At 42.6% G+C, this 62,164-nt stretch overlaps 3 protein-coding genes across 3 annotated transcripts; 2 read left to right on the top strand and 1 right to left on the bottom strand.

Annotated features, from left to right (window-relative positions):
• Positions 1–1,849: 1,849 nt before the first annotated feature.
• polr2b (RNA polymerase II subunit B) lies at positions 1,850–34,940 on the bottom strand. Its single transcript, XM_083980670.1, has 25 exons — positions 34,806–34,940; positions 33,133–33,205; positions 30,508–30,658; positions 30,308–30,420; positions 29,416–29,635; positions 26,833–26,991; positions 26,121–26,285; positions 25,129–25,325; positions 24,510–24,629; positions 23,247–23,433; positions 23,024–23,167; positions 21,565–21,704; positions 17,330–17,441; positions 16,343–16,497; positions 15,459–15,657; positions 12,951–13,119; positions 10,640–10,736; positions 10,449–10,543; positions 8,404–8,654; positions 8,224–8,313; positions 7,028–7,135; positions 6,123–6,236; positions 5,231–5,391; positions 3,502–3,697; positions 1,850–2,037 (listed from the first exon to the last, which is right to left on the bottom strand). The coding sequence occupies exons 1-25, from the start codon at positions 34,822–34,824 to the stop codon at positions 1,948–1,950; spliced, it is 3,525 nt and encodes a 1,174-aa protein (XP_083836796.1). The 5' UTR covers positions 34,825–34,940; the 3' UTR covers positions 1,850–1,947.
• Positions 34,941–37,201: 2,261 nt separating this feature from the next.
• On the top strand, positions 37,202–40,984 carry LOC310992604 (putative pancreatic secretory proteinase inhibitor). Its single transcript, XM_083980701.1, has 4 exons — positions 37,202–37,327; positions 38,523–38,554; positions 39,884–39,996; positions 40,724–40,984. Exons 1-4 carry the CDS (start codon positions 37,276–37,278, stop codon positions 40,767–40,769), a joined length of 243 nt encoding a protein of 80 aa, XP_083836827.1. The 5' UTR covers positions 37,202–37,275; the 3' UTR covers positions 40,770–40,984.
• Positions 40,985–42,883: 1,899 nt separating this feature from the next.
• LOC310992948 (uncharacterized protein) lies at positions 42,884–52,676 on the top strand (the record flags this gene model as incomplete). Its single annotated transcript, XM_083981176.1, has 4 exons — positions 42,884–43,015; positions 45,169–46,805; positions 47,602–47,697; positions 50,987–52,676. The coding sequence occupies exons 2-4, from the start codon at positions 45,178–45,180 to the stop codon at positions 52,674–52,676; spliced, it is 3,414 nt and encodes a 1,137-aa protein (XP_083837302.1). The 5' UTR covers positions 42,884–43,015; positions 45,169–45,177.
• Between the last annotated feature and the right edge of the window lie 9,488 nt (positions 52,677–62,164).

The following is a 62,164-nucleotide window of genomic DNA, read 5'->3' as shown; positions in this document are numbered from 1 at the left end:
TCCCTCAGCATTGCTTTACCATGACGATGTCTACTACTTGTACCTATACAGATTTGGCCAAAATGTAGTATGCAAACAAAAGCTAAATCTGCAGTAGGCAAATTGCCAGATCTCCAGTCTGCATCTGACCAGTCTACATTGTGTAATGAAATGTGCCCATGACCTAGTCTCACCCTAACCAAAGATGGTATAGTCTTTGCCATGTAGGCTACTGTAACCATGTAACATGTAATATAACTTCATAAAATAAATTTAAAATATATGCAGACTGGTCAGTTCATTGTAAAACAGTTATTTATTGATGTAAATGTGGTGATTTGTGCACATAGACTACAGAGCTCCGCAGCACTGCTCCTCTCCTCCTCCTTCTCACAGCTTCACTTTTCATTCAAACTAATTCAACTGCCACAATTGTAAGATTTCATCAATGAGACCAACATTTATCTCCTAAAAACAATAACCACACGGTGGTAAACGTCTAAAAAACCTGCGGGTATGTTTATTAGCGATGGTTTTCTCCACCGCGATGACCGCGGCCATCTGCCCGGCCAAGGAGGCCTGCAGACGGGCTCTGCCTGTGTGAGGAGCCGCTGCAGCTCCGGAGCTCCGTCGGTCCGGCGAACAACGTCGCCCCGGCGGTACGTCGCTCCTCACACAGGTACAGCTTCACTTACATGAAACGTCGGCGTAAACTTCTAAATAAAACTTAGTAAAGTGACGCTACAGCGCTAAAACAGACAGGGAAAAAGCAGGAAGTAGTCCGCTCCGCTCTCCGCTGTGACCCCAGGCACAACAGAGCAGCATGGGAGGAGGCCGGTCTATGGGCTGGAGCAGAGACCTCAGCATGACCATGTAGGGGAGTCCGGCACGCCATGACGTCGATGCGACCTCTTGTCAAAAAAAAGTCAGTGCAACCGAGTAAAAAAAAAAAAAAAAAAGTCAGTAGAAATCCCAATCTTCTAGCAGGGTTTACCTCAAAATGCATTAACCTCAGGATATGACACTTCCACGGCCTCTAGAACCATTATCCAACATTTTAAACATATATAAAAGTCTGAAAAGCTGGAAAAGCATAATAGGTCCCCTTTAAACGAACAATGTGATTCACGTTCGATACTCCCGTTCCTACTGCCATCCATACTGTTTATATTTCGTATCTGTATCCATTAGCAACAAAACAGGTGGCGCTGTAGCAACAAACCAAGGGGTCTGAATGTGCAGGTCTCCGGGTCTGCAGACTAGGGATGTCACGATTATACATTTTCTTGGTACGATTACCAGAGAAATAATCACGGTGTTACGATTATCACGATTATGCATTAATTAATTTCTATGAATCAACACTATGAATGTGTAAAATCAAATATAGTCAAAATATAACTACATTACTCATTGTTTACACAAAATATTTCAAGTATCTATTAATATATGACTAATTATTAATCCCCCAGCGGAAGTGTTTGAAATATTCAGGCCATAAATTGTCATCTAGACCAAATTTTTGTCGTTTTGTTTAGTTGTCTTTTTTAAATACAAATGACAAGCTAACATTTAAATTCCTACCAATTCAATGTTATGTTAGTTAAATGGACCAGTATCTGTGCATTTTCCTTTATTTTGGCACCACATCTGCAGATATGGTTCCAACATAATCTTATTTGGGAAGTGACGTGTTTAGGACTCGTTACGATTAATTAACTGTGAAAACAAGTAATGGTGACACCCTTACTGCAGACACAAGCTTCTCTATTGATCATTGAGTGAACACTGACTTAGTAGATAACCAACAGTCTCGTCCTTCGACCAATGAGGAGTCAAGAACAGATCATGTGACCCAAAAATCTGATTTATTCAACTAACAAAAACAAAGATGGAAACACAAAAATATAAAAACATGAAACTAAACTTCCACTTCCTGCTGATGATGTCACACTTGGCCCGCTGGCTCTATGACGTCATCATGCGCGGGGCGATGCTCATGGACATCAACTCCTGGAAGAGGAGTTTACACGCGTACGGCATGCGGACCAGAGATATCTGAAACCAGCAGAGAAGAGTCGTTATCGATCGAGTCCATCTGTTGAGAATGCATTTCCTGAAGGAAATACGGGTGAATGCTGAAAGCTGAATGAGCTGAATAAATTGTTGAAACTATGCTGAATTAAGTTAAGAAACTGCTGAAGAAATCTTGAAGAGATGAAATGATACGAAGAGTAGGAAATGGTTGGAAATTACATGAATTGTTGAAGATTAGTATGAAGAAATTGAAAGTCTGAAGTCTACTCATATACTGTATATTTAAAACTGACAGCTTGAAAACATTGTTGAACCATTACTAATATAGATGAGACAATATCTGAAGAGTAAAAGTAGAATAATATAGAATAACTATATCATATCTGAAGGGTAAAAGTAAAACATGCTAATAAAAAGTTTGAGGAAAATGTAGAAATCCTGCATATTTACAGTGTAACAGTTGAAGGCTTGAAATCTGAAATAGGTGAGTTCAATTTGAATTGTAATTGATAATAGGTGATTTCAACTTCAATTGTTGAAGATCAGTATGAAGAAATTGAAAGGCTGAAGTCTACTCATATACTGTATATTTCAAACTGACAGCTTGAAAACATTGTTGAACCATTACTAATATAGATGAAACAATATCTGAAGAGTAAAAGTAGAAGATGGAGGATGTATGAAATAGGTGGAAATGATTTGAACTGTTGAAGAAGGAATTGAAAAGCTTAAAGGGATAGTAGCATTTTTTTTAAAAGTGGGGTTGTATGATCTACAAATAGCCCCTAAGTACTTTAATTGCAGTAGAAGACTCTCTACACTCCACCCGTTAGCAACGCCAGCCCATAATAGCCCTGCCCAGAGATTTACAACATACAGTGTTGTGAACAGACCCAAAGAAACGGCCTATTTTCACGGCCTAAAAGAGGTTTTACCTGAAAACAAATACACAGTTTCATTGTTCGCTATAATATAATTTTTCCAGCCCTTCAAAGTGCAGGAAAAACACAGTTTTTATTTGGACCTAACCAACTCACGTATCCCTCCGCCCAGGGTTAGCGCCCGCCGATCAGCAGTTGGTTAGGTCCAAATAATAACTGTGTTTTTCCTGAACTTTGAAGGGCTGGAAAAAATTATATTATAGTGAACAATGGAACTGTGTATTTTTTTTTCAGGTAAAACCTCTTTTAGGCCGTGATAATAGGCCGTTTCTTTGGGTCTGTTCACAACACTGTATGTTGTAAATCTCTGAGCAGGGCTATTATGGGCTGGCGTTGCTAACGGGAGGAGTGCAGAGAGTCTTCTACTGCAATGTAAGTACTTAGGGGCTATTTGTAGATCATACAACCCCACTTTAAAAAAAATGATACTATCCCTTTAAGTCTACTCAAATAAGTTTACGTAAAACTGACAGCTTGTTGTTTTGTTTGGCTGGGTGATTGATGGCGTTGCCGCGTGAACCAGCCGTCCATGGCGTTCATTTACCTGCGTCTTGTTGCGGCAGCCTCGACACTCGTACGTGTGCGTGCGCGTGTTGGCGATGGCCATCAGCCCACACAGGTTGCAGACGTGGACCTGGTACGGGTCCGACGCCTCGAACAGGCGCTCGCGCAGGAACTGAGCGGCGCCGTGAGCGATCTGACAGTCACGCTCCATCTCGCCGAAACGCAGACCGCCGTCGCTGAGGACAGACAGGGGACAGAGACACGTTAGACAGACAGACACACGGTGAACAGCAGGGTGGGAATCTATTACTATCTCACAATTAGATTCAAAATGGATTTTCAATTCAAAACTATTAGATTCCTAATGATTTCTGCTTCAGTCTGTCGGTGTGAAAGGATCCTCATGATCTACTCCAGTCTGCTTTGCAAGACAGAATGACTAGAGTGTCTTTTTCACATTTATTGAGTTTTAAACATTTATCCATGTTTTGAAACTGTTGCATAAAAGCAATGTCACATATTACTTAAGTAACAAAATTAAAAGTGCCTCTTTAGTAGGCATAGTTTTATATTTCAATGAATCATATCAATTGCAACTTACTGTATAGATATATATATATTTTTTATAATTCAACGAATCATGTCAAGCACAACTGTATAGATATATATTTTTATATTTCAATAAATCATGTTAATTGCAGCTATATAGATTATATATTTTTTTTACAATTTAAAGAATCATGTCCAACCCTGTAACTATGTAAATGTACTTTCTCTGTTACCTACTGGTCCTCTGTCTTTCTGGACTTTTTATGTTAATTGTTGTATTGTTTTGGGGACTACGGATGTAATTTAGCACATGTGCTAAATCCGGTGTATTTACTGTGGGTACTCTAGTACTCACTGTCCATTAATATGCATTGTCCCGACTAAATAAACAAATAAAGTAAAGTAAGTAAAGTAAAGTTCAAGGACAGTTCAACATTTTGGCAAATTGGCCCATTGCCATAATCCCTATAGTTTTAGCAGTAGGTTTGTTACCTTTAATTGTCGGTGCAAGCTGTTTTTAGAACGGCGGAGCAGAGCCGTGAGCTGCTCAGAGCTACGCTACGGAGGCTCATTATGGGATTTCTTGGTTTCCCTCATCAAACTCATCAAATACACAATCCAACAACTCCACAACGCTCTGGTGGACAAGTTGTGAGCTGCACATTCACCACACTATGAGATAATAACACAACGTTACCACACAGAGTTGTTTTAGAGGGTAATACAGAGACTGTTGATGAAAAACTGTCCCTGAAGGCAACGTGCATCAGTGGTTTTGCATGAATTTCCCTCTAAAACAACTCTGTGTGGTAACGTTGTGTTATTATCTCATAGCGTGGTGAATGTGCAGGTCACAACTTGTCCACCAGAGCGTTGTGCAGTTGTTGGATTGTGTATTTGATGAGTTTGATGAGGGAAACCAAGAAATCCCATAATGAGCCTCCGTAGCGTAGCTCTGAGCAGCTCACGGCTCTGCTCCGCCGTTCTAAAAACAGCTTGCACCAACAATTAAAGGTAACGAACCTACTGCTATGACTATAGGGATTATGGCAATGGGCCATACTATCCCTTTAAATTCTAAGGGAATGGAGGCCGACAGCAGCAGATTCGTTTCATTTTTTTATCTTTCAAAATCGATTTTTGGGACATTTTATATCGATTCTGAATCGTATTAAATGAGAAATTGCGATTCTTATGTGAATGGGTTTTTAGCCGCTCACCGCGACCGGCCCTCCATCGGCTGCCGGTTGAGGATCTGCACGGGGCCGCGCGCCCGCGAGTGGATCTTGTCGTCGACCATGTGCTTCAGACGCTGGTAGTACGTCGGGCCGATGAAGATCTGAGAAGTCAGCTTCCTCCCCGTGAAGCCGTTGTACAAAACCTGAACACAGAGACCAGCAGGCAACCAATGAGGGACAGGCATGCTGACATCATCACAGTGACATCATCACGTTAAAGGGATAGTTCACCCAAACTTGAAATTTCACTCATTATCTCCTACTCCCCCTCATGTGGGCTAGGGGCTGGGAGAAGTTTCAGAGTCCTCCGTGGCTTCTCTGAGTTACAGGGGGTCTCGGCGTAGCAGTGCATGTCCATATGACGGTTGCAAATGGATACCAACTGTCTTCGTAACAAAAAGACACACCAAAAAACATCCAAATACCTCCATGCTGCTCGTATGTAATGTCCCTCTTGTATTGAAGCCCTGAAATGCGAAATTGTCCCGAAAAAAATTAAATAAGTCTATATTTCAAGCTTGTTTGTAGCGGAAGCTCCTCTTCCCAGTTTGTCCAAATATGACAAACCAGGAAGAGGAGCTTCAAGAAGCTTCCGCTACAAAACAAGCTTGAAATATAGACTTATTTAATTTTTTTTGGGACAATTCCGCATTTCGGGGCTTCAATACAAGACGGACATTACATACGAGCAGCATGGAGGTATTTGGATGTTTTTTGGTGTGTCTTTTTGTTACGAAGACAGTTGGTATCCATTTGCAACCGTTATATGGACATGCACTGCTACGCCGAGACCCCCTGTAACTCAGAGAAGCCACGGAGGAAATTTCAATTTTGGGTGAACTATCCCTTTAACAGATTGTGACCTCACACTGACCTCGTTTCCTCTCAGGTGGTAGCCGTACTCCGACAGCAGGTTCGACACCTTCTGCACGTTCACGGCGTCGTTGAACGGCGTCGCGTCGCCGATCTCGCCTTTGTTGGCCGACACCTGATCAAAACAGTATCAATAGTATCAATACACGATCGATCACAGCAGCAGACTTTAGACTTTACTTTTTTACTAGAAAATGCATTTCCTGAAGGAAATACGGGTGAATGCTGAAAGCTGGAAGCTGAATGAGCTGAATAAATTGTTGAAACAATGCTGAATTAAGTGAAGAAACTGAAGCAAGAAGCAATCTTGAAGAGATGAAAACATATGACGAGTATGAAATGGTTGGAAATTACTAATTTGTGAAGATTAGTATGAAGAAATTGAAAGTCTGAAGTCTACTCAAATATATTTAAAACTGACAACTTGAAAACATTGTTGAACCATCACTAATATAGATGAGACAATATCTGAAGAGTAAAAGTAGAATAATATAGAAGTTGTTACAATCCTTTAAAAGGGAAGAATTAGTTAGAATAACTACATCATATCTGAAGGCTAAAAGTAGAGCACAATCGATCACACCTTCAGACTTTATTATTGAAAAAATATGACAAGTATGAAATGGTTGGAAATTACTAATTTGTGAAGATTAGTATGAAGAAATTGAAAGTCTGAAGTCTACTCAAATAAGTTTAAAGCTGACAGCTTGAAAACATTGTTGAACCATCACTAATATATAGATGAGACAATATCTGAAGAGTAAAAGTATAATAATATAGAAGTTGTTACAATCCTTTAAAGGGAAGAATATGTTAGAATCCATACATCATATCTGAAGGCTAAATGTAGAGCACGATGGATCACAGCAGCAGAGTTTATTATTGATGGGAGCGATTGATCGGTACCTTGCCCTGCAGACACTCGATCAGATGGCCGACCGTCATTCTGGACGGGATGGCGTGAGGGTTGATGATGATGTCGGGCGTGATTCCCTCGCAGGTGAACGGCATGTCCTTGAACACAGCACACACACATCAAAGGGTCAAACTCAGCTCAGAGACGATCAATCAGATGATCGATCAGCCGATTAAAGGGATAGTTCACCCAAAATTCAAATTTCACTCATTATCTATAAGGGCTGGGAGAAGTTTCAGAGTCCTCCGTGGCTTCTCTGAGTGTCCATATGACGGTTGAGAACGGAGCTCACTTTTCTTCGTCCAAAAAGACACACCAAAAAACATCCAAATACCTCCATAGTGCTCGTCTGTAATGACCCTCTTGTATCCACCTTTTTTTGAACGTCAAAAACGTAAGCCTGTTTTGCTCTTCCGGTGGAATTTTATGTTTACGTTTCCATGGTTTCGGTAGTCGCGGTAAATGCATTTTTTTTTTCAATGAAAATCTGTAAAACACATGGATCATCACACCAGCTTTTAACAGTGGATATCACACAAATTAATATCCGTGTTAAAAGCCAGCGTTAATAGATCCATGCATGTACCGCAACTATGACAACGACTGAAAACCATGGAAACGTAAACGTACAATTCCACCAAACTGTCAAAACCGGTTTTGACCATAGATGACGTTCGGAAACTTGTGGATTGAAGCCCAGACAAAAAATTAAATAAGTCTATATTTTAAGCTTGTTTGTAGCGGAAGCTCCCAGTGTTGCTCTTCCTGGTCCGTCCAAATCTCGCGTGATTTGCATTGACGCCCAGTTCACGGCTCTGCAAATCGCGCGAGATTCCGGCAGAGCAACACTGGGAGCTTCTGCTACAAACAAGCTTAAAATATAGACTTATTTAATTTTTTTCAGAACAATTTCTCATGTCGGGGCTTCAATACAAGAGGGACATTACAGACGAGCACTATGGAGGTATTTGGATGTTTTTTGGTGTGTCTTTTTGGACGAAGAAAAGTGGTATCCATTCTCAACCGTCATATGGACATGCAGTGCTGCACGGAGCCCCCCTGTAACTCAGAGAAGCCACGGAGGACTCTGAAACTTCTCCCAGCCCTTAGTCCACACGAGGGGGAGGAGATAAGGAGTGAAATTTGAGTTTTGGGTGAACTATCCCTTTAAACGATCAGTGTTTACCTCCTGTCGGTACTGGATTCCACAGGTTCCCTTCTGTCCGTGTCGGCTGGCGAACTTGTCTCCGATCTGAGGGATCCGCACCGAGCGCACCTGTTGGGAGAAGCGTGTCAGAGCGGTCAGAACGTGTCAGAGCGGCGAGACGTGTCGATGCGGCAGTGGCGGTGGTTTTTATTCCCTCACCCTGATCTTGCAGAACTTGTATCCCTCCTGGTTGAGCGTGACCATGACCTGGTCCACGATGCCGGTCTCGCTGGTCCTCAGGAAGGTGCTGCAGTCGCGCTTCGTGTAGCGCCGGTTGGTGCTGTCCAGCTCGTCGTCGTTCTCCGGCAGCGTCACCGTCTTCCCGATGATCACGTCCTCGCCGGACACGCGCACCCCGGGCGCGATCAGCCCGTCGTCGTCCAGCTTGTCGTAGATGGCGTGTCTCATACCTGAGGAGGATTCAGTTATACATGAGTCCTGAACAGACCCGGGGCCAGATTCACAAAACCTTCTTAAAGGTCCCATATTATGCTGTTTTTCAACTATTTCACATGGTTCTAAGTTGTCCAACCATATTGTATTCCTAGTGTATTGTCTCCAAATCAATCTGCAGCTCTACATCTCAGTAATCTAAAAGTGGCTCTCCAGAGCTCTGCTGAGAACGAGCCATTTCTGTGTCTGCACCTTGAAATGCAAATAAGATGTGCAAACCACGTCCACTCCACAGCTGTCACGGGAGAGGGTGTGGTTTTCACTACAGGTACATGTGCCAGTGTTGACATTGGGACAGGGGTCGGGCATTGATTTCCGAAAAAAAAAAAAAAAAAAAAAATCTGAGACTGGCATCTTGTCTGAAAAAATGTAGGCCTAAATGTTCCTTTTTTTTCTTTTTTCTTTTTACTGTGGCAGAAGGAGAAACATGGAGAGACTCCTACCAGAAAGTTGTGAAACTGTCAAATAAAAAAAACGTGTAGTGAAACTGAGGAGCGCAGCACAAACTGTGCACTGTTGTATGGACTGATGAGAAGTTACCGGAGAATATTGACGTGGTTTTGCGCCGGGAGAGGAGACTTCCTCGTTCAGTTGTCTCTCATTCCGTGATGAGGACCGCTGCGCTGATGAGAAGCGGTATCATCCCAATATTCTCTGATCCGCGATTTCATTTTTAATGACAGGCGGCAGTTTTTCAGTCAATGATTCAAAATGATCATCTGGCCGCCGCGGTACGGACCGCTCCTCCCGTAGGTCGACCGCTTCATGTCAAATGACGGACGGCGGACGGGGAGAGAGAGGTTCGCTGTTCCGGAAAAGTGTCAGCGGGCGGAGCTCACATTTTTCCAGACTGGCCCAGGGGGAGTATGAGGAAGTACCGGGAGGTGGAGTCACCTGAGTTCAGCGCATCCTGATGTCAAGTCTGCCAGCACTTCCAATTCGCCCGTTTGGAGACACGATCTCAAAAAAGTGTAGAAATCAATTAAGGGAGTGAACAGACTTTTTTCACCTCCAGGCATCATAGAAAGGCCACAGGAACACATCGGACCACTACAAAACCTGTAGAAAGTGGATTTTGCATAATATGGGCCCTTTAAGAAAAAAAATCGTATTTACTGTCTTTTTTTTTTACCCTAACTTCAGTTAGAAAAGAAGAAGTCATATTCTCAAAAAAAAGTTCTCAAATTTGTTCTTTACTTTGTTCTCAACTTTAAGACAACCTTGACCTGTCTTTAAATTCCTACCGTGGATAGGTATAAGCCTCTAATATCACCTTTTTAAACAAATTGTAGACAAGTTTAGACTAGTGGGTCATAGTAAATAAATATATTTTTTAATTAATTACACAAAGAGCCTGTTAACTGTTAGCATGTTAGTTAACGGTCACTTTGTCCCACCCACTCGTGTCTTATTTTCAGCTGTTATTCCCATATTATTAATTTTCCCCAGTAGTATTTTTTTTTCGTACATTAATTTCATCCACCATAACCTCAAGCTCCTGCCTTGAAAAGTTTCTGCATCTGTGTTTGTCCTTTTCCATGATTACTGAGCGACTGACGGTTAAGACACAAACTTTATATACAGTATATGCTGTTTGTTGGTGCGTGCAATGCAATGCAGTGACATATTTTAAGAAGTTAAAGTGTAAGAACTTTCTTATGAACTTCTTAATTTTCTTCTTAAGACATTTCTTAAGAGCATATTGGTGAATCCGACCGCCGATGGGCGTCAGACCGGCGCTCCGTTCTCACCTTGACAGGTTTCACGTGTCGGTTTCTCAAAGATCTCCTCCTGGTCGAAGCCTTTCTTCGACTCCTGCTCTTTGTAGGAGCGGTAGAACACGGACCTGCAGGACGAACGAGCAGCGCAGCGTCAGACCGATAGGCAGAGAGAAAACAAACAACACTCGGCCGTCGTCATGCCAACAGAGAGAGAGACTCACCTGAAGAAGCCTCGATCCACAGCCGACCGGTTCATGATCACAGAATCCTCCTGGTTGTAACCCGTGTACGACGCGATCGCCACAATCGAGTTGATGCCTGGAAAACACAAAAAAACATTTCAGCTCCGCCTGGCAGTCGGTGAGCAGGGCAAACTGCAAACCTTAAACCCTGACCCTGGTCTGACAGGTGTGTTTACCTGCAGACAGCTATAGGACGAATCTCCTTGATGTCTACAACTACTTTTCATGTCACTATATCACCGTTTAGACTAATCTGATGTTTGTTAAGTCTATTTATACCATGGTCTGGGTGAATACTCGATTCTGATTGGCTGCTGGGTGTCCATTAAAAAGTGATAATGGACACCCATAAAGATGTTCCGGTCAAATTGCCTGATTACGTTCTAAATATTACTGCGCTGGCTCAAACGCTTGTTGGTAACCACGGCAACGGACACTCGGACCATAACAACTTTTTTCAGCGCATCACGGCACTGGAGTCTGTAAACACACCAGCGGTAAGAAGTGCACTGGCCCTCTGAAAAACATTGTGTCTCGTAACATTTAAGCCGTCACCTCACCTCCCTTCACTGATCAACTACCAGGCTGTGGCAGAGTCACTGGCTGTACACTGCGGTCACAGCGGGTCCCTCTTTTTTTTTTTTTTTTTTTTTTTTTAATCGCCGACGAGAGTTATTAAATAGTCCGCTCAGCCGCTTATTGTTAAAGACCATAGACTGTAGTGAAAGACGTATGATTTTAACGGTAAAAACAACATTAAATCATAAGTGAATGATTTAATATGTATTTATCTCGTAAGTGACCATGGTATAAGCGGGATAATGCCCTTCGAGGTGTCCGATTATCAGAGATTAATGGACTTCGCGGAAGCAACCGTCCTCCGCTTCGCGTCGGGCGGTTCACGCCTCCGCGTCGTCCATTAATTTCTGATAATGGACACCTCGTCGGGCATTATCCCTTACAAAACCAATGACTGGACAAACATTACTATTTATGTGTGCACATTTTTGTAATTAGTCATGGTTATCATAGATTAGCCGGGCTAACGGTTAGCTACCTGTTTAACTTTAATAACTCAGTGACTCAATAAACGCTCCATGAAAAAATATTTTCTCCAGCGGATATCTGAGTTCCAACATGACTGAGCTAACTGGAGTAGTTTCATGTCGTGTCCCACAACGGGAGGGTTTTAACAGCTGACGTCCTGCTGTTAGCTTAGCTACCGCCGTTAGCTTTGCTTCTGCTGTTAGCTTAGCTACCGCCGTTAGCTTAGCTATCACCATTAGCTTAGCTACTGTTAGCTGTCCCTGTCAGCTGAGCCACTGATGCTTTCTAGACACTGTGATTCCCCCAAACTGAATAAATACAACACATAGCAACACAAAACACACACACAGAAATAGTAATGTTTTTTCAATCATTTCAGATTTGTCTAAACGGTGATAGGGCGTGAAAAATATGATATATAGCTAAACTCTCGTTCGTTACTATTGATCTCATTCACATTACGTGCTGGTTTTCTACCCGGACGTAGAATGTAAACAACAAGGAGATTCGGTCTATATGAAGCGCTAAACCCTGATCCTGGTCTGACAGGTGTGTTTACCTGCAGGCAGCTCTCTGAAGCGCTAAACCCTGATCCTGGTCTGACAGGTGTTTTTACCTGCAGGCAGCTCTCTTAAGCGCTAAACCCTGATCCTGGTCTGACAGGTGTGTTTACCTGCAGGCAGCTCTCTGAAACCCTAAACCCTGATCCTGGTCTGACAGGTGTGTTTACCTGCAGGCAGCTCTCTGAAGCGCTAAACCCTGATCCTGGTCTGACAGGTGTGTTTACCTGCAGGCAGCTCTCTGAAGCGCTAAACCCTGACCCTGGTCTGACAGGTGTGTTTACCTGCAGGCAGCTCTCTGAAGCCCTAAACCCTGATCCTGGTCTGACAGGTGTGTTTACCTGCAGGCAGCTCTCTGAAGCGCTAAACCCTGATCCTGGTCTGACAGGTGTGTTTACCTGCAGGCAGCTCTCTTCAGCACTAAACCCTGATCCTGGTCTGACAGGTGTGTTTACCTGCAGGCAGCTCTCTGAAACCCTAAACCCTGACCCTGGTCTGACAGGTGTGTTTACCTGCAGGCAGCTCTCTGAAGCGCTAAACCCTGATCCTGGTCTGACAGGTGTGTTTACCTGCAGGCAGCTCTCTGAAGCGCTAAACCCTGATCCTGGTCTGACAGGTGTGTTTACCTGCAGGCAGCTCTCTGAAGCGCTAAACCCTGATCCTGGTCTGACAGGTGTGTTTACCTGCAGGCAGCTCTCTGAAGCGCAGGTACTCCATGGAGCGCGTGGTGACCAGAGGCTTCTGAGGGTAATAGAGCACGTGAGCCAGCGTGTCCATCCGCACATGGAAGTTGGTGATGTAGACGCCCATGGCCTGTTTCCCCATGGCCGACTGGTACGTGTTCCTGGGGGACTACAAACACAAAGATCTTGGAGAGAGATGCTCCACTACAAACACAAAGATCTTAGAGAGAGATGCTCCACTACAAACACAAAGATCTTGGAGAGAGATGCTCCACTACAACCACAAAGATCTTACGCTGTTTTCAAAACCGCATACTACCGTACTGCCTACTACACACTGCGTTACTATGTACTGTATACTGCATACTGAATGTAGGATTCAGTCTGCTACTTCAGCCGACCGACACCGTTCACACCGCAGTATGCAGTATACAAGTTTCCCAGAATGCATTTCGCGGCAACCGGTAGCGGTAGCTGTAAAAACAGGTGAAAAGCAGTTTTATTTCCCGCTTTAGCGCTGTAATTATGTAACTTTATAAAGTTTTAATATTTTTTCATGTGAGAAAATAACTGTTAAGATCCCAAATATACGGCCAGTTTATCCAAACGACGGCTGTTTAGAAGTTTGCTCCGATGTTTTTGGAGAAGTGAAGCTCTGCAGCGACCGGGACATCACAGAGGCAGCAGCCGGTCTGCAGAGCTGCTCGGCCGGCCAACCTCCGTCGTCATCCCGGGGAAGAAAACGATCGCTAATTAACTTACCAACAGGTTTTTAGAGGTTTACCACCGGCTGGTTTAATTATTTTTAGGAGATAAATGTTGGTCTCATTGATGAAATCTAACACCTGTATCAGTAGCATTAGTTAGTTTGAATGTAAAGTGAAGCTTCCTGTGTGTATTGGACAGAAGAGCAGCGCTGCCTCGGGGCTCTAGAGCCTACGTACAGAAATCACCACATTTACATCAATAAATAAATGTTTTACGATGAAACGATCTGTCTGCATTAAGTTTTATTTTATTAAACTATATAACATGGTTACGGTCCACGGCAAAGATACTTCACTACTCTTTTTTTTTTTTTTTTAAGATACTTCACTACTCTAAACCGTCTTTGGTTACAGTTAGACATCAGGGGCGCATTGCATTGTGGGATACAGTACGCAATGTAGACTGGTCAGATACTGGAGATATTTTCCGAATCAGTACGACATCCGGGAATTTTTCACATACTGGAGATTTTGCTTTTGTTCGCATACTGCATACTGCATTTTGGCCTAATCAGTACGTACCAGCAGTATAGTATGCGGTTTCGAATACAGCCGACGCAATGAATCGCCAAACGCACCAGCGAGTGGGCGGTTCTGTGTGACGTACTGCGGAGCTTGAGTTTCGCTCTGCCGTTTTCCAACATGGCGGCCGGGTCACAAACAATCTCATTTTACAGTTAAACACACTAAAGTTTGTTGTTGTTTCTGAAAACATTTGAGGCGGGAAATGTGTAGTGCAGTAACAGAATCTTGATTCATATTTGATCAACACGGCCTAGTTTGATAGTTTGAACGAAGTTTCTGAGCCGGCCGCATTGCGTTGGGCGGACGTCATTTGCATAAAGTTCAATCTATCGAATTTTATGCAAATTCTAGGGGTGTCACGATTTCGATTTTTTATCGAAATCGATCGAAATTACGTCACGATCTCGAGCATCGAAGTCAAAGAGAGGATCGACTGATTGACTGTGGGCCACCGCCAGTCTGATCAGGACCTGATCATCAGGTCCATCGCAGCGCTGCAGCTGCAGCTCTGCCCCGCTGTCTGTCACATGACTCTCGCGTATCAGCGCAATCTCGTTTACATTAGGCTACATTAAGCCGACATCAGGAGAATAATGAGACCCGACGGTAAATTAATGAAAATAAAATTATGATAATGTACAGATATAAATATATTTGTTTCAAAACCTTGGGGGCAATTTTGGCCCCGGGATCATGATTTTTGGGGGCATGTTACCTTTATATTGTAAATAAATTATTTAATTTAATGTGACCATAGTGCCTAATGTGATACATTATGGAAATTGCATCACTTATATGTAGCCCATCTTTTGAAATACGATTTACTGTACAAAATTTGATGAATAAAACCAATGATCGTAGACTAGACTAGTCTGGAAATAGCATAGGCGTCTGTGCTGTAAGAAAAAGAAAAAAAATCGAGAATCGAATCGAATCGTGACCCGAAAATCGAAAATCAAATGGAATCGAGGATTTGGAGAATCGTGAAACTCCTAGCAAATTCACATACGTCGACGGGGCCGTCAACTCGACGTGCTGTGTCCATCATGCACCGGGCGGCCGGAGCTCCTGTTCTACATAGACAATGAATGGGATCCGTCGACTTGACGTCCGTTGCCGGAGTTGGTGTGTCTGCACCATTAGAGCAACGCACCAATACTACAACAAAGATCTTAGAGCGGCTGGCGACGCTCCGCTACGTGACGGCAGCCGGTACCTGGTTGTGGTCGGGGAAGGGGATGATGGAGGCGCAGACTCCCAGGATCATGGAGGGGTGGATCTCACAGTGTGTGTAGGTGGAGCAGTAGGCCACGCCCTTCTCCTGCAGGTCGTCGGGCGTCATGGCGAGCATCACCGTCTCCTCCTCCAGAGTGTCGATGTACTCCACCACGCCGCTCGCCACCAGGTCCTGCCAGCTGACGCCACACGGAAACAACAACAACAACAACAACTGAGCTAGGAAACGACTGGTGATGTCATCGAATGTTAGGACAGCGGTCTCCAAGAACTAAGACACTGAGACACAGACAGACATCCCTGTCTCACCTGTACAGGGTTCCTACAGCTTAAGCCAAGTTAAATTTAAGACTTTTTAAGACTTTTTTAAAGCCACTTGAAATGAAATTTAAGACCGACTTCATAATAAACACAAATGCAGAAAAAAGAAAGAAAAAAACACCACATCAATTACATAGGGTTATAGGGACAAGTTTACCCACTTCCAAGGTAAAGTGACTGCTACATGAACATTGGATTGTGTCTCTTTCCAGCTGTCCTTTCAAAATAAATGCATAAAAAGTCTGAAAAAAAAAAAAACACTGACTCAGGAGCTGGTGGCGGTGAGAAATTTAGCGTTGACGGCCGCCACTAACTTCTCTATGTCAGAATGTTACCAATTATTTTGAGATTTGAGACTAATTACAACCATAAAATACCACTTATCACGTGTTAACATTTTTAAGACTTTTGAAAAATTGATTTAAGACATTTTAATGCCAATTAAGGCCTCGTTCTTAGATTAATGAATTCAATGCCTTTTAAGACTTTTTAAGGATCCGTAAGAACCCTGGTGTAGCTGTCTCACCTGTGTTTCTGTCTCACCTGTAGTTGTTGTACTCGCGCTCCTTCAGCTGGTCGATGTGCCGTCTCTTCAGCAGCAGTTTCTGTTTTTCCACGATGAGCAGCGGCCGACAGATCCGTCCGGCGTCCGTGTAAATCCTGATCTCACGCTCCCTGATGTCCCTGATCATCGACACCTGGGAAAGTTCAGACAGAGCAGCCGTTCACCTGTCTGAAGGACTCACCTGGCCAGGTTAACGTTTCCTGTGTTGGACCTAACGATCATGTAGTACAGGGTTCCTACAGCTTAAGCCAAGTTAAATTCAAGGCTTTTTAAGACGTTTTTAAAGCCACTTGAAATGAAATTTAAGACCGACTTCACATTAAACACAAATGCAAAAAAGAAAAAAACTTCACCACATACATAGGGTTAGGGACAATTTTACCCACTTTTCTATTAGGTAAAGCGACTGCTACATGAATAAATGGGGGGGGGGGCTATGAGTGAGTGAGTGACATCATTTAACAGCTGTATAAGTTGTGGAGAGGAGATGATAAACTAAAAAGGACACGTTTGCTCGTCGGTACTGTGTGTTTCCATCCAAAGTGATTCAAATAACTGGGAAATGCGCATTAAAAGAAATTTGAGTTCTGTGTGTTTCCATTAAAAGTAACGGACTTTGGTGAAAACTACAAACTCGCACGAGTTTTCCGCAGCTGTCCTTTCAAAATAAATGCATAAAAAGTCAGAAAAAATAAAAAAAACACTGACTTGGGAGCTGGTGGCGGTGAGAGATTTAGCGTTGACGGCCGCCACTAACTTCTCTATGTCGGAATGTTACCAATTATTTTGAGATTTGAGACTAATTACAATCATAAAATCCCACTTACCAAGTGGTAACATTTTTAAGACATTTGAAAAATTGATTGAAGACATTTTTGTTTTTAGATTAATGAATTCAATGCATTTTAAGACTTTTTAAGGATCCGTAAAAACCCTGTAGTATGAACGTGTGACGGAGACTTTACCTCGGACACGATGATGTCCATCTGTCGCCGCAGTTTCCTCAGCGTGTTCATCAGCTGCTCCGGGTCCTTGTGGATGCCGACCCAGCAGCCGTTCACAAAGATCTTGGTGGCGCTGAAACACAGAGACAAAGACGTTTGACACCACGAACAAACACGTCGTCTCTTCCCGTGCAGAGACACAGGACCAGCGTTGTTTTCGTTAAAGGGACAACGAGGAGTTCTGGAAAAGCAAAGCGTTTTCACACTACATTTATGAGCCTCCGCGCTAGGCTTGGGCGGTATCCACATTTTGATACCGTCAAACTTGCTCCACATTTTACCACGGTATACCAAACATTGGCTTGTGTCTTCACCATTCAGAAACTGAATACTAGGGCTAAACATTAGCAGACCAAAATCTCATTGGTCGATTGGTTGCAGGAAAAAAAAAAAACATTTGGAGCCCTGTCTCAAAATTAAAGCAGATATCAGCTTCACGGCCGTTTCGGCTAATGCTGCGTTCAAGGCAGGCTTTTGAAACCGTAAGTTACAGCTTCAAGTCACAACTACGACTTGGTAGCGTTCCAGGTAACCCGTAGCTCGTGTTTTTACCATCCTGTTGTCTGTGAAAGTTCCCTATAACGGCCACTCGTAACTTCCGACCCGTGAACTCGTACCAGATCGAACTGGTATGACTTCACAGGAAGGAAAAACACAAAGTACGAGTTTCTTTGAACGCACCATGAGTTAGCAGCCCCCGCCCTTGTCAGGCATCAATTGGTCCTCGTGCTACGTCACTACATTCACGCGCATCCCTTGGCTGCACACACAGCCCTTCATGCCGTTCTCTCTCCTCATTGGATAACACTTGTATCCCACAAGGAAAATTTTCTCCTCGGGTTACAGCAGAGCAGAGTGACGGAGAGACTCGTGTTTAGGCTGAAATACTTCATGTAAGTGATTGCTGACGGAAAATAGGACTATTTAGGACTTATATTAACAAAAACATTCCACTGATATCTGCTTTAAGTCAAAATCAATATGACCGAACTGTATATGAAAGGCTATAGGGCTTTTATTTTGAAGGGCCAGATACAGGAAGTCATGACACGCACTCGCTGTCAGTTTTTTTTTTTTTTTTTTACAAAACACGGCAGGTCCGGTCCCTATTTTTTTTTTTTCTTGTCAAGAGCGACTTTTTCCGATGTTGTTCCAGACATTTCTGGTTTGGAGACGTTAGGTGTAAAAGTCGGCTAAAACATATTAAACTAACTGAAAATTCAACCACACATAAGTGCTACTGGACATATAATCAATTTTAGACATTAAATTACTTTTATTTAATATTTAATCCTTATCTCTTGTATAAGTGCATTGCATTTTTTCATGACGGTATTGAAACCGATACCGTTGCTATTTTTAAACACCTGCAGTATACGGTATTACCGTAATACCGCCCAAGCCTACTCCGCACGCACCGTGAAATTCTTTGACCGGCGCAAGACAGACTCATGTTTTCATTCATCAAGAATTAAAGTCAGAGGTTGGAAGACGATCACATACCGTCGTAGTTCCCACCATAAACGGAGATTCGGCGGCGTTATTCTCGTGACTCGCCACAAAACCGAAAGTAAAGAAATGCTGGTCGGCTCGCCCAGCATTTCCACCACCACTAATAATAACAAAATAACAATAGAGACAAAATGATATATTTATCGAAAATGGACCATTAACAAGTGGTAACGTAGATTCATCCACATTAATATGAGACTTTTTTATTGTTGAGGAATTTTTCATTCTGCCGACGGAGAAACTCCTCGTTGTCCCGTTAACGATGACGAAATATTTCGTTGACGCCCCTTTTTTTCATGACGATAACGAGACGGTGACGAGATAAACATGGCTCTCTGATGACGAAAACATGACGAGACGAGTGTGAGTTTTCGTTGACTGCGATCGCCTCTAAATGTCATATTGTGGATTGTCATAGCTAGGGCTGGGTAAAAATATCGATTCAGCAATGCATTGCAATTCTTTTCTCTGCAATTCAATATCGATTCAGCAATCTTCTGAATCGATTCAAGCCCCTGGCCAGTGGGGGCGCTGCGAGCAACACCCTCGTGTGATTCGCGCTGTACGGACGGGGGCCGCACTAGACCAAACCATAACAATATGGGAGTGAGTAGCAGCAGCAGCGTTAAGCCAGCGCCTTCAAACCTGAAAGCAGATGTGGGGATTCATTTTGTATTTATAGGCGCCGATTCCGTGGGTGCTCCGGTGCTCAAGCACCCACTGACCAGTAGAAAAAGACGGCCACCGCACACTGATAAGACTCTGCTGATATACTTTATTAATGAACAACGCGTTTCGCTTTCAGCGTCGTCAGGTTGAGCCACCAGATGCGCATTTCTCCGTGCCGCGAAAAAGCTAAAGTCAGACCGACAACTGCCCCTTGTGTTAAGCACACGTTGTTATTGATATTGTAGCGTCAGACCCGACGACAAGTCAACAACATAACACAAACTTATCTGACAGCTGCTCTCACTTCTTCCTCTGCTCCTCCTCACTCACTCACCTACACACAGACAGGACTCTGTCTTCCTCACACTCACCCCAGCCCCTCAGTTTCTCATCCCACCTGCCTGTACCATACACATTGACAGTCAGTCAGAAATCACAGAACTTAAACATCATAACAAGAACATTACTGCGGGGTCGCTACAATATTTTCAGTTGTGCAGTAGGCTATTATTAATAATATTGTTTTGTATTGTTTTATTACTCAAAATGTTATGAGTTATTTTCCAAGAGGAAAGTAACACATAGCCTAATTTAAATTTAGCTGCACTGTAGTTCAGTGTTAAAGCAGTGTCATATTTTGTTATGCTATGAGTTATACTATGGCTGTTCATAAGGCATGAAACTAAACAAATAATTATTAAAAAAAAAAAAAATCTGGTACTCTTATTTGTGTATTTCTGCTTGATACTGAATCGATATCGAAGCATTTCAATCAATATCGAATCGAATCGATATCGAATCGAATCGTGAGATTCTCAACAATACCCAGCCCTACCTCTAAAGCTTCACACGATTTAGCAACAGCTCCGTCAAAAATAGAACGATGTGCTGGGACGCTGCTGAGACGTGCAGTCCGTTTATTATTGTAATTATTGGTGGAAATAACCGATCTACAAGCTCACAATGTGTTGAACTTATAGATCTGCTATTTTCACAACTTATGTGTGACACTCCTGTATGATGAAGCAGGACAGGGCATCAATTCACGGAAAAAAAAACAGTTGAAATATGTTGGGAAAAAAAGTTTCTGCCCAACAGCAATCTCCAATAGCCTACGTATTGAATTAATTTGTTAGAAGACTATTTTTATTTTTACTAAAACTAAACCTTTTTGAGTATTTTAGTATTTTAGTCCAAAAGACTTAAGCCCTATTCACACAGGATTAGTATTACCTGGGGACGTCTGGTCATTTGTAAATGACCCCCCCACGTCTGTGTTTCTTGCGGTGCATTTGCACGGGATAAGTGAAGTCTGTATTTTACTGACATTAAGGCTCTGATATGACGTCAAAGCTGCACGTCGTAACATCCGCTGCTGTCACATCCATGTGAGAAGCAAATGTAAAGAAAATGTCAAAGCAGCAACGTGACTTCGCAACAGTGCAGTTGTTGTCGCAGTAACGGGCCGTCATGGTATTTGTATTAAACCTGTTGAAAGCCGCCGTGATCCATCTCAATATCCTCCGAAATTTCGCTCTTTTTATGGATCTGAGCTGTTTATTTAGGCTAAATGGGTTTCCAGCACCAATACGAGCCCGTGTTTGCACCTAAAACGCCTTCGAAAATGCTGCTCATAATTTCCTCCGCAGCCTCCATGTTTCAACCCGTACAGTAGCTACGGTTTCAACCGGGGAAGAACAAAAAATGCCCCTCAATTACTGAGATGCAGATTGGCACGGGACTAGTTTTACCACGGGACGTCGGTCTTTGGTGAAATATAGTCGGTCATTTGCGGGGGAATTTTTACTTTACCAATTACTGACATGGCACATTCGCACGGGATTAAGATCACAGACGTCCTCCGCAATTATTACAGATTACCAGAGGTCCCCAGGTAATACTAATCCTGTGCGAATAGGGCTTAAGACTAAATCTAAAATGGCTGCCAAAAACAACACTGCACAGGACGGATGGTTGGTATCAGCTGATGTTGGACAGTTGGACGTGAGACTGACTCTGCGATGGCGGCCGGTGAGATCTCCTCCAGGTTCTCCATGCTCCACTCCTCCAGAAACTCCAGGATGGGCGACGGCTGCGAGCCCACGGAGATGTAGGCCATGAGCGCCAAGTTCTTCACCAGACCCACAGCGTGACCCTGAGGCACAGAGCCAATCAACAGTCAATTACCTAGAATCACAGACGGAAAACAGCCGATCTGGATCGTCTTCAATATCCACTTTTTCTTTTATTTATCTATTTGTATACGAATAATATATATACAACTCTGGAACCACTTTCACAAATGTTTGTTAAAAGCATCTCTACATGTATGACAGTCATTCTTTTCTTTTCTTTTTTAAACACCAACACAAACACAACTCATTCTCCTTAATGGGACTCTGATGAGGTCGTCACCTGAACCACATCTGGTTTTATAGGAAGATTATAAAATAAAAACCACTGCTGGGATTAAACATCAACATTATCCCACTAAAACTGATTTATAAACTCTTCCTGAGTTAAAATATTCTTGCTGTGTTGTTTAGGAGTAAATATAAACATGTTTTCTTTGCATTATTATTATTATTCAAGGTCTGAAAAGACTTGATATTTTTGTTATTTAGACTAGTTTAGTCATTTTCAGCCAATAAAAGCTCTAAATGACAATATTTTTATTTCAATTTTGGGAGAAATGTTGTCGGTAGATGAAAAAGAAGTTAATCTTACTCAAACACATAACAAACCTATAAATAGTAAAACCAGAGAAACTGATCATTTTGGGAGTGGTCTCTTCATTTTTTTTCCAGAGCTGTATATACTGTATATATATATATATATATATAGTATATATATATATACACAGTTGTGTTCAAAATAATAGCAGTCCGACATCACTTGCAAGATAAATCACTGATTTTGTTAGAATTTCAACTTTTTCAACTTTTTCTAGAAGGTTTAGTAAAGGTATAGAAAACCAACAGACCCAACAGGCATGACGTGCATGCTGCTGATTCTGTGAAAGTGAATCATTTACTGAAAGGGGCGTGTTCAAAAAAATAGCAGTGCCAGGTTCAATTATTGAGGTAATTGATTATGTGAAAAAAAATAGGTGTTAAACAGGTGGCCCTTATTCAAGGATCAAGACAACTGATGCTGCATATGCTGGCTGTGCATTTGTCCTTGAAAAACAGAGTAAAATGGGTTGTTCAAGACACTGTTAAGAAGAAGAGCATTCTTTGATTAAGAAATTAATAAAAGAGGGGAAAACCTATAAAGAAGTGTAGAAAATGATAGGCTGTTCAGCTAAATTGATATCAAACGCTTTGTGTGCCGAGTTTATTTTCATTGTTTAATTGATGTTTTGTATTGGCAGCAGAAAGGAGAAAATAAGAAAGAGGATGTCTGTTGAATATCTGAGGTTAAAAAACAACCAACCAACTAACGGATCAAACAAAGAGTTGTTTTTTTTTTTACCTCGGGCGTCTCGGCCGGACACACCATCCCCCACAGCGTGTTGTGCAGCTGCCGCGGTTTGGCCAGTTTCCCGTCTCTGCCGATGGGAGAGTTGACGCGCCGCAGGTGGGACAGCGTGGACGCGAAGGTGAGGCGGTTCAACACCTGCAGAGGAGAAGAGGTTCAGTCACAGCTGAGACGGACTGAGACTCGGTCCCACCGCTCGGCCTCGGGAGACTCTGACCTGCGACACGCCGGCTCGGGCCTGGTGAGCCTTCTTCACGTCGCCCCAGTTCCCCGTCGCCAGCGAGTACTTGAGTCCGTCGGAGATGATGCGGGTTTTGATGGCGAGCTCCAGGTTGAAGTCTTTCCCCCGGTCGATGAACTTCTGGGCGTAGATCCTGATCTCCTTCAGCAGGTTCTTGAACATCCTGGACGAGGAGGACAAACAGGAAATAGTGAGGGAGACTTTTAAAAATAAAAGCATGAATGGTGACCTCTGACCCCGGTGTGGATGGTGTAACCCTAACCCTATTGATGTTGACTTGACAACCAATTCAGTATCTTGATTGATATCTGACTAATGTCTTTATTACACCTAGGGATGTAAATAATTAAAGCAGAAGTAAGCGATCCGGTCGTTTTGGCTAATGCTGCGTTCCAGGCAGGCTTTTGAAATCGTAAATTACAGCTTCAAGTCACAACTTACGACTTTGTAGCGTTCCAGGCAACCCACTCGTGTTTTTCCGACCTGTTTTACCTGTGAAAGTCACTATAACGGCCACTCGTAACTTCCGACCCGTGAACTCGTACCAGATCGAACTGGTACCACTTCACAGGTCGGAAAAACACGAGTTACGAGTTGCCTTGAACGCACCATAACAGTCCTCTTCCCTACGTCACCACATTCACGGCGTCCCTTGGCTGCACACACAGCCCTGCATGCCGTTCTCTCTCCTCATTGGATAAAAACTGTAGGATACGAGAAAAGTTTTCTCCTCGGCTCAGAGCAGAGCAGAGTGACTGACAGACCCGTGTTTCAGTCCAAACACTCTATGTAAGTGATTGCTGTCGGAAGATATAACTATTTAAGACTTATATTAACACAAATATATCACTTACTTCTGCTTTAACCGACTATCGATTAATTGTCAATAAGAATTTAATCGATTAAATTAAATTAATTGCAATTAATCGATCCTTTTCAATGGGAGTTTTACTGTGAAATGTAAACAAGCAAAGCCGACATAATGTAGCGGATCTCTGTGTAAACGTGAGCAGCAAGGGAGAGAGGGAGAGGAGGTGAAAAGAGACAACAACAATCTGTAGATATTGTGTTGGTCAAGAACAAGTTCAACTTAAAGTGAGAGGAAAAATGTTTAGGGTGTTTTTCCTAAATATAAAAATGGGTCACATTGGACCCTCAACATTATTTAAAGGTTAAATAACGTGTAACAGCGCTGGGTGAAGTGTGAGGTCAGAGTGACGACGGCGAAGGAAGCCTCACCCTCTGAACAGGAAAGCCAGCAGCGGCCCAGCGAGGTCCAGTCTCTTGTTGCCGTAGTGATCTCTGTCGTCCAGCTCGCGGCGGCCCAGAGCGGCGAGCAGCAGCCGGTGGACCATGTACCTGCAGACACACGGGAAACACACACTGTGACACACACACCTTCACCTGGACGCCACACTGCAAAAACTCTACATCTTTCCAAGAATATTTGTCTTATTTCTTGTCAAAATGTCTCATTTCTAGTCAAAACTAATCTCTTTCCACTTAAAATAAGACTCATCACCTAAAAATGAACTTGTTTTTAGATCATTGTCACTTGTTTCAAACTAATTTTCACTTGAAATAAGTAGAAAAATCTGCCAGTGAAAGCAAGTTTTTTGTGCTTGTAATAAGGAAGAAAAACTTGCTCCACTCAGATTTTTCTACTTATTTCAAGTGAAAATCTGCTTGAAAGAAGTAAAAAGTGTCTAAGAACAAGCTGCTTTTTAAATGTGATGAGTCTTATTTTAAGTAGAATGAGATTTGTTTTGACTAGAAATAAGACAAATATTCTTGGTAAGATATTGAGTTTTTGCAGTGCACCTGTAGTGCTGCGTCTCCGAGGGCGACGACGACTCACCCTAAGAAATACGCCTTCTTGGTCTCGCAGAAGTCGCTGACGCCGACGTGCGGCAACATTTCCTTCTGCAGAACTTCTTTGGCGTATTTGATCCTCCGCTCCTTCGTCACGCCGGGCTTCGCTCCTCTGGACCCGATGAAGTTCAACGCCACGTTCTGCTCCTGGATCACGAACGCCTCGTCCAGAGACGGCTTCACCTGGAGGCCATGGGGAAACAGGTGACATCACAACAGCCTCAGTCTGAACCAATCACGTCACAGTCAACAGCTGTTCAATAGACAGAATCGCCTTGTTGTTTACATTCTACTTCCGGGTAGAAAACCAGCACGTAATTTGAATGAGATCAATAGTAACGAACGAGAGTTTAGCTATATCATATTTTTCACTCCCTATCACCGTTTAGACAAATCTGAAATGGTTGAAGAAACATTACTATTTCTGTGTGTGTGTGTTTTGTGTTGCTATGTGTTGTATTTATTCAGTTTGTGTCTAGAAAGCATCAGTGGCTCAGCTGACAGGGACAGCTAACGGTAGCTAAGCTAACGGCGGTAGCTAAGCTAACACCAGGACGTCAGCTGTTAAAACCCTCCCGTTGTGGGACACGACATGAAACTACTCCAGTTAGCTCAGTCATGTTGGAACTCAGATATCCGCTGGAGAAAATATTTTTTCATGGAGCGTTTATTGAGTCACTGAGTTATTAAAGTTAAACAGGTAGCTAACCGTTAGCCCAGCTAATCTATGATAACCATGACTAATTACAAAAATGTGCACACATAAATAGTAATGTTTGTCCAATCATTGGTTTTATAGACTTTACAAACATCAGATTAGTCTAAACGGTGATATAGTGACATGAAAAATTAGATAAATATAGCGAAACTCTCGTCCGTCACTATTGTTCTCATGCTGGTTTTCTACCAGGAAGTAGTTGTAAACAACAAGGAGATTCGTTCTATAATAAAAGACCAATTATCAATAATGAGACCGACCATTTCCATCATCTCCGGGTCGTCGAAGTCGTAGATGATGTGTTCCAGGATGTCTCTGTCCGACACGAAGCCCAGCGCGCGGAACACGATGATGATGGGAACTTCCTGTCTGATGTAGGGCAGCGTGGAGACGATCCTCTGCCCGATGGCGCTCTTCTTCACGCCCTGGAAACGCAATCATTACGTTTATTAGGGGTGAGCGAAAAATTCGATTCACATAAGAATCGCAATTCTCATTTAATACGATTCAGAATCGATATAAAAAATATGAAAATGAAACAAATCTGCTGTCTGTCGGCCTCCATTTCCTTAGAATTTAAAAGGCAGCATGTTTAACTGCACTATTTTTTTTAATAAAGAGGCACTTTTAATTTTGTTACTTAAGCATTATGTGATATTGCTTTTATGCAACAGTTTCAACAATTCCATCTAAGCATGGATAAATGTTTAAAACTCCATAAATGTGAAAAAGACACTTCAGTCATTCTGTCTTGTAAAGCAGATGGAGTAGATCATGAGGATCCTTTCACATCGACAGACTGAAGCAGAAATCATTAGGAATCAAATCGTTTTGAATCGAAAATCGATTTTGAATCGAATCGTAGCCCCAAAGATCAGAATCGACAGTAAAAGATTCTCACCTCTAACGTTTATCAATCGGTAATCAGGACTCAGGAGCTGTTTTGTGTCTCCAGGTGCAGCCGGGACTCACCTGTCCTCCTCGGGCCATCATGCTGACCCAGATGGTGCTGGTGGGACGGGACGAGTTCTCCAGACAGGACCGGCACTCGGCCGTGTAGGCGTACTTCGAGTCCTTCTTGGCGAAGACGTAGACGGTGTTGGTCGCCATTTTCTCCTGAGCGATGAGCACCTGATGACACAGCAGCTGTTAGCTCAGCATAGACATACTTACATATAGTATATATATCTACTAGGGATGTCACAATTACTTGTTTTCACAATTAATCACTGTATTAAACGTCACAATTAATTGATCGTAAAGGAATACCGTCACTTTCCAAAAAAGATTGTGTCAGAACCGTATCGGCAGATGCGAGCCGAAGTAAAAGCGAATGCACAGATACTGGTCCATTTAACTAACGTAACATTGAATTGGTAGGAATTTAAATGTTCAACAATCATTTTTTGTTTTATTTTGCCTTTTTTTTAATTAAAAATGACACGCTAACATTTAAATTCCTACCAATTCAATGTTACGTATCTGTGCATTTACCTTTATTTTTGCGCCACAGCTGCCAATTCAATTCAATTCAATTCAATTTATTTTTAAAATGGGACAATGCGAGTTCATGGACGAAAACAATCGTAAACACGCCGGATTGTAGCCACAGGCTAATTTACATCCGCTGTCCCATACATAGATGTTCCCTGGTACAAAAAAAATTACAATAAATAAAAACAAAAGCATGTTATAAAATAGCAGCAGTCAGTTTACAGTACAAAAGATAAATAATACAGATTCAGATAGTACAAAAGTGCAACCGTGTCATGATAAAGTGCTTATAATCATCAAAGTGCGTAGAAGGTCCTGGGAGTAATATCTAGTTGAGCTGTGTTACAATGATAGGTCTAAGGGTATAATTTAATCACTTTCACTGCTATGAATAACTAAAGGTTATATAATAATAATGTAAGTAATAATACTATTAAATATATATGCATACACATTCACATATATACACACACACACACGCATATACATATATATACATACGTACATATATACATACATATATATATATACATATACATCCATACACACATATACATATCGACCTATAACTAGTGATGGCATTATTCATATTGCTATTTTGTCTATGTTAGTTATTATAATAATAGTAATAATAATAATAATAATAGTACTGGTAGTAGTAGTAATGGTAGCAACACAGCAAAATTACAGTAATGGCAACATCAACACAGTCATAACAGTAATACAACAGTCAGAAATAGGTATACACTTCTAATAGTGGGTGCAGGTCTGGGTTGATAGCAACCAGTTTTTTAAATGCTTTTTGAAAGTAATATGTGTGGTGCATTCTCTGACTGTGAGCGGCAGGCTATTCCATATCCTGCAACCCATGACGGACAGAGCAGCCTGACCGAAGGTGGTACGTCTGTAGGGGATAGCACAGTCCCCTCTAGCTACTGATCTGGTGACCTTTGTAGTTGGTTGGCTATCAGTGCGTTTTATAAAATCTTTTAAGGGTGGGGGGGCCAGGTTGTGCAGGGTTTTGTGTACCAGGCAGGCTCGTTTAAAATCAACTAAGTTGTTGAAACTCAGTAATTCGTGTCTGTTAAGGACGTTGCAAATGTGGTGTCTTGTTTGTTTTTTATCGAATACCTTTAGAGCTTTATTGTAAAGAGACTCAGCTGACTTGAGGGTGGTTACACCTGTAAGGGACCAGCTTGTAAGACAGTATTCGATACGGGAAAGGATTACAGAAAATAAAAACATTCGGGCTGCTGTATCCGTCAGGTTGTGTCTGATCTGCTTGAAGTTCTGCAGGTGAAATTTGGTGGTTTTAGATAGTATACTGACATGTTTTTTGAATGTTAGGGTCGAATCTAGGGTAACACCCAGGTATTTAAAATGCTCGACTATGTCAAGTTCCACACCATTTACAAACACGTTAGAGTTGGTTATTTTCGTTTGTCGTTTGCTGAACATCATACAAGCAGATTTCTTGGTGTTAAGCAAGAGACAAGATGCAGTAAGCCATTTCTCGATACATGATAAAGCTGATGTGAGAGAGGATGAGGCCTCTGTGATGGATTTTGCTTCCTTGAGGATCACTACATCGTCTGCATACATTAAAGTGTGGACATTCTGATCAAGGCTAGGCAGGTTGTTAATAAATAGTGAGAACAAAATTGGTCCAAGGACCGATCCCTGAGGGACCCCGATACTGCACTCGAGACTGGCTGAGTTAACCCCATTTACCACCACAATAAGGTTCCAACATCACATTTTTGTGAAAGTAACAGTATTTAGGAATCTTTACGATTAAATAATTGTGGCATTTAATACCACGATTAATTGTGAAAACAAGTAATCGTGGCATCCCTAACCAGGAGCCTCCAGTGTGATGCTGTAACGAGTAGGAGCCGCTGTGGTGAGCTGGGAGGAGGTGGTAGCGGCGGATGCTAACCGCTGGTTGTAAATATATGTAGTATATGTATTGTCCAGTTCCAGCTACCTTAGCATGGACACAGCGCTAGCGTAGTTTAGCGTAGCTTAGCTTAGCTTAGCCTAGCTTAGCCTAGCTGGTACCTTCTCGGAGCCGTTGATGATGAAGTAGCCTCCAGGATCCAGCGGACACTCGTTGAGCTCACACAGATCTCTGTCCGTCAGGCCGCTCAGCAGACAGTAGGTGGAGCGAAGCATGATGGGAATTTTACCGATGAAGGTTTTCTGGTGCTGAGTCAGCAGCTGGTCCTCGCCCTCCTTGATGATCGTCTTGGTGATGTCGACGTACAGCGGAGCAGAGTACCTGTTGGACCAGGACCAGGTGAGAGTGAGGAGACCAGGTGAGACTAGGGCTGTCCAGATTAAAGGGATAGTAGCATTTTTTTAAAGTGGGGTTGTATGATCTACAAATAGCCCCTAAGTACTTTAATTGCAGTAGCAGTTTATATTTGGACCTAACCAACTTACGTATCCCTCCGCCCAGGGTTAGCGCCCGCCGATCAGCAGTTGGTTAGCTCCAAATAAAAACTGCGTTTTTCCTGCACTTTGAAGGGCTGGAAAAAATTATATTATAGCGAATGTGTATGTATCCATAGATGTACATTTTTTAAATCCACTCCGCTGCTGCTCTCTGTGCACCCGGACGCAGCACAGCATGCAGGTCGTAAGTGAGGGTGATGTCCTGCACCCCCGGCTTAAAGAACATCCTAGAGCAAACACTGGCCTGCTCCATGACTATACTAAATAAATGTGCCTATTCAAAATAATTGTGCTAATATTTCAGTGTGCACTCTGCTTTATCTGTCTATTTTCCAGGTTAAAGCAAACTGATGTGGCACACTTTTTCTCCTCCAAAAAAAAAAAAAGATTATGAAGAGGAATGCACACTAATCGACTAATCGAAAAAATCGTCGATAGATTAATCGGGAGAAAAATAATCGTTTGGGACAGTCCTAGGTGAGAGCAGGTGACGTACGTGAGGTTTCGTAGTCGGGCTTCGTTGGGCATCATGGGAGAAGGAGCTCCATCTCGCTCCCAGTGCGTCGGCTTCGACAGGTAAATCTGCTCAAACTTCAACAGGTAACGAGGCTGAAACACAGAAACACAGGTCAGAGTGATGTCACCGGTGATGTCATCAGTGATGTCACAGGTGCAGGTGCAGCTGCAGCGTCTCACCGGCTCCTCCACTTCCCCCGACGTGTGCTGAGCTTCAGCCTGCAGGTCGATGGGCGGAGCGTCTTCCACGATCCTCTGCACCGACATCTGGATGAACTCATCGAACGAGTCCAGCTGCTGTCGCACCAGGCCCTTCTCGTCAAAATAAGAGCTGCAGGACAGGAAGCAGAGAGAGGGGTTTCAAAATAAGAGCTGCAGTAAAGACAGAGAGAGGGGTTTCAAAATAAGAGCTGCAGTAAAGACAGAGAGAGGGGTTTCAAAATAAGAGCTGCAGGAAGCACAGAGAGGGGTTTCAAAATAAAAGCTACGGTAAAGCCAGAGAGAGGGGTTTCAAAATAAGAGCTGCAGTAAAGACAGAGTAAAGAGCTTCTAGATGTTTAGTCCATACAGTGCTGGCCTACAAAGTTTGTTAAAGGTATGTTCTAGGGCTGTCAATCTTCCCCCGAAATCAGGTTCGAATTTCTAACCCATCTTATGTTAAATATTCGACTAATATTCGAATTTTTTATGGGTTTTTAAAAAAAAAATTTAATCACATTATAGGGGGGGGGGGGTGGCGACAACGACACAGCAGAACGAACCTGCATAGGAGCTGTCCATGGTTACTTAACCAAAAGTCTTTAAGTGTTAAACAAAGAGAACTATGGAAAAATACATAAGTTATCTTGACGTGAACCATATGTTGCGGTAAAAAAAAAAAAAAAGAAAGATCGTTGATTCGGTGGAAACCCGGCTTCACAGGCGGGGGCGACGCCCCCCCGCCTCGCGGGGTTAGGGCACAGAGTAACTTGTGGTGCAACAGATCACAGCTGATCCGTGATCAGCACACAAGTGGTCCGCGGATCGATCAATTAAAAAAAAAAAAAAGGTGTGTGGGGAGTGGGACGCATACGCGCACCGTGGCAGCCGAATGAACGGGCAATTAAAAAAAAACTCTGCTTGTATATTTGAAGCTGCAGCTTTACCGTGTGCACAACAATAACTGCATGTTGTTTTATCAACATGTGTACTACTCTGAACATCGCGACGCACCACGTTAATTTGCCTCATTAAAAACATTCGAACGTCAGTTTCCACCATCGAATGTTCTCATTTTGACTAACATTCGAATTGTATTCGAATAGCGAAGTTCGTTCTGACAGCCCTAGTATGTTCACAGTATGGGAATGCTTATGACATTAAATTTAATGACAAGAAAAGTAATGTCATGATAGTCAGGAGCAAAGAGGACAAGAAATTAGTGTTTCCTCAGTTCTTCCTAGATGATGCTATAGGTAGGGCTGGGTATCAATCAAAATTTTTCGATACCCGTACCGATACCGATACCTTCACTTCAATACCGGTTCCTTAACGATACTTTTTTCGATACCAATTTTATAATATCAATTCTAAAAAAATTAAAATTACATTTCGCATTACGGTACAAATCTTGAGTTGTATTTTTCTATTTCAACCAGCAGCTTTTCTAAGGGTACAAACTACATTGCAGTCACTTTATTTAGATGAATTTTGCAACCTGAAAATATGACTTAAAACCACTTTCATACATTTTTTTTTGTAGTTGACATATTAAGGTTTTTAAATAGGCTAAAGGTTTCTGATTTGTTGAGGGAAAATGCAAAAAGTGTTACAACTGTTCCTGGTCTCCCCTAAGCATTACTGTCAGGTAGGCCTTTAAAAAAAAAAAAAAAAAAAACGGTCACGTGGTGGCCGCCGGCCGTGTTGTGATCCTCCAGAACACAGAGATGTCCAGTCCGCCCCTGCTACAGCTACACTTGCGCCCCAGAATTTTGCGAGCAGAGGCAACGCTGCTCCGACGTCTGCTCCCTCTGTATGTGCGTGTCGCGGAGCCGCACATACAGAGGCGACAGAAAGAGGCAGGAGGGACTGATAACATACATGAAGTTGCCAAGATCATAATCTGTATGTGCGCGTCGCGGAGCCGCACAGAGAGGCAGCCTCTCGGGAATTACGTCAATGAACGTCAACGAAATACCGGAGCATTCTGTGCAAAGCGCCAGTCAATTTAAGCACATGAAAAACAATGAAAACCGGACATTTTAATGGACAAACAAACAAACCCGGATGCCCTGGACAGTGCGGGTAAAAGAGGACGTTCACCCTGCATGCTCCAACCACGTAATGTTACAGCTGATCACCGACAGCATCTTGATCACGTAATTAACCTCCGGGTACCGAAACTTGGCACCGAAAAACGAGGCATGTTTTGATACTCGGTACTACCGAAGCATTTCGGTCGGTGCCACAAAAGAACCGAAGTTCGGTACGCAGCCCTAGCTATAGGTATTCCTCCAGGCTTAGAAAACACTGGTGGGATAGCCTGCTTATGAATTATGTGGAGAGTTGATTCTCTGTCTGTGTGTATGCCTTTTCTCTCTCTCCTTCTTAAATCTGTTTTAACATGTCTGTTGTTGTTGATATGGACCGCTTGTTGTGTCTGCAATAAAGATTAATAATAATAATAATAATAATAATAATAATAATAATAATAGATGACCCGGAGCTTCTGGTTTATTCTCATTAAACACTGTGATTATTAACACTACTGACGATGTCATTAACACTACTGATGATGTCATCCAGGTGAGGTCTGGGTGAGTTTACCTGATGACGATCCAACAGGCTTCCTGCCACAAGTCTGGAGTGATTTCATCCTCATCTTCATCGTATTGAGTATCTGTCAAATGATCAATAAAGATAATGTCATTGATCAACACAACAATAATAAATCAATAGGAAGTGGTCTGAACTAACATATATTATGTAAATGAGATGCAAAACAAACAAACAACGGGATTGTTTGCTAGGGATTCTGACGTATTAAACCCGACTGGGTGCTGTAGTTTTGAAACTGCATTTTCAAATCTAAAAAGCTCAGCTGTGGCTGCGTCAGCGACTCTTGTAGCAGAAACCAAACACGACACCGACTTGGTGGTTATAATGTCAAAAAATCTATTTTTGGTTTAGGGCGACTTTAAGTATCCAGTACTTGTACAGTGAATAAGTAATTTAATTGGAAAATAGTCATCATATACCGTATAACAATCAGTCTCATTCTCAACTCGCTCATGTAACTGGTTGAAACTCAGAACGCCTCGTTGGGAAAAAACGCTGTTAGTTTCTCTGCAGCGTCGACCTGAATCATTTACAACAACATTACATCTACAGACACTTTACACTATGACTGTAGAGGGAAATTCATGCAAAACCACTGATGCACGTTGCCTTCAGGGACAGTTTCTCATCAGCAGTCTCTGTATTTCCCTCTAAAACAACTCTGTCTGGTAACGTTGTGTTATTATCTCATAGCGTGGTGAATGTGCAGGTCACAACTTGTCCACCAGAGCGTTGTGGAGTTGTTGGATTGTGTATTTGATGAGTTTGATGAGGGAAACCAAGAACTCCCATAATGAGCCTCTGTAGCGTAGCTCTGAGCAGCTCACGGCTCCGCTCCGCCGTTCTAAAAATAGCTTGCACTGACAATTAAAGGTAACAAACCTACTGCTATGACTATAGGGATTATGTGCAATGAGCCAATTTGCCAAAATGTTGAACTATCCCTTTAACTTGTGCTGTGTTATTGTTGTTTCAGCTTATTGTGTGTTGTGACGTCAGGGAATCACCAGCAGCATCTCATTAGCATTAGCATTAGCTCAGTTAGCATGTAGCTGTTAGCAGCGCGCCGTCAGGTCAACACCTGGTCAGTGATCATTGATCATTGATCACTGATCACTGCCCGCGGGTGGAGACGTTAACGTGTTTTATTTATGACGTATTCAGTGTTTTATGACGTGATCTCTGTCAGAACACGTGAGTCTGTTTTCACCAGGAGAAGCTAACGTTAGCAGCTAACGTTAGCAGCTAACTGCTAAGTTAACTATTGTTTCCTGCTGAGTGAAAGTTAACGGATGAATCACGGATCTATTATAAGAATATAATACATATAATTTACTTAATAACGGAGTGATAAACAGCTTTTCTCCGACCAGTTGACGGACTGAAACAGAAACAGTGCAGCTGTGTAGCTAACGTAACTAACACTTTACGTTCCCGGTTGAATTATATTATATATTACATTATATATTAGCTACACCTCATATACATAGATATATATATAACCTGAGCCTCATAGCTATATGTACACATCTATAACCAGAGCCCCATAGATCTATTATAAGATCTATACATCTATAAGCTGAAACTAATGTTTGTTATAAACCGACAGACAGGTGTCAACAGGTGAGCGGTGACGCGCTGTGCTCGTGCCCGCGGCTCACCTTCGTCCTGGTCGTACATCGTGAACTGTGAAAACCTTCACTTCACCTGCAGCCTGGAAGTTAAATACAGATATTTATATATGGTTATAAAAACTCCTCTGGATCAGAAAACTCCGCCACAACGACACAACAGAGCGCGTGGCCCGGAAATGAAACGAAACGTAACGTAGGGCACTTCCGGTTCTTCTCCTTCTTCCTGTACGGTGACGTCACAGCGCCCCCCTCAGTCTGCACCGCGACACTGCACACACACACACACACACACACACACACACACTGTATATTTAATTAAAAATTGTTAAAATATTTAAATACTTTCTTCTACTTGTTCTAATTTTATCTCATAATATACATAATTTATATAGGCTAGTGTGTATGTTTTCTTACTTTCCTAATCTCTGTTTTATTTTGCTCTTTCATGGTCTTATATTATATTATATCATATCATATTGTATTATATTACATTGCATTATATTATATCATATCATATTGTATTATATTACATTACATTACATTATATTATATTATATCATATCATATCATAATATATTATATTATATTATATCATATCATATTATACTGTATTATATCATATTACATCATATCATATTATATAATATAATAAAATATCATATTATATCATATTATATCATATCATATCATATTATATTATATTTTATTATATTATTATGCATGTGTGCTACTGGATACTTGAATTCTCTCTGATAGGCCTGCTGAGGGCTGCCTGGCTCTCTCCTTCCTGCTGCACGTTGTTCTGTTTTGTTTTGCACCTGACAAATGCAGCTCACACACGACATAGCACACAAACACCGCCACACACACCACTGACACTCAGTTCCATGCTCCATCGTAGGCTATACCTTTCATTTGTGAACCCGACAATCAAGTATTTTTGTAGTGCTCCACATTGCACTGCTTTCTCTATGTTTTGTTGCGGCGTAACACTGACGGAGTGACAACCAGTGGTTTTCAAAGCATGTGTTATTTTCACTTTATTCAGATCACATGGTTTACATCAGATACATCAGATCAGCAATATTTTCATTAATCCTGCATGTAATCAAATGCAACTTAAAGGGATCGGCAACATTTTCTTTCGTGTCTTGCCTCACTTCCGAGTCCATGACCAGCAGATAGACACCATCCTTTCGACTGTGCGTGCAGTAACAAGGGAGATAGAGCCGTATCGCCCGTAATTAGCTTAGCTCAATCACTGGAAGTGTATGGGTAGTGTTAGCCTGCCTTCTACCCGAGCCGAAAGCAGCAGTCAGAAGCTGATTTAATTTTAGCTCTAAACTCTGTAAATATATCACTTTATCGACATTTCAAACATTTTTAGGCGAGAAAGTAGCCGTTTAGATCAGCAGTGTGTCGATAATTTGTCTAAATACCTGTTTACAATTTTGTTTGGACGAATTCGGCGCTACTCAAGCTAGCCGTTGTGACCAACGCACTTCCGGTTACTTTCACAAAATAAAACACCCGTTGCCCTTTACATACAGAAAACCATGACAATAGAATTTGTGCTTTTACTTTGAAATAGGAAGCTAACCTACCCTCGATGTAGCTAGCTTGAACCAGAATAAAGCGTCTTAGCTTGAACCCTCCGTTTTGACCGATCTCTTCCCGTTAGCGGCATTTGACCGCTCAAGATGCCTTACCGAGAGTTTTGTCAGCTCTGAGACGAAGATCGGCCCGCCGGTTTCCGTTTAGAGTTGCTGAAGAGTTTCTCTGATGACTTTAGGTGGAGGCAGGCTAACACTACCCATACACTTCCAGTGTTTGAGCTAAGCTAATTAGCGACTTTAGGTGGAGGCAGGCTAACACTACCTATACACTTCCAGTGTTTGAGCTAAGCTAATTAGCGGAGCGCCAGCTCTGCCCGTATCTCCCTTGTTACTGCACACACAGTTGAAAGGATGGTGTCTATCTGCTGGTCATGGACTCGGGAGTGAGGCAAGACACGAAAAAAAAATGTTGGCGTATCCCTTTAAAGTTAATTTACAGTCATGAGCTTCAAAGCTCACAACATTCAGGTTGCTTTCTGGACCTGTTGTTATACTCAGAGCTGTTTTTCCGCTCTTGGCTTTTGCTCGCCATCGCCCACCATTGATGTAGGCCTAGTGTTTGTTTGTGTGCATGTTGTGGTGCAGACTCGTGACAGAGCTGCAGCTTGTTTTCCTGCCGTCGGGAGTCGGGGTCACTACTGTTTGTGTTGGAGTCAGCGATATGTGGGAGCCGACGGTGTTGATCCCCAGATTAAAGCCAGAACAAAAAGAGGCCAGACGGCAACACAGAGCCTGTTGTCTATATGACGACAGCACGCCGATGCCGAAGATCACACTCACAAAGGTCGTGCACACAGACACACCACCGGTAATAGCCAATCAGAGTGACAGAAAATACTCCAGCTCCTCTTAGACAGTTTCACTTTGGGTTTGGTTCCAGTATGGTTGGCAGGATCTTTCTGCTCCTGTGTGTGGCGGCTTTCTTCTCTACAGGTAAGACTGGCTCAGGTGTCCTTTAATGGGACTTGTTGCTGTGGTTACCAAGCTTGTTATACGTTCTGCCACTTGATGTTTACTCAGGTGACCAAGCTTATAAAGTGATAGTTCACCCAAAATTCAAATTTCACTCATTATCTACTTACTCTCATGTGGACTAAGGGCTGGGAGAAGTTTCAGAGTCCTCCGTGGCTTCTCTGAGTTACAGCGGGGCTCCGTGCAGCACTGCATTGAGAACGGAGCTCACTTTTCTTCGTCCAAAAAGACACACCACATTACAGACGAGCACTATGGAGGTATTTGGATGTTTTTTGGTGTGTCTTTTTGGACAAAGAAAAGTGAGCTTCTCCCAACCCTTAGTCCACATGAGGGGGAGTAGATAATGAGTGAAATTTGAATTTTGGGTGAACTATTCCCTTTAAGGTCAACTCATGCAGATGAAACTTCAGAGTCTAGTTTGGATGGAAAAACATTGTGAGATTTTCTGCTCAGAAGAGACACCAAGGTAGTGGAACAAATTGTTGTCCGAAACTTTCATCTTTCTGGCATGACATTCTTGATTGTCTGAAGTATATGTTTCAAATGACTATACAATTTGATGTCAGCTCAATTTATTCTTGTTCCATAGCATTACATATCCAATCCATAGCAGACAAATATCTAATGAAGATATTATTGATTGGAGCAAAGAAAGCTATAACCAGGAAATGGCTACGACCCAACACACCAACACTGGAAGACTGCGGGACTGTTCAGGAAATCTACATCATGGGAGAGACTGACATTCGCTCTAAAATTGCATTCGGAGAAATTTAAGAGTTTGTGGTCCAAGTGGATCAGATATAAGATCACGGAGACCTGAACTGCTTTAAGTACCTCTATTTTGGCTTGAAGTACCAGTCTAGTCTATTAATCTTGATGGAAAAATTAGTAAATGTGACTTCTTTTGTTCAAATGTTCCTATTTAAAACATTGTAAAATTAAAGGGAGTAGGCTAATAGCTTGGAGAATATGTTAGCACAATTGTCCAAATACATGTTTTTGTTTGGCTCTGTATGTGTGTAATGGTGCTGAAATGACTTTTTATGTTTCTCCCTGATAAAAAAAAAAATTAAAAAGAAAAAAAAGACAAAAAACTTCAGAGTCTCGTCCAGTAAGAGTGGATTTAACCTGTTGAACTTGTCTCTGTTAGATGCTGAAGATGAGTCCAGCCGCTACAGGAGGGTAAGAAACAAAACACGTCTGCAAGTTTCACAAACATCACAACTAAAGGAAATTAAACAGAATCGTTTTAATGTCTGGTGAGGACCACAAACCTGTAAGTGTTTTGTAAATCTCCACACTGTCCCCAGCATGTTGAAGGTTTACAGTAGGTTTTTACTTCATGCAAGAAAAACCTGGCTCAGTGTTTGTCCTTCAGGTGGTTGTACTGTGTTGCCCTACAAAGGCAAAGTGCAGTATCTGTAAAAATGCCAAACTGAGAAAAACAGCTTTTTGTGTTTTTCATTGTCAGGTTAAGCATCAAATTATAACTACCAAGTCTATAATTGATTAGATAAAGGTGGACTGAATTAAATGTATTTGTCTTTCTGACCAATTTTGACCGTTTTATGGCAGATACTGCACTGTTGCCTTGGTTTTCATTTCATTTCATTTCTTTATTTATTGAATTGGGACAGTGCACATTCATCAACAGTGATGCATTAAGCATCAGTGTAAATGTGCCGGACTTAGCACAACTGCAAAATTTAAGCCGCAGTCCCAAGGCAGGTTTCTTCAAAAAAAAAAAAACATAAATATAGAAGACTTTAAAACCTTGTGACATCATACAATGGACAATTACAAAACAGAACACAGACAGACAATATCAAGGCAAAACAGACGCAGACAAACAGAATAAGAACAGACAATTTCAACCCAAACATATAGAACAATACTGTATACCATATGCCCCGGGAACAGACATCAGATTAAAACAGTATTTATGCTGTATGGGTACATGTCTGATTTGTTTTTAACCAATGTTTGAGATTTTTTTTTAGTTTCTGATGTGTTTTGGTGCAGATACAGCACTTTGCCTTGGTTTCACAGTGCCTTTTTTTGGATAGACAGCAAAATAAAAAGCCCAATATCTCTGGAAATTTTAACAGTACCAATATCAAATTCTATGAGATTGAAGAGAATCTGCCACACTTTTGATTGTTCAAAAAAAAAAAAGGAAAAACTTTTCCTTTGTGGGGCAGTATAGTCCAATCCGGACCACGGAGAGCCTAATGCAGATGAACAAGATGGAGGAGACTTTGTTGCAGTGATGAAAATCTGAATTCACGACACTTGGTTTTTGACTATGACTTTAAACTCACCTAAATAAACATGAATCTACCTGTGTTTATTTCACATGTCGTCAATCTGGTGGTTTTTACTTTGAACAGATCTGTTAAAGACACAGTGACAGTGACTCACTATGTGGAGATGTGAAGGCCTCAGATATGATACTGTAACTGACGGACATAAACATACTTTAGATTGTTGTTTGTGATTGTTTCTCTGCAGCCTTCGTGTCTGGGGAGGAGACTGACTCTGCCGTGTCCTCTGAACTACTCTCCAGTGTGTGGGAGTAACGGCGTGACCTACCCAAACGAATGTGCATTATGTGCAGACAGACAGTGAGTCGACATTGTCATTATTTGTATATTTCATCATAACTTACATACGTTGTGATATCATACTTGGACAAATGAAGAGGTGAAAATCCTGACACGACTGCAAAAACTCAAACTCTCTTATTTCTTGTCAAAATGTCTCATTTCTAGTCAAAGCTAATCTCTTTCCACTTAAAATAAGACTCATCGCCTAAAAATGAACTTGTTTTCAGATAATTTTCACTTGTTTCAAACAAATTTTCACTTGAAATAAGTAGAAATCATCTTTTCTATAAATTATTGTTGTGTGATGTTTATATTCCTCTTGTTTCATTCTGTTTTTTTCTCTTTTATCCTGTTGCTATTTGCTGCTGCTGCACAAATGTAAATTTCCCCACTGTGGGACAAATAAAGGAATCTTAACTTAACTTAACTTAACTTAAAAATCTGCCAGTGAAAGCAGATTTTTTTGTGCTTGTAATAAGAAAGAAAAACTTGCTCCACTATCAGATCTTTCTACTTATTTCAAGTGAAAATCTGCTTGAAAGAAGTAAAAAGTGTCTAAAAACAAGCTTTTACTTATTAATGCGAATCTTATTTTGAGTAGAATTAGATCAGTTTTGACTAGAAATGACATTTTGACTGGAAATAAGACAAATATTCTTGGTAAGATTGTGAGTTTTTGCAGTGCACTGGGTAGGAGGGCGTGGTCCACTTGGTCCATTGATGATTATTGATTATTTATCTGCAGGGTGAACAATGCTGACATCCTGATCGTGAAGGACGGACCCTGCTGAGGAAAACACAACACGGATGACATCGCCACCACACAAAGCTTTGACTGCTATTGTGAATGTAGTTGTTAGGTGTTAATTAGCAGTAGCACCCTCACATCTGGCTGCTCATTTATCATCTACATTTATTTTATAATGGTTTGTTTTATATTTTCTTATCTTTGTAAATGATTTTTTTCCATTGAAATGTTAAAAAAATAAATATATTCTGCTCTTTGCTTGATCTTTCCTGAATGAAGTTATTGTAATAATCAGTCAGCAGGCTCACTGTTGCTTGTGGCTAACTTAAAGGAGCGGTACACTGCAAAAACTCAAATATCTTACCAATAATATTTGTCTTATTTCTAGTCAAAATGTCATTTCTGGTCAAAACTAATCTCATTATAGTTAAAATAAGACTCATCACATTAAAAAGCAGCTTGTTTTTAGACACTTTTTCCTTCTTTCAAGCAGATTTTCACTTAGAATAAAGTGATAGTGGAGCAAGTTTTTCTTCCTTACTACAAGCACAAAAAACCTGCTTTCACTGGCAGATTTTTCTACTTAATTTCAAGTGAAAATATGTTTGAAACAAGTGAAAATTAGCTAAAAACGTTTTTCACTACAGACGTCAGGTTGGAGATTTAACAATAAATAGAAACATGAAGAAGCAGATTCAGCTTTTTCTGAGGCTCTTTCATATTTGTTATCTTATTAATCGCCACACGAGGGCGCTGCAGCTACAATGAAAGATCTCTGAAGACTGAAGGTGTCATAGTGAAGATCTTCAAGGTTTTTCTTGTTCAGAGGTAACTTCAGACTCTTAGATAACGAGCTTCTAAACATTTGGACCCTTCATGATCCAACATGAACCAGTTTCCACCAGGAATGAAAACAACACGCTGGTGAAAGACTGGGAAAGTGTTGAGTGAACAGAACCTCAGGACCAAACAACCGACGGCCGTCTGCCTGACTGCACCTGAATGCAACACCAGTGCCTCCGTCCTTCCTCACACTACACAGTGGTGACAGTTTTAACAGGCCGAGCCCACAGCTCCGCTGAGTTTCCGTGGTTACCTACGGTCACGCTGCCACTCAACGTAAAAAATGGCGATGCAACATGGCCGCCTCGGTTCGGTGCGTCGCCCACTTATGTATTTGTAACGACTTGTAACAACTCATTCTAAGGTACCAGAAAGCTTTCATTTGTATGCAGCTGAGATTCAACTTCAGTGAAATACGTATTTATGAAAGACATATTTGATTTTTGATAATAAAAAGCCAAATAAGTTACACACTGGGGCTTTAATTTTGAAAGGAGGAGGAGCTGAAGGTTTCACATCATTACTGTGAGAGATTTTTCTGATGAAGCTATTTGATCTCTTTTAATCTGTTTCTACATATTTAAATGTCTTGCTGGACTGATGTTAATTTCTCCTGAGTGGTTCCCAGTAGTGATGCGCGGGCCGGGTTTTTTTCCAACCCGCGGGTCCCGCATCTAGAAGTATTCTGACCCGCCCCAGCCCGCCCCGCACCACCGCATCTATTTTCACAACCCGCCCCGACCCGCCCCGCTGCTATTAAACGTCAGACAGCGGCCTTTTTTACTTTGAAAGGGCAGACAGAGGTGCTGTGTTGCCGGTAGCTTGTCAGTGTGGACTGTGGAGCTCATGAGGAGTGAGAGAGTCACAGTGCAGCGTGTAGCAGCCGCGGTGGCCGCCGCCTCTCGTCCTCCCCAGTCCCTGCTCTCTGTGAAACCAACCCCGCTCTGCTGATGCGCCCAGCCGCCGTCTCATCAGGTTCCCTCACACCTCCGCCGGCTTTCTCGTCAACATCAGCGCGGCCCTGATAACACACTCTGAACTTCATCGTCAGTTTTTTTAATGACCCGCCCCGCCCCGCACCGCAAATAAAGTAAAGATTTCTTGACCCGCACCGCCCCGCCCCGCGGGCTGACCCGCGGGCTACGGGTCAGCCCGCGCTCTGCTGCTGGAACATCAGGAGATAAACAGCTGCTGTCACTCACACACTTGACTCCTCCCACCTGTCAGGTGCAGCTTCACCTTTGCTCCATCATTCACAATAAAAGCACAGACACACAGAGCTGCAGTGGGAGGAGGAGGAGCAACAAGGAAACAGAGAGGATCAACCTCACAGTGCAGAAGTGAAACCTAAAGAAGTGAGAGATCGAGGACTGAGAGGAGACAGAAAGTCAAAGTGAGTCCATCAGGAGTTTGTCAACAACACAGCAGAGTCTCTACCAAACACTGGTGAGTACAGCTCATCATATTCACTGTGTGAGCTGCAGCTTTAACACTGAGCTTCATCTCTACTCAGCTGAAGCTTCACTCTCTTCATGTCACACTGACTCTAGTGAACTGGCTCACAACAGACCTCAGGCTGTTTGTCCACAGAGACACTATAGTCCACTTTAAAGTGTCTCTGTGTCTCTGCTCAGGACTTTTATAACTCTCAGCTTCTCTCTACGCTTCACCTCATTTCCTGGTTTTAGAGCCGTCAAGTTATCACCTGCTACAGCTGCATCACTCTCTACTTCCTGCTGCTCTTTCACAATAAAAGCGACATGCTTTTCTTTAAACTGTTTCATGTATAACAGGAATGAGTACACAGGCAGAAAACCTTTTGTTTTGAAATGACAAATCATGTTAAATAATTGTAATTTCAATATTGATCAAATGAAAATAATAGAGCAGTTCAGTCTGCTGCTATTCTTCATTAACAGCTCAGGATAATAGGGATGGATTAGTGTGGTCTTTCCTTCCTCTTCTCTGATTGGTTATTTACACTTCAAATTACTAAGTTTATAAAAGCACAGGGTGGCGTTCAATAACAAAATGTCACTAGGTGTTTAAGGAACTAAATTTAAAACGGCACAAACATCAGACTTGATGTGAATGATATGTTTATAGTACCGTACGACGGCCATGCCCCCTAATCAGAGAATCAGACTCTTGAAGGGATATTCCGGCGTAATTTAACCCATGGTCCAACGAACCGTAACACCGAGCTAGACCTCCCCTCGAGAGATGAAGTCTGCTAACCGCTAGCTTCTCTAGTTGTAGCAACTTTAGCAATGACCGCACCATAACAAACAGTGCAGTATATGGATCCACTATCAACTGATCAAAAAGCCACTTATAGCCACAAATAATGCTCAGAACAGCACCAAACATCATCAACAGTACAAACAGGGTCCCATCACATAATACGAGGCATCAAACATCTGTTAGCTTTGCCTGGTTTCTATTGAAAAGAGACGAAAACAACTCACCCACTCTCCTCCAGTTATACGTTATGCAGCAACTTTCCACGTCCAGCATAGAGTCCAGGCACTGACAACACACGTCCGAGGCCGACTGGCAGCACAAACATCTGTTTTCAGCGGCCACCGACAGGCAGTGACCACACTGACCACTTGATTCCCCCAGGTCCAGCACATATCCTCCACCGGCTCTCGCCCTCTGTCACTTTTCTCCTTAATTTCCAGCACATAGACTCCACCGGGTCCAGCACATAGACTCCACCAGCTCTCTCCCTCTGTCACTTTTCTCCTCCATTTTCTTCAGCTCGTCTTCAGTAAACTCGGTCTCAAACTGATAGGGGCGCCCATCGAAATGAAACCAGTCGTTGTTGTTCTCAAACTGCATAAACTCAGCTGTGTTGTCCCTTCTGTGATGTCTGCTTCACTAAATTACAGACAGTCTCTTCCTGCAACGAATGTCGTCCTGATCGCGCATGTGATGTCGCGGCTAATCTCGCGCTTGTTTACGTGATTCTCTCCCGCAAATAATATAAAGTTAGAAATTCCCAATTCCGTTCATTTCCCAGTGAACACTGAACAGCCGGTGGAGTCTATGTTCTGGACCTGGGGGCGTCTATGTGCTGGAAATGGAGGATAAAAGTGACAGAGGGAGAGAGCCGGTGGAGGATATGTGCTGGACCTGGGGGAATCAAGTGGTCAGTGTGGTCACTGCCTATCGGTGGCCGCTGAAACCAGATGTTTGTGCTGCCAGTCGGACTCGGTGTGTGTTGTCAGTGCCTGGACTCTCTGCTAGACGCGGAAAGCTGCTGCATAGTGTATAACTGGAGGAGAGTGGGTGAGTTGTTTTCGTCTCTTTTCAATAGAAACCAGGCTAAGCTAACAGATGTTTGATGCCTCGTATTATGGGCTGGGACCCTGTTTGTACTGTTGATGATGTTTGGTGCTGTTCGGAGCATTATTTGTGTCTATAAGTGGCTTTTTGATCGGTTGATAGTGGATCCATATACTATGCTATTTGTTATGGGGGGGTCTAACTCGGTGTTACGGTTCGTTGAACCAAGGGTTAAACTTACGCCGGAATATCCCTTTAAAGACACAGGTCGTAATTTTAAATAAATATGCTTGTTTTCTCTCCCTCAGTGTGTAGACATGTCTGCTGCTGGTCACCTGAGGTCTGAAGATCAGTTCCTGTGCTCCATCTGTCTGGATGTCTTCACTGATCCAGTCACCACATCATGTGGACACAACTTCTGTCAGAGCTGCATCACTCAGCACTGGGACGTTAATGTACCATATCAGTGTCCAATGTGTAAAGAGGTTTTCAATGTGAGACCTGAGCTGAAGATCAACAGGTTCATCTCTGAGATGGTGGCTCAGTTCAGACGTGAAGCTCAACAGAAAACCAGCAGCAGCAGCTCAGAGCAACAAGTTTCCAAACCAGGAGAAGTTCCCTGTGACGTCTGCACTGGAACCAGACTGAAGGCCCTGAAGTCCTGCCTGGTGTGTCTGGCCTCCTACTGTGAGACTCACCTGGAGCCTCATCTGACACTGTCAGGTCTGAGGAGACATCAGCTGATGGAGCCTGTGGAGAACCTGGAGGACAGGATGTGTAGGAAGCACGATAAACCTCTGGAGCTGTTCTGTCAGACCAACCAGACATGTGTCTGCATGCTCTGCCCTGTTTTAGACCACAAGACTCATGAGTTTGTTCCTCTGAGAGAAGAATATGAAGGAAAGAAGGCAGAGCTGCAGAAGACAGAGGCTGAAACTCAGCAGATGATCCAGAAGAGACGACTGAAGATTGAGGAGATGAAACAGTCAGTGAAGATCAGTAAAGCTGCTGCAGACAGAGAGAAAGCAGAAGGTGTTGAGGTCTTCACTGCTCTGAAGGAGTCTGTTGACAGAGGCCTGAAGCAGCTCATCAAGGAGATCGAAGAGAAACAGAAAAGCTCAGAGAAACAGGCTGAAGACTTCATCACAGAGCTGGAACAGGAAATCTCTGAGCTGGAGAAGAGAAGCACTGAGGTGGAGCAGCTCTCACTCTCTGAAGACCACCTCCACCTCCTCCAAAGCTTCCCATCCCTGAAAGCTGCTGCACCCACCAAGGACTGGACACAGGTCAGAGTCCGTCCATCTTATGAGGGAACTGTGGGGAGAGCTGTGTCTCAGCTGGAGAAGACGCTCTGTGGACAGATGAAGAAGATGAAGATGAAGAGGGTCCAGCAGTTTGCAGTGGATGTGACACTGGATCCTGATACAGCACATCCTGATCTCATCCTGTCTCGTGATGGAAAACAAGTTCATTATGGTGATGAAGAGAAGGAACTCCCAGACAACCCAGAGAGATTTTCTGAATGGTTTAATGTCTTAGGAAAACAGAGTTTCTCTTCAGGCAGATTTTACTTTGAGGTTCAGGTCAAAGGAAAAACTTGGTGGTATGTGGGAGTGGCCAGAGAGTCGATTGACAGGAAGGGTTGGTTCTCCATGAGTCCTAAGGGTGGTCTCTGGACAATAAGGTTGTATAATGGAAATGAGTACCAAGCTGGTGTTGACCCCCCAGTCCCTCTCAGTCTGAGGTCTGGTCCTGAGAAGGTGGGGGTGTTTGTGGATTATGAGGAGGGTCTGGTCTCCTTTTATGATGTAGATGCTGCAACTCTCATCTACTCCTTCACTGGCTGCCGCTTCACTGACAAACTACAACCTTTCTTCAACCCCTGTGGCAAAAAACGAGGTAAAAACTCTGCCCCTCTGATCCTCTGCCCTGTCAATAAATCTAAGTAGATTTGTCAATCAAACTGGACCAATGGAATTTCATGACAATCAAACTCTTTGTTGTTGAAGAAAATAACTAAATGAATTACGTATTGTGTTTTGTGTCGTGTTGTACTAATATTATTAATTAAGTTGTAGTGAAAAGTGAAGCCTAATACACTGATGCATCAGATTCTAATTGATAATCAATGGCTGATTCTGTATGTCTGAGAGCAGGTGACTTGGTTTGTAAACATAAACAGATTTATTACCTGTTATTTACTGTTCATTGGCTGCTTCAAAAAGGCCACACCCCCTTAGTAATGAGTGTCTGGGTTTTTTTTTTTTTACCTCTTTATTTGGTATTTTTGACACAGACAAATAATTTAAAAAAAAGTATTTTATACAAACATGCAGTGAGTCAGTGAAGTGCTCACAGACACGACATCACCTCTTCATCATGGAGATGAAAACTGCAAATCTGTAAAATTAAATAAATGTGGAAAGTTTAAGGGAATAAAATATTATTTTAAAAGACTTTCACTTGTGTGCTTTTGTTCTTTAGTAAGGGCAAAGCTGTCAATCAAATTGTTTGGGCGGGTTTTTCTGTCCAGAATGAGCAGGGGAAACAGGAAGTGGTGTGGCCCACAGAGGTGTAAAAATGTGATGCAGCCATCTTTCACCTCCTCCCCACTGATGGAGAGTGGGGGCTGTGTGGTTCTTCTGGACCTCCTGGGTCCACAATGAGCTCCTTTGTTATGGTGGTTTACTGTAGGGCCAGGATGTTGGACCTCCAGTCTGTTTCTTTGTGTCCCACCACAGTGGTGTCATCCGCAAAATGGACTCTGGTGTTGGAGGACTGGATGGAGACAAAGTCCTTAAGGAGGTCAAGACTGAAGGCCCTTTCACACCGCGGACGTAACGAATAAACGACACGAAATTGCGAAATATTCGCGGCCAAATATTTCGCATCAAAACCATACACACCGGCGGCGACGCGAATATGCGACGATGCGACAATTAAATTCCAAAGTTTCGCTTTGCGACGGGTGGTTCTTCGCCTCCACGTCATTTCTAATCTGTTAATTATCCCTCATGTATTCGCTGCTACGGTATGCCACTGTTGTCTTGTTACCAACTTCACTCAACACAGCAGCAGCTCACTGTCTGATCACTGATCAATATCTGATCACTGTCCTGACAGTATGGACACACTCTATTGCTATTTCTCCTCTTTCCACTTACCCCCCCTCTTCCTCTCCTCCTCTCTCCTCTTCCTCCCTCCTCCTCTCTTCTCCTCCTCCTCTTCCTCTCCTCCTCCTCCTCCTCTCTTCTCCTCCTCCGAGACACAGGTTATTTATTGTTTACATTAGCGGCCAAGCACGTGTCCATGCGCCCGCATGTCCGTGTGTGTGTGTGTGCGTGTGTCTGTGTGTGTACGTGCCCAGAGAGACGGCAGGTGGAGGGGCTGACTGGCAGAGATGAGAGCAAAGACGGTGAAACAACAACTTCTTTTTCCTGTGAGAGACTGTGGCGGCCCGAGACTGTGCGGCCACCGTCTGTTATGGGAAACAGCTGTGTGTGTTCTGACGTGGTGGGTGTGACGTGGCCGACCTCCTTTTCACGCCACATGATTGGTTGATGCGTTTATTCGCCGGGCGAAAGCTCAGAAAAATCGACCTCGCTCCGAAAAAAAATTGTGCCGCATTTTCGCCGCGAAACATTCGCGGTCGGTGTGAAAGGACCCGTGATGAAAACCGGGGTTCGAAAAAAAATATTGACACGCGAATTATTCGCACGAAAAATACGTCTCCGGTGTGAAAGGGCCTTGAGTCCTGTGGTTCACCTGAGTCCAGGATTGTGGTTGATGATGTCATTTCCTGGTCCTGATACTCTAGTCTGTTGGTGAAGAAGTCCAACATCCATGAGCAGAGAGAGATTTATAGTTTATGACCCAGTTTATGGAGGATGATGGTATCAAAGGTCAGGCTGTGGGCATTGGTCCAGGTTCTTCATGGTGGACCTCACCCAGCAGCTGTCAATCATACATGTGACTCCTCCCACCTGTCAGGTGGAGCTTCAACTTTGTTCCATGTTCACCTGATAAACGCTCACAATAAAATCACAGACACACAGCGTCACCGTCCAGAAGTTAAGACTAAAGAGTTGAGAGGTCGAGGACTGAGACGAGACAGAAAGTCAAAGTGAGTCCATCAGGAGTTTGGGTAACACTTTATTTTAAGGGGTCCTTGTTCCTGTGTATCTACCTAATTAATTACAGTGTAATTACCTATGTAACCGTATGTAATAACATGTACTTACATTGTAAATACATAGTGTATTTTGGTGTACTTACAGGTCCTTGTTACACTTGTAATAAGAAATGCCAAAGTGGCCTCTCTCTTTGCACAAGCATTTCTTATTACAAGTGTAACAAGGACCTGTAAGTACACGAAAATACACTATGTATTTACAATGTAAGTACATGTTATTACATACGGTTACATAGGTAATTACACTGTAATTAATTAGGTAGATACACAGGAACAAGGACCCCTTAAAATAAAGTGTTACCGGAGTTTGTTAGCAACACAGCAGAGTCTCTACCAAACACTGGTGAGTAATGCATTTACTTTTTGGATAAACTGTCCTTGTAAGAGTAGTTTTAATGCAGCATACTTTTTACTTTTACTTGAGTATATTTGTGAGGAAGAAGTGGTACTTTTACTTCATTACATTGAGTTACATTGCGCTCACTACTTATTTTTATCGATCCAATGAACAAACTGTTTTTTGTGTGTTGACAACGATACTTCCAACAGGAGCTTTGTCACATGACTGAGTTTCGTAGCCAGTAATGACATTTGACTCTGTTTCACCAATCAGACAGAGCCACCAACACGACGCGTGAGACACACACACACACACACACACACACACACACACACACACACACACACACACACACACACACACACACACACACACACAGTTTATGGACAGTTCATTGACCTCTTTATGCAAGTAAGATAGTGTGGCTAAATTAGCCTTAATTAGAGTTACTTGTACAGATTTCATTTGTTATCTTAGGTGATGTTCCTTGGCAATATCTGCAGTTGTTCATTGCTATTTTATACTTTTGTGTATTTGATTACATTCATGCCCTGATTATAAAAAAAAGAAAACAATGGTTACTCAAATACTCGACTACTTGAGTTGGTTTTTCACCAAGTATTTTCTTCCTCTTGCTCAAATAAATATTTGGATGGCCACTTTTTACTTTTACTTAAGTGATATTCTTCTAAAGTAAGAATACTCTTACTTGAGTAAAATTGTTGGCTACCCCCCTGTGGTGAGTACAGCTCATCATATTCACTGTGTGAGCAGCAGCTCTAACACTGAGCTTCATCTCTACTCAGCTGAAGCTTCACTCTCTTCATGTCACACTGACTCTAGTGAACTGACTCACAACAGACCTGAGGCTGACACTGACCAAAAACGATTGAAAAAAAGAAAAGAAAAGAAGTGACAGTCTGTTTACCTGACGTGTTGTGCCGCGGACATCCATCATCCAGCCTCCGCGGTCCAGACAGAGAGTCTGCCTCGGCGGACGGACACTCCGCGGCGGGCGGTTGTGGCATGACTGTATGTGTCTCTTGCACCGCGGATGAGAGCGTGGCAACATGGTTGCTCTGTCTGATCCCCCAACGGGGGGGGGGGGGGCAGACTCGGCTCATTTTGGTCAATGGGAAAGGCGCCAAATGCCGATTGTTAGCGGGTCGACCCGCGTTTAGAAAACCGCGTCGACCCGCTAATTTTTGTGGGAAAACGGCTCTAGAGTAACTAGAGGTTGGCAGACTTCATCTCTCGAGTGGGGGACTCGACCATGAATTCAATTTACGCCAGAATATCCCTTTAAAGAGGTACATTGCCACATACTTGACTGGAGTGTGGTGCATTGGATTACTGGTGTTACTCATTGAAGACTGAGCACACAAAGATGAGGAAGGGAAGGACAGATGGAAGTTTGACATATCACAATCGAATTGGCTTGCACGTAATGTTCAAAATAATAGAATGGTGTTTTTCCAGGATTGTCGATTCCACAGGTGATTGACTTCATTTTTGTTAAAACGAAATTAAATTTAAATGCTTGGTTACAATCGAGGTGTGAAGAGGATTTCATGCAATTCATGCATTTGTGTGTTTTTGTGTTTTGTCTCCCTCAGTGTGTCGACATGTCTGTTGCTGGTCACCTGAGGTCTGAAGATCAGTTCCTGTGCTCCATCTGTCTGGATGTCTTCACTGATCCAGTCACCACATCATGTGGACACAACTTCTGTCAGAGCTGCATCACTCAGCACTGGGACGTTAGTGACAGGTGTCAGTGTCCAATGTGTAAGAGGGTTTTTGAAACAAGGCCTCAACTTGAGATCAACAGGTTCATCTCTGAAGTTGTTGCTCAGTTCAGACATGAAGCTCAACAGAAAACCAGCAGCAGCAGCTCAGAGCAACAAGTTTCCAAACCAGGAGAAGTTCCCTGTGACGTCTGCACTGGAACCAAACTGAAGGCCCTGAAGTCCTGCCTGGTGTGTCTGGCCTCCTACTGTGAGACTCACCTGGAGCCTCATCTGACACTGTCACGTCTGAGGAGACATCAGCTGATGGAGCCTGTGGAGAACCTGGAGGACAGGGTGTGTAGGAAGCACGATAAACCTCTGGAGCTGTTCTGTCAGACCAACCAGACATGTGTCTGCATTCTCTGCTCTGTTTTAGACCACAAGACTCATGAGTTTGTTCCTCTGAAAGAAGAATATGAAGGAAAGAAGGCAAAGCTGCAGAAGACAGAGGCTGAAACTCAGCAGATGATCCAGAAGAGACGACTGAAGATTGAGGAGATGAAACAGTCAGTGAAGTTCAGTGAAGCTGCTGCAGACAGAGAGAAAGCAGAAGGTGTTGAGGTCTTCACTGCTCTGAAGGAGTCTGTTGACAGAGGCCTGAAGCAGCTCATCAAGGAGATCGAAGAGAAACAGCAAAGCTCAGAGAAACAGGCTGAAGACTTCATCACAGAGCTGGAACAGGAAATCTCTGAGCTGGAGAAGAGAAGCACTGAGGTGGAGCAGCTCTCACTCTCTGAAGACCACCTCCACCTCCTCCAAAGCTTCCCATCCCTGAAAGCTGCTCCACCCACCAAGGACTGGACACAGGTCAGAGTCCGTCCATCATATGAGGGGACTGTGGTGAGAGCTGTGTCTCAGCTGGAGGAGATGCTCCGTGGACAGATGGAGGAGATGACGAAGACAAAGCTGAATCTGATGATGCAGATGAAGAGGGTCCAGCAGTTTGCAGTGGATGTGACTCTGGATCCTGATACAGCAAATCGCTGGCTCATCCTGTCTGATGATGGAAAACAAGTTCATGATGGTGATGTGAAGAAGAAACTCCCAGACAACCCAGAGAGATTTTCTATTGGTTTTTATGTCATAGGAAAACAGAGTTTCTCTTCAGGCAGATTTTACTTTGAGGTTCAGGTCAAAGGAAAAACTGAGTGGATTGTGGGAGTGGCCAGAGAGTCGGTTGACAGGAAGAAATTAATCACATGGCTTCCTCAGAGAGGTTACTGGACAATAAGGCTGAGAAATGGAAATAAGTATGAAGCTGGTGATGACCCTCCAGTCGATCTCACTCTGAGGTCTGGTCTTGAGAAGGTGGGGGTGTTTGTGGATTATGAGGAGGGTCTGGTCTCCTTTTATGACGTAGATGCTGCAGCTCTCATCTACTCCTTCACTGGCTGCTGCTTCATTGACAAACTACACCCACTCTTCAATCCCTGTGTTAATGATGGAGGTAAAAACTCCGCCCCTCTGATCATCTGTCCTGTCAATCAAACTGAGTAGACCAATAAAATGACTTGTTTTTTTTCATTCTGCCTCAAATCAAGTGCTCACAGACAAGACATAACGTATTCATCATAGAAACAAAAACACTAAATCGGTAAAAGAAAATAAATGTGGAAAAATTAAGAGAATAAAATATTTGAAAAAACAAACATTTTGCCTATTTGTTTTTGTTTTTGTTTTTGTTTTGTTTTTTTCTATTGTATGATCCAAACTGTCAATCAAGTGGTTTTGGACGGGCTTTCCTGTCCAGGACGAACAGGAGAAACAGGAAGTGGACAGACACATCATGATGTCAGTGTGGAGCAGACAGGTGTTTCCTCCTCTGGCAGATCAGTCTCTGCACATCAGAGGGGAGACGATGATGAGGAGAATGATGATGATGATGATGATGATGATGATGATGATGATGATGATGATGATGATGATGATGATGATGATGATGATGATGAAGATGAACCAGTGAGCGTCAGTCAGGCTGTAACACTCAAATCAAAATTATTTATTAGTCTCCCGTGGTAGGAATTTCTCTCGGACAGAGAGCAGTGCTGCTTCACAACAAGACAAAAACAGTACTACAAAAGAACAGCTGCAGGAAAGTACTAATAACATACAGTAAAATATAGGTAAATAGGTAGGTAGGTAGGTAAAGAGACTGAATGATGAGCTGAGGTCCACGCTGCTGTGACATCACCACACTCACACCTGAGCTCTGTTGCAGGTCAGAGGTCTGGTCCTTCTGTAACTATGTCTGTTGTTTCATCTGCCTCAACAGCAGGATCATCTGCCCTTTTACATCCTCCACAGTTTAATCTCCAGAAACCAACAGCCTGCAGGACTTAAGTCTGTTTACAACCGTCTCTGAGGTGGCAAGCCCAATGAAATTGCAAACTATTTAAATTATTATTTTATTAGCAAACTAGAAAAAATAAGAGGAAACATGTCTAATCTAAGTAATGATATATCTCACCTATTAATAAGAAATAAAATCATGAATGGAAAAAACTCCAAGTTTAAACTGGAAAATATAAGCACTAACAAGGTAAAGGATTTCCTAAAAAACTGCAAAGACAAACCATCGGGTGTTGATGGCCTTGACAGCAGGTTTCTCAAAATAGCTGTTGATCAGATAGCTCCTGCATTAACCCATATAATTAATTTAAGTTTTATGTGTGGTACATGTCCACAAGCATGGAAGCAGGCGAAAATAATCTCACTGCCAAAAAACAAGAGAATGCCCTTTTCCAGCTCAAATAGCCGTCCTATAAGTTTATTACTGGTATTAGGAAAAATAATGGAAACGATTGTATTTGAACAAATTAATAATTATTTATCTGCTAATAACATTGTCTGTAACTCTCAACATGCTTACAGAAGGTCTCACTCCACGGCAACGGCGCTCACTAGCATGTCTGATGATTGGCTTAGAGCAATTGATAAGAAAAATATGGTTGGTGTTGTATTTCTGGATTTCTCAGCTGCTTTTGATGTAATTGATCATCACTTACTACTAACATAACTGTCCTGCTATCGCTTTGAGCAATCTGCACTTAATTGGTTTTATAGCTATCTATCAAACAGGACACAAACAGTATTTTTTAACGGAAGCTACTCAGAAACCAAAACCACGACATGTGGAGTACCTCAAGGGAGCTGCCTTGGTCCTTTATTATTCAGTATTTTCACAAATGATTTACCGTATGTATTAGAGAAAGCTAACACAGTTATGTATGCGGATGACACAACCATATATACATCAGCATCTACTAATAATATATTAGAAACTATTATGAATAAGGAACTAGAAAGTGTGGCTGAATGGGTTAAAGAAAACAAGCTGGTCCTGAACATATCTAAAACCAAGTGCATGATTGTAGGCTCAAATCACAATATTGATAGAAATCCTGTATTAAATATTAAAATCAAAGATATCACTATAGACCAGGTACATGAGACCAAATTGCTGGGAGTGACAGTTGACTATCTATTTCTATCTATTTACATACACTTGTGGGTGCCTTCTTCAGCTACCCTAGTAGGGGGACAGCTCTCCATTCCGACACACCTCCACTTCGACACCCCGCTGTTCCGAAATACCCCCACTTCGAAACACCACTACTCCGACACCCCCCCCACCCCCCGCAGCTGTCCAAGGTGCTGAACCGCGTGACGTTGTTTACATTCTGCTTTGTGGCTTGTCTGTGAAACGTGCGCTGCTCAGAGACTGGGCAGATCTGTCCCACTTGCTTTCTCCCCGACTCCGTTGTTGGAGATCTCCCACACAGTAATAGAAATACACTTTTTTTCTTTTTCTCCCCCCCTGCTCCGCTCGAGCACGGCTGAAGCCGGCTTGAGCTCACACGGGCGCGAGGCTGCTGCAGCCGCCGCTCGCACTGACAGCTGACTGAGGGAGATGCTTTGGTTGGGCTTAGGCAATGAAGAAAGGAGTTGGTTAAGTTTAGTAAAAAGACCAGATAGAGGCTAGACAGGCTAGAAGCATAATGAACATTATGGGCCCTAGTCTCGTGGACCGGGCGAAGTCTAACCTCAGCGCAGCTTCGCCACGTCAACGGGGTGTGGCCCAGGTCCATTTCGCAAGATTGGTGGGCCGCGCAGTCAGACTTAGACCAGCGCAACCCCTCCCCTCGTCCCTCCCACCGGCGCAAACGGCAAAGAGGGAGGAGAGAGGGCGGGAGGGAGACAGGAGGAGGAGAGAAAGGCGTGGAGTGGGTTTGACACAGCCGAGTCAGATCTTCACCAATCAAATGAGCTCCTCTCCTCACCTTTAACTGCGCGGCGGGTGATGCGCGCTGCAAGTTTGTCATTTTATACTTGGACATGGACGGAGGAAACAGCGACGCCAGAGGCCGAACCTCTCCCCGGAGGAAACAGCTGTGCGGTCCGGAGGTCCGAGCTCAGAGTGACCAATAATGAGTTTACTAATATACTTAACCAGGATTGATCTGATACACTGAGAACCGGTGCTCAGTGTAAGAAACAACAACTAATAAACTAATAAAGAAACTCACATTTATTCAAACCCTGTGTAAGCAAGATGAGAGGTGTAGCCTACACTAATCACAACATAAACAAACACCATGAAATCAGCGTAAAGGACGCGCTCTCTCTCTCTCTCTCTCTCTCTCTCTCTCTCTCTCTCTCTCTCTCTCTCTGTCCGTCTCTTTTTTTCTCTTTTTTTTCTGTGATAGAGAGTATACTGTAGTAGGCTATATACTGACTATCTGATACCGAGGCTGTGGTGGTGGACTAAGAGAGATGAAGATTTGTGTTTTGTTTTTCATTACGGCTGCGTGATGCGGTCGCTCGCCCTCTAATAAATTAATAAGTAAATAAATAAATAAAGCGGATCATCACAAGGGCAGAGTGGTATCTCAACACGGCAGCGACATGCAGTCATCCACCCTCAGTCCTGCTTGGGACATCCACAGCTGCTTTTCAGTGCCAGTTCGTCCCTGCTGTGTTAATTCAGGTGGAGTTTCCTTTACGCGCCGACAGCCTTTGATCTCTGCTTTGATCTGACGTCAGATGTGACGGGACAATCTATATAGATATAAATTCACTGTTGATTCCATTAGTTGCATTAAATAGTGGTTATTGTGGATATTTATTGCATTGAAATGTGTCTGGAACTGTGGAGATCTGCCTGTGAGGTCTTGGTGACGTGTGTGCACTGCAGGTCAGTCAGTCAAACTTCCACTGCACCTGCTGCGCTTCGCCCTGCGCTGAGAGTAGACCTGGTTGGAGGTGGCGAGCTTTCAGCGCAACCTCGGCGAGACATTTTCGCACAAAACTTCCACTGCACCAAGCTGAATCTGTGACGCCTCCCCCTGCTGCGCGGCCACGCCTATCTCAGCGCAGCGCGATCTGCCAATCTTCCAATCTGACTTTGCGCTAGGCTGCGCTGGTCGAAACTTGCATTAGACCAGCTGCGCTACCTTGCGCCACCTGCGCTGCGCCAGGAAACTAGGGCCTTATATGTCATTAATATGAAGTATTTGCTTGTTTTGCAGTTAATTATGCACATGATCCGTTTGACCCCAAAAAGGAAAAAAGGATCAATGCGCACTGCGCACTGGGGGTTTTCCCCAATAGCCTTTTCGGAGTAGCGGGGTCTTTAGAAAAAATAGAAAACCCCGCTATTACGATGAATGGAAGTCTATTGTCAGAAAGGCGGGGCTTCGGAAAGGCGGGGTGTAACCCCTTAGTAGGTTGCTGTAGCCTTAGGCCAGGAGCAGATGTCATCAGGTGGTACACAACCTTCACTGAGTGTTTCGGCCCTCAACCACAACACTCTCCAGTTGGTGGGCCGGCAGTGAGTGGCCAGCTCACTGCCCACCTGCCCCTGGCCTCCAGCTTTCCTCCTCACGCTTACTCCAGATCCAACACGAGGCGTGTTCCGCCTCCTCCCCCATCCTACGGGCCGCTTGCTTCTTGCTCCGCTCGTCCACGCCCAGAGCTGACATCAAGCGCCATGCCGACTTAGCTGGGAAGCCCCTTCACCCAACCTCCACGGGAAACAACCATGCCTGCCAGCCCTTGTCCTTGACAACAAATTATCATGGAAAAAACACATTAATAATATGATTGCATTTTTTTTTTCTCCTTTATTTATTCAGGGAAGGTCAATTGAGAGCGAGCTCTCTTTTTCAATGACGCCCTGATTACAAAACCACAATTATACAGTATACAAGGTCATGATTCACAATTACATACAGGTTGAAAAACATTCGATAATACGTTTTTAAAACTATCTAAGGAAATAAGATGATCCAGTTTCAGACAGTTTTGTAGATTATTCCACTTTTGGGGTGCATAAAACTGAAAGGCAGTCTTCCCCAATTCTGTCCTGATACTTGGAATTTGTAAAACCAAGGTGTCCTGTGAACGAGTGTGTAAGTTACAGACTCTAAGTGAGATTAAGCTAGTAAGATAAACAGGTAAAATTTCAAGTAAGGCTTTGTAAATAAAGACCATGCAATGTTGTTCCCTCCTTACACTTAAGGATGGCCAGCCAACCTTATTATAAAGAACACAGTGATGGGTTCGGAACACATCTCCAGTAATAAAACGAAGAGAGGAGTGATAAAGTGCATCCAGGGGTTTCAATGTGGAGAGAGCAGCATGCATGTAAATGACATCACCATAATCAAGTGCAGATAAGAAAATGGCCTGAACAAGTTCTTTTCTACATTCCATTGACAGACAAGATCTATTACGATAAAAGAATGATAATTTTCCCTTAAGTTTTTTGGTAAGATCAGAGATATGAGTTTTAAAAGACAGTTTGTCATCCAACAAAATGCCCAGATATTTGTAACTTGACACTCTCTCAATTTGAGTCCCGCCAGCTGTTAAGATACCACCATGTGATGGCAAGGAAGAGTGCAATCTGGTGAATATCATGTATTTTGTCTTTTTTGGGTTAAGTGTTAATTTAAGATTAATTAGAGCTTGCTCTATAGTACTAAAATCAGACTGTAGTCCTTTAAGAGCTAAATCAGCAGTTGGAGCAACAGAGTAAAGAATTGTGTCATCAGCATACAGGTGAATAGAACTATTAGCCATGCCGATGCCTAAATTATTGATATAAAGGGTGAATAAGATAGGGCCTAAAATGGATCCTTGAGGAACCCCTTTAGTTACACGCACAAAATCTGATTGATAGCCATCAGCCAATACTGCCTGAAATCTGTCATTTAAATAATTATTAAACCAATTACCAGTTTTTTTTATCAAAACCAATAGTTTCCAGGCGATTTAAAAGTAACGAGTGGTCTACTGTGTCAAAGGCCTTTGAAAGGTCAATAAAAAGAGTAGCACAGACCAGCTTGTTATCTAAAGCCTTGACAATGTCGTTAGTAACTTTGACTGTTGCTGAGAGAGTACTGTGAGCAGATCTATAACCAGACTGACAGGGATTTAAAATGTTAAAAGTAGACAAAAATATTTTTAATTGATTATTAACTAGTCGCTCTAATACTTTAGCCAGGCAAGGCAGTTTAGAAATTGGCCGATAATTATTTAAATCGTCTGCAGGACCACCTTTGTGTAAGGGAGATACCAAGGCAGTCTTCCATACAGTTGGAATACTCTCAGTGATCACAGTCAAATTAAAAATGTGCGTCAGCGTAACAGTAATAATAGGAGCAGCCAGTTTTAAGAGTTGTGGGTCCAACTGATCGGCTCCAGTAGATTTCTTTGGATCTATCTTACACAGAGCATCAAATACTTCCAGATCAGAGAAAAGTCTAAACGAGAACCTACAGGGCCCAGAGCTACATCCAATAGCAGGACCATCACAAGCTGGGTCAGAAGGTAATGAACTTGACTCAGCAAAAAGGTTACCCACAGCAATAAAATGTTCATTGAAGGCATCACACTGTTTTTGTTTATCAGGAATTTTTGTAGAGGCCCTGGTCACATAGTTTGGCAGTGTTGAAGTGTTGCAGTGAGATAATGTCTTAACAGTTCTCCAAAATTTAGCTGGATTTCCTCTACATTCAGAAAGGGAGGACAGGTAATAAGATGATTTTGCCTTGCGAATCATGGCAAGACAATGATTACGCAGACAACGAAAATTCTGCCAGTCAGATTGTGAACCAGAGGCACGTGCTTTGCTCCATGAAATATCCCTAGCTCTAAGTTTTTCTGCCATTTCCGGAGTGAACCAGGGATTACTCCTATCTTTTATTCTAAGTTGCTTGAAGGGAGCATGCTTATCAGCAACAGAATTAAAGGTTTCAATAAAGTGATTTAACGCAAAATGTGGATCAGAGATAGAAACAGAGTATGAAATATCACTATTATACAAGTCGTACAAAAAGGCATGATCCACAAAATTTCTAAAGTTTCTTTTGACAACGATACGAGTTTGAGATTTCTGCTGTCTAGTATCCCTAATGCAGGCAATGGGACAGTGGTCACTGAAATCAAGTGGGAGAACACCACTGGATTTTATTTTATGAGGTCTATTTGATAAGATGAGGTCCAGTAGAGAACCATGTCCAGGATTATTAGTGTCAGGCCTTGTTGGGGCAGTAATTAACTGCACCAGATTTAATTCATTACAAAGATTTTTTAGACCACTGGACACATCTGTTAAGAAATTTAGATTCAGATCACCTAATAACAATATTTCAGACTTTTCATGATTGGATAATAACTTAAATATGTTTTCAATGGCACCAGACTTTGCAGAAGGCGGACGGTAGGCCCCGATAAGAATTATTTTTTCACTATTTGCTGCATTTCCCAGACAGACATTCAGCGATAAGTATTCAAAACAATGAGGCCTAGATATAGATTTGACAACAGAGACACATAAAGACTTTTTTACATAAATAGAAATCCCACCCCCTTTTGCGGGACCCTGCCTGTCAGCCCTAAAAACATTATAACCATCAATTGCAATATCCTTATCATCAACAATATGAGACAGCCACGTTTCTGAAAATACAAAGACATCAGCATTTGTTTGTTTAGCCCAGACATTGATGTAATCCAGTTTTGGTACCAGACTACGAACATTCATGTGTATGACGCCTAAACCTTTTTGTTTGATGAAGTCAGCCTGAGACTCTATAGTTACAGGCACAGCTGTTAGATCAGAGTGTGGTCTAAAACTTTTATAGAATTTTAAGGCATGAGGTTTGGTTAAAAGTATAAGATTATTTCTATCTACGCCCCTGCCACTATGAGTATTAGCTGATCTGACAGATACAATGGGTGTAATAGTGTTTTCAAACAGAGTGATAACAGGGTTGAGTGAGACTGGTTGCAACGATGTTGAGGGCCTGTAGGGGGAGCTGTGGGAGGCGCAAGGGGAAACTGATTCAGCGACCACCGAAGAAGAGGCTACAGAGGGGGTGTGGCGCGAAGACCGTCATTCTGTGAATGTAGTGGACTGGACAGCTAGCAGTGTGAGATGTATGTTCTGGGCCAGAAGATTGGATCCTGAGTGGTTTAAATGGAGGCGATCCTGCTTGAAAAGCAGGATCCTGCTTGAAAAGCAGGATCGCAAAGATGGGTAGCGGTATATCAATTCTAAGAAGACATGCAACTTTTATATATAAACATCTTGAAAACAGCAATCCAATCGATAATATTATCACATCTCGACTATTGCCCAGCAGTTTGGTCAAATGCCACTGGAGACATGTTAAATAAACTACAATGTATACAGAATAGAGCTGCCCGCACAATACTGAAGTGTGACTACAGGACAAGGATAATTTCTATGCACAAGAAGCTCAACTGGTTACTGGTCAAAGACAGACTATTGTACTCACTGTTTGTTGTTATTAGAAATATATCTGTCCTAAAAACACCTGTTATCTTATTTAAAAACCTCGCTTTGAGTGCAGAGAGTCATAAATATATCACCAGACATGCAGCTGTAGGAAACTTTACATTACCTAAAGCAAGATCTAACGCCATCAAGCGCACTGTGCTGTATAGAGGTATGAAAGAATGGAATTCACTGCCGAAAAATATCAAACTCACCACGAGCACAAAGAAATTCAAAATATTAATTAAACAGCATGTATCAAAGTAAGACAACATGGTATATTTATATATGGAGTATATTTCGATGGATATATGATATGTGTTATTATAATGTATATTCTGTAGAATGAATGTATATACAAGTATGATGTGTGATGTGTAATGATATGTAGAAATGTGGGTAATAGGATTAGTATGTGAACAATTAATATAACGAAGAATGAATGAAACACAGTTAAGAAATGTATACACTTATTCTGTTTTTGTTTTGTTAGGTTAAGCATATCGCTCACTTGTTTTTTTGTTTTTAATTTTTATAATGTTTATGTTTTGTTTTCAACTGTATATTTGATACTGTTGGACCCCAGGAAGAATAGCTGTGGCTTTGCTGCAGCTAATGGGGATCTTAACTCATTGAGTGCCAACCACGTAATTTCTCGTTTTTCGTTCCCATGCGTTGAGTGCCAACAACGTAATTTTACGTTTTTTGCTTTTTTTTTAAATTATGAAAATAGACACTTTAATACACATTATATGTAAATTTGGGGACTCTACGACGAGGAGAACTGAAATAGATGACGATCAAAGTCACATGACAGCTCATGATCTGGAAGTTTTTATCATAACTCGGCTTCTGCAAACGAGTTCTGCATGCAGATGCAGCGCAGCTGCTCCGCTGCTGCTCTGCTCTCACCCGCGCTGCTGCTCCAGCTGCTCGAGCTGCTCGGAGCAGAAACAGGAAGCTCTCAGCCGACAGTCCGCCCGGTCTTCAGCTGGAGCAACACCGTGTCCTCCCCAAAGTCCTCCCGCGGTAAAATCTGATGGTCTCTGGGCCAAAGCAGACCGGCATCACCGACCCGAACCACAGAAGGACCGCGACCACCGGCGGGACCGGTCTTCCCGAGCCGCGGTGGCCGACAGACCCTCACTTTCCGCGGCGAGAAGCTGTGACACGGCACGGT

The sequence above is a fragment of the Trachurus trachurus genome (genome assembly GCF_905171665.1).
Source record: "Trachurus trachurus genome assembly, chromosome: 10".
NCBI classification, from domain to species: Eukaryota; Metazoa; Chordata; class Actinopteri; order Carangiformes; family Carangidae; genus Trachurus; species Trachurus trachurus.
This window is presented reverse-complemented; position numbering and strand designations above follow the sequence as displayed.

What these genes read in the sequence shown, in the direction of transcription:
- polr2b (XM_083980670.1), bottom strand. An exon ending in AAGAAGGCGTATTTCTTAGG is followed by an intron (nt 24,630 to 25,128) that starts GTGAGTCGTCGT and finishes GTGTGTCTGCAG; the next exon opens with GTACATGGTCCACCGGCTGC. An exon ending in TCACCGGCCGCCATCGCAGA is followed by an intron (nt 17,442 to 21,564) that starts GTCAGTCTCACG and finishes TCTGTGTTTCAG; the next exon opens with CGCCACCAAGATCTTTGTGA.
- LOC310992604 (XM_083980701.1), top strand. Translation starts at nt 37,276, where the DNA reads ATGGTTGGCAGGATCTTTCTGCTCCTGTGTGTGGCGGCTTTCTTCTCT. An exon ending in GGCGGCTTTCTTCTCTACAG is followed by an intron (nt 37,328 to 38,522) that starts GTAAGACTGGCT and finishes TGTCTCTGTTAG; the next exon opens with ATGCTGAAGATGAGTCCAGC. An exon ending in AGTCCAGCCGCTACAGGAGG is followed by an intron (nt 38,555 to 39,883) that starts GTAAGAAACAAA and finishes GTTTCTCTGCAG; the next exon opens with CCTTCGTGTCTGGGGAGGAG.